This window comes from Artemia sp. Qi Xiang Cuo, chromosome 14 (assembly GCF_049724085.1).
Source record: "Artemia sp. Qi Xiang Cuo chromosome 14, ASM4972408v1, whole genome shotgun sequence".
NCBI lineage: Eukaryota > Metazoa > Arthropoda > Branchiopoda > Anostraca > Artemiidae > Artemia > Artemia sp. Qi Xiang Cuo.
The window spans coordinates 33,897,665-33,969,753 of NC_142807.1; the positions used below are offsets into that span (position 1 = coordinate 33,897,665).

The 72,089-nt window shown below is 35.1% G+C and overlaps 1 protein-coding gene across 1 annotated transcript; it reads left to right on the forward strand.

The window, feature by feature from the left end:
* Positions 1-10,936: 10,936 nt before the first annotated feature.
* On the forward strand, positions 10,937-53,884 carry Gem2 (Gemin 2). The gene is made up of 6 exons (XM_089100354.1): positions 10,937-11,073; positions 21,279-21,357; positions 42,326-42,469; positions 45,922-46,071; positions 50,122-50,304; positions 53,554-53,884. Exons 1-6 carry the CDS (start codon positions 10,955-10,957, stop codon positions 53,641-53,643), a joined length of 765 nt encoding a protein of 254 aa, XP_088956480.1. The 5' UTR covers positions 10,937-10,954; the 3' UTR covers positions 53,644-53,884.
* The last annotated feature ends 18,205 nt before the right edge of the window (positions 53,885-72,089 follow it).

Consider the following 72,089-nt stretch of genomic DNA (forward strand, 5'->3'; position numbering starts at 1 on the left):
GACTCTCTGAGGTGACACTTCCAGTTGAATTTGAAAAAAATTGTTTTTGAAGAATTTTAAAATAATTATAATAGGAAAAACAGCAAGAGTGTACATTAAGTGCGCGCTTCGTGAACAATCTAACTGTAATCTTATTATAATTAGTTATAGTCTAATATAATAATTTTTTGTAAAAAGAAAAAATAAATAAATTAAAGACAATAATTAAGTGCTATAAAGATTTAAGCGAAACTAAGAATAAGCTTAGAAAGCAAAAAAAGTGCGAGCTAAAAGAACGAAAAGCAATATAAAAATAAGTCAGAACCTAAAAAATTACCAGGAGGTGCAAGCCAACGACAAAATCCATTAAAAATAAGCCAAAAATTAACCCCATCGTCACAAGCAAACCACAATAATAGTTCAAGGTAATAATTTTAAATCTAGCGATGTATTGGATCTGAGAAAACGAACTAGCACAGGAGCAGCCTAGCTTAAACAATTGGCATTCACCTGTGCCAAGCCAAACACCCATATCCCAATCCGTCGAACCCTAACACAAACTTAACGTATCCACTTTTTCTTTGAAAATAAAATATAACATTACACAACGAAAAAACTTGCAGTAATGAACAGAAATTCATTCATACAACGTTCCCAGATTTAAGCTTATCAATAAACCACAGATAGTGGAAATCGCATTCAAAGCTATGTAGCCTTGCCAAGGGAATTATTGTCTCTATTTCTTTGGAAAATGAAATAGTAACTAAAGCTAGGATAAAATTGGCAATCAGGATATCGTAAAAACTTAGATTTTTATTAATAAATGAGAACTAGCAAATGCGGGGCAAAACTTAATTAAAAATGTTATAAAAATCAGCTGAAAAAATACAGTACTTTTCTAACACAAACACTTTTGGACAGAAAAATTTGAATAATGTCCAAAAAAATACAGGATACAAAAATTAGACACCCCCCCCCCCCTCCACCTCTAAAAAATGCGGAGATAATGAATTTGACCATAGAAGGGCAATTAGCATAAACACTTGTAAAAGTAATTGAATAAAACATGAAGATATGAATATAGACTTAGAGAAGACCTATCTTACTGAAAAAAAAACGGAATAAAAGCTTGAAAAAAAACCTTTAGGCTTCATTGAAGTAAAGAATCAAAAAACAGAGAAGGGTTCAAGTTGAAAATATAGCCAGACGAAATTAAAAGGAAAAGAAACTGAATGGAGTCAGTTGAACACTGTTATACACATATATTGAACTGACCGAACAAGACTAGTATGAAAATTGTACTAAATAGGTACAAAATAAGTAGCATTAATTCTACGAAGCCAACGTTACAGTGGTTAACGCGGGCCGAAATTAATATAACTATTGGAGAAATGCTCCAAATGAACAGGAAAGAATTTTGCTCTCTTATATGGGAGTCGTTTTCAGAAAAATGACTGACATGGCATGAAAAAGTAAGAGAAGGGACGGCATTTTGCTGCAGAATGGCCACTTTTCAGATAAAATAATAGCCCAAGAGTTAAATGTAGCCACAAAAAAAAGTGTGGCAATACTATAGATAATCAATGATTGTGTCTGCAGGTTCAGAATAGTCCTTTTAGCTGTAGCCGATGACATGGGGACCAGGAAATGTTATAAGGAGCTACCAGAAGGCAGCCCTGGTAAGCAAACCTTCAGAGTACAGGCAAGAGTCATTTGATAATTGCATAAGAGGTATAAGGTGAACAGCAAAAATTTTAGCTTATCAGGTCTAAGCTGTAAAGGGAGCCTTATACCAAAAGGAAATTAAAGCAAAAAAAGAGAGATTACAGACAAAAACGTTATAAAACTGTCTCAAGTACCAAAAATTCGAAAAGAATTAGAAAGCTCAAAAGTCTGAAAAGTTTGAGCAAAGTCACGTTATATGAACTATTGCCAAGCCCTTATATAGAGGCTAATCACAGTTATCAGTTATAGTGCATAAATCTATTTGTTGGGGTTTGTTTTTGTTTTGTAAATATTTTAATTGCAGTTAGGACTTATCATATAAAAGTCTTGACGGACTTATTTAAAAGTTGTACAAAGAATAAATATTGCAGTGATTAAATAAATTATTAGAGTACATATTTATTATTTGTTTTTAACAATTAAGTTATGTATCAACATAAGTTCTGTTAATATATATATATATATATATATATATATATATATATATATATATATATATATATATATATATATATATATATATATATATATATATATATATATATATATATATATATATATATATATATAACCTAAACTATCCATGTAAATATAGTGAATTAATATGTTGAGTATTTGTGTTTTTATTTTTATATCATTCAAGAAGTATTCTACATTAATACTTCATAAGCAATTCATAAAACACTAATTGGAATTAATTCCAATGCTAGTCTATACTGTGTTTTATTTTTTTTTAAATGCTTTAGGTTTAGACCGGTAGTTAAAAATCATATCGAATTTCGCGAATAAAAACAATACTTGTGTAAGTTATTACACATTGCTTGTACATATATGCTCCGTTTTAACTTACTTTAAGTTTTAACTAGTGATTTAATGTATATGTAAAGGTTTGACTTCGAGTCAACGTATAAATAATTCTTATTGTGAAATAATCCGTTAAGTATTAAGTTTGAAAGAATAAATCCAGCAAGAAACATAATGTTTCGATTTAAGCAGGATATTATTTTTGGAGTAATTAAAAAAGAGGAGAAAGTAATTAAAAGTAATTAACTTTCGTTAAAAAAAAGAATACATTGATATATACAAATTTTGAGTGTTTCTTTTTACTATATATAGGTAACAAATTATACCTTATGTGTATACTAATGTGAATATTTATTTTAGATACAGCCTTAGCTATTTTTTTTGGAAATCAAATTTTTCGTAGCATCCTTTCGGATCCATTTTTCTTTCAATCATATTTTGACACATTTTTGGAAAGTAACAAATTTTGAAGCCACTTCAAATGTATCCTGATACTATCATGTCATACATGCAGAATATGCATACAGAAACCAAACCATACTTGATCAACTGATATTTTGGAAACTATACCAGTATTACAGACTTTACTACAAGTTCTTCAGAAAGTGAGATAAAATCAGAACTTAATTTAGGCCTAGAGAAGGTATACACAGCCCAAATAACTTATATTATTGAAATATGTGAAAACGCTTTGTGCTGGAAAAAAATAGGTGAAAATTTAAAAAACTAAAATATTATGTATAATTTATCCAAGGTATTTCTAAAACGAAAAATAAACAGTATATCAACCACATCACAAAGATATTAAATTTTTAATGGGAATTAAATTTAAACTCAAATAATTCATAAGCTTTTCTAATATAACTTGAAATCTAATTTAAGCAAAACCACTAATATTATGTTTAAGCCGCTTGGGGTCAAGTTAAAACAGAAGTTGCACATGAAAAAGGGTAAAAAGAGTATTTTTCAGTCCTAGAGACAGAGAAAAAGAGAAACAAGGATGAATTTCAAATTGAAATCCTTCGACCAAAAAAGAACATGGCCTATATTGGACCAGAAATATGACCCTAAGGAAACCCATTGAGGGTAGATGCACATAATGACCCAAAGATGGCAGCATAATAGCTGTAAACAAAATTAAGTTGTTTTAAAAGTAAAATATTGAGAATTGGGACAATTCTTCTTTAAATGGGTAGTATTGTGGTAAAGCTTTCTAATTTAGTTAACTATTAATTTAGTAAAAATATATAAGACGCAAATACGAATTTAGAAATACCACTTTTATTAAGATGAGGAATATATCCTGCCAAGTTTCTGCTTAACGAGAAATTGAGAAATACCACTTCCTAGCTAATTGCGTCGGTTGGTTAAAGGAAGGTGTGGTTGATAAAATGTATAAAAGATACATTTTATTTGAAGGGGCAGATTTAGACTGTTACTAATTTTATGCTGGACTGACCTCTGGTCCGTTGTTTTTAGAATTACCTTGGAATCTTGTCTTTTCATTGTAAGTGTCTAAGTATCTTATTATATATTATTGTAGTTCTGAGACTTGGGGTCTACTCTGGACAGCCAGTCCCAGTAGAATATCTATATCTGGAATTATTATATGTTAATTAAATAAAAGTATTGTATTTTAGACAACCTCCCTACGATCTACCTTTAGGCCCTCGAACATACCCAGTTGATACGCCTCATTAGTTCGGTCATAGCCCAAGGCACGCTACCAAAGTTTAATTACCTTAAGGCCAGAGTTTATCTCTCCTGTAAAGGGAGAATAAAGGCATCTACGACTACAACACCCAAATACAATAAAATACACTTTACAACACACTTCCGACTATTAAAAAAGCCACTAGCCCTCTGAATTTCTAATTGCATGAGCCCTTTTTGAAATTTTTACGAAAATCAATCTATAAAAATCTTATATGCCCCTAGTAAAAAACTTACAATCTTTGCCCTGGGGGCTCTGGGAAGTTTGTCATCCTTAAATACATAATTTCCAGAACTTTCAACTACGTTGAACAAAATGGCTATCTCTAAACTTTGATTGAATGTTTTTGGGGAAATGGTGGGGCGTAAGAGGGGGCTAATTAGCGATAAGGAAAAAGCTAAAGCGAGATGGGCCGAACATTTTGAGAATTTGCTTAACCGAGATAGAGTTGCAGGAAAAAATATAGAGGAAAATGATAAAGTTTGTGATACCTTGGATGTGAAGGAAGATTTGTTTTGTGAGGAGGAATTAGCAACAGTACTAAAAGGATTAAAGAATAATAAGGCTCCAGGTGCTGATAGGATAGTAAATGAGTTTCTTAAATATGGTGGCTCTGAGGTCAGAAATAAGTTATTGAACATTATGAATATGATTTTTGAAAAAGGGGAAGTACCTAACGATTTTAGGAAAACCTTAATTAAGCCACTTTATAACAAAGGTGATAAAAGTGAGTGTGGTAATTATCGAGGCATTAGTCTGGTCTCTGTAGGAAGCAAATTGCTTAGTAATATGATACTTTTTAGACTGAGAGATGCCGTAGACAAAGTTTTAAGAGAAGAGCAGTGTGGTTTTAGAAAAGGTAGAGGATGTGTTGACCAAATTTTCACTCTTAGGTTAATAATTGAGAAGTGCCTAAGTTTTCAAATACCATTGGTCCTCAGTTTTATAGATTATGAGCAAGCGTTCGATTCTGTTGATAGAGGGGCTTTAGTAAAGTTTTTATCCTTGTATGGTATACCAGACAAATACATTAAAGTGATTAGTGCTATGTACGAGACACTGCTGCGGTTAAGGTAGGAAATGAGGTTAGTAGCTGGTTTTGTATTAAATCAGGAGTTAAGCAGGGTTGTGTTCTCTCTCCCTTTGGATGGATTATTTTGATGGATTTTGTTTTAAGAACCACAGAAAAGGCAATGGGAGACCATAGACTCAAATAGGGAGGAAAAAGTCTCCTGGACTTAGATTATGGTGATGATTTAAGTATCCTAGATGAAAGTGTGAGCAAAATGAATGAAGTTTTAGATGTTTTGCGAGTTCGGGGTGCTAGAATTTGTTTAAAAAATTAATGTTAGGAAGACTAAGTCACTAAGGCTAGGAATAAGTGAAGATGAAAAGGTGACGTTGGGTAATGAAAAGATTGATCCGGTTGGCAGCTTTACTTACCTTGGTAGTATTATTAGTAAACATGGTGGGAGCAGTGAAAATGTTAAAAATAGAATAGCCAAGGCTCAAGGTGCTTTTTCACAGTTAAAAAAAAGTATGGAAGAATAGGAAGATAAGTCTGCAAACCAAGATGAGAATCTTAGAATCTACAGTGATGAAAGTGGTCAAATATGGCTCTGAAGCATGGACGCTCCGAAAAGCAGATGAACATTTGCTAGATGTTTTCCAGAGAAATTGCTTAAGGATTGTTCTGGGTACCCGGCTGACTGACCGTATTTCAAACAATAGGCTATACGAAAAATGTGGTTCAATACCGCTTTCTAGGTCTATAATGAAAGAAAGGTTGAGATGGTTAGGGCATGTTGTGCGGATGAAGGATGACAGATTGCCGAAGATTGTTCTTTTCAGCCAACAATCTAGGGCTAAACGAAAAGCAGGTCGTCCCCGTCTGAGGTGGGAGGACGTCATAAAGAAAGATTTAAAGGAAATGGGAACTTCGTGGGCGGGTGTAAAAAGGGAGGCTTTGAATATATTGGGGTGGAGGAGGAGCGTGCGTAGCTGTGTTGGCCTCAGGCGGCTTGGTGCTGCGATGAGTTGTTAGTAGTAGTAGTAGTAATTACTCTCCACTCACTTTCGACTATTAAAAAGGGCAATTTCAATTTCCAATCAAATGAGCCCTTTTTGAAATTTCTACGACAACTTTCTATATAAACCTTAAATGCCCCCAGGGCATAACTAATAACCCTTCCGCTGAGGGCTCTGAGGAGGTTATCATCCTAAAAGACCTAATGTCCAGAATTTTCAACTGCGTTGAACAAAATGGCTCTCAAAATTTTTATTGAATCTGTTTGGGAAAAGGTAGAGGTGAGAGGGTGGTCAGTTGCCCTTCAATAACTATCTACTATTAAAAAGGGCACTAGCCCTTTCAATTCCCAATTGAATTAGCCCTTTCTTAAGTTTCTACAACATCGCTTTCTATAAAAACCTCATATGCCCCCAGGGCACAACTTACAGCCCTTGCTCTGATGGCTGTGGGGGGGGGGGGGTTGTCATCCTTAAAGACCTAGTTTTAAAAACTTTCAACTACGTTGAATAAAATGGCTATCTCAAAATTTTGATTAGAGGTGTTTGGGGAAAATGTGGGCGTGAGAGGGGGCTTAGTTGCCCCCCAATCACTTTCGAGTATTAAAAAGGGCACTATCCCTTTGAATTTCCAATCGAATAGTCCTTTTTCAAGTTTCTACGACAAAGATCTCATTAAAAACCTTATATGCCCCCAGGGCATAACTTATAACCCTTGCCCTGAAGACTGGGGGGGGAGTGTCCTGCTCAAATGTATAATTTCTCGAACTTTAAACTGCGTGGAACAAAATGGCTATCTCAAAATTTTGATTTGATGTGTTTGGGGAAAGGGTGGGCGGGGAAGGGTGTTAGTTGCCTTCCAATCACTTTCGACTATTAAAAAGGTCACTAGCCATTTAAATTTCCAATCGAATGAGTCCTTTTTGAAGTTTCTACGACAACGCATTCTATAAGAACCTTATATGCCCCCCAGGGCATAACTTACAACCCTTGCCCTGAGGGCTTTGGAGTGTTGTCATCCTCAAAGACCTAATTCTCAGAACTTACAACTACATTGAATAAAATGGCTATCTCAAAATTTTGATTGGATGTGTGTGGGAAAAAGGTGGGTGTGAGAGGGGGGTTAGTTGCCATCCGATCACTTTCGAATATTAAAAAGGGCATTAGCCCTTTGAATTTCCAATTTTATTGTGCCAACATTGTTCTTATATGCCCCCAGGGCATAACTTCAGACCATTGCCCTGAGGGTTGTGGGGGAGTGTCCTCCTCAAAAATATATTTTCTATCTAGAAATCAGCCACGCTGAGCAAAATGGCTATCTCAAAATTTTGATTGGATGTATTTGGGGAAATGGTGGGCGGGGAAGGGGTGTTAGTTGCCGTCCAATCACTTTCGCTTATTAAAAAGGGCACTAGCCACTCCAATTTCCAATCGAATGAGCCCTTTTTGAAGTTTCTACGATAACTCCTTCGATACGAAGTGCCCTGGTATGGAAACCAAAAAAATAATAATACATTAAGCCAACATCGTTCTTTACTTGGGCAGCTGGGTTGCGCTGCCTATGATTTTAATACTGTTAGATAATTTTTGAAAATTTAGACACCATTATTCTCTTTAAAATAGCCAAGTAAGTTACCATTTGAAAAAAATACGGCCCACTGTAATAGAAATGCCATTTTTCTGTAGAAGTCAGCCTCGAAACCCAATTCGGAGCCCTTTGAACTAGGCTCATCAGCGAATCACACTTGTTCTTGGTCAGTCAGTGTGAAAAAGTGACACAGTGTTAGATCTGTAGCCCAATTCACAACTGCGAGCCTGCCGGGGATAGCCTTGGCATATTCAGCCCAAAAACATTCACTTCTGATGTATGTGTTAGTAAGGCAATTTCATGCTGGACCGAATTCTAACTTCGAAAACACATTTATGAGAAAACATGATGGATCAAAATCATATCTGCTGTATCTATATAGAAAAAAGAAAAACGTTCAGAGAAACAAAGAATGATATTTAGAAATAAAGAGTTTAGGGAGAAGGGGCTTAATCTTGAAGATTCTAAAGTTTATATTGTGAGGTGTCCTTCCAGTAAGAACATTACTTAGTGTATATATTGCCAACATAAACTTTGGAATGTCAGTCGTTTATTTAGGCATGCTGAAACTGATTTCCATCAAATAAATCTCAAGAGTGTGGAAAATCAAGTTAAGGTTGTAGAGATCAATGAATTAGTTGTAAGTGATAAATCAAAAGAAAAGCTGCAGCATAAAAATAAAGTTATTATATTAGAACTAGCTCTTGCTCCATGAATAGCGCCAAATAAACAAGACATAAGCATTATGCGCACGTTACCTAACGTCCTCAAATCTTATGTTACTGACTTTTCAACTGTTAAACTTTTTAGAGTAAAAAATAAAGACCTCTCGTCCAATAAAAAATGTGATTGTCCTTTTGCTATCCGAGAGACTCGATGGTAAGCTTAAAAGAATCGAGTTCTCGATTACAACCGATGAAAGTACACACTAAGCCTTAGTGAGTATTAGATCTAAGCCTTAGTTTTGATTGGCTTCCAATCACTTTCGACTATTAAAAAGGTCACTAGCCATTTAAATTTCCAATCGAATGAGTCCTTTTTGAAGTTTCTACGACAACGCATTCTATAAGAACCTTATATTTTTTTCTTCGATTTAGGTGAATTACATGAGGATTTTCTTGCTCCTCCCGAGGCTCACGATGCAAAAGCAAAATGATTGAAGAAAATCATTTATAAAATACTCAATGGCTAATAAATTCCTTAGTCAAATATAATTGGCTTTGGTGCGGACAATGTCAGGGTAATATTAGGCAAACATAACAGCTTGGTCATTTTAATTAAGAATGATTTACTTGGGCTGGCGATAACTGGTTGTCTTTGTCATTTCTTTTCGTTCTGTTTGTCTGCCACCTGCTAAAACTTCAATCTTATATCGTGGAATCTAGTCAGACATCTATAAATATATTCAGGAGGTGCTAAGTGACAACCAGAGATGAGAAAATTTAAGAATTTTCTACAGGCAGTGGTCAATATACAACAAGATGCTCAGCCGTTGAAGTAGTTACCAACCACCTGATTGAAGAATTAGTGATAATCACTGAGTTTTTTAAGATACAATTATTCGAGGAAAACGATTCGAGTGCTGTCAATATTTATATAGGTGTATTCAATAAAATAATGTTACTTGTTTCTTAAATTAGTTTTGCCCATTGTTATCAGACTAAACTTTTCATTCCAGAGTTTGGACACAAAAACAACAAAATAAAGTTTAGTGTTGCACCCCTTCTTCATAAGACTCAATTTCATTGGCAAAAGTCAACTGAAGCCAGGAAAAAACTTGTTTATTTTCAATCGATTTTTCAGATCCGGAAAACTTCGGGAGTATTGACGACACGCGTTTTGGTTTAGAATTTTAGTTATACAAGCTTGAAAGCATCAAAAGTGTAGCTGAGGAACACTAAAGTGTAAAAGGTAAAAAGAAGCTTTTTGGAGTTTAATGTCTTCCGAATAATCTGACAAAACCTTAAATTGGATCTAGTTCAAAGTCTTTCTTCAATCATTATTGAGTCCGGACACGTAAAGTCAACTAATCCCCTATTTAATATATCCAAAGGATCTTTTTCTCGTGCTGATCTTAAAAGGTTAAATATGGAGTGGAGAACCCTTCCTTTTATAATAAGTGAAGGAGATTTAGATACTTTTTCCTCTGTAATTAATTTTTGGAAGTGTGCTACTAATTTGAAGATTGGAGCTGAAAATCCTTATTTACAGTTTTTTCGAAATTTATGCTGACATGGACGTGTGTACCCCCTTTCATTGCTGGAGCACAGCGTCAGTTTTCTGAGCTAAAAATGGGAGAGACCCCATTACGCAACAAACTAAATCCCAAAAGTATATCTAACCTTATTCATGTTAGAAGAACTGCTAATGAATACCCTTATTAGGAAAGCCAGCAAGTGGAAGAAATAGCCTCCCATCTTAACTACGTTCCTAAATTGGTTGTTTGCTTCACTTTATAGTAATCAAATAAGTTGTATCTTGTGTCTGATTGTAAAACTAACTTTAAATTGAGTCTGAAAAGATTGTCTCTTACAGATGTATATGTAGATTTTGCTAAATGGAAATACCATCTTTATTTGTGTTTTCTTAAAAATTATGCTAAATTATATAAAAAAAACTGAAAAATTAAGCCACAAGTTGGCAGAATTTGGCCAAATTTACTCCACCTTCCACATATAAGCACCCGATTTTTTCAGTCTTTCACATTCTCAGGATTTTTTTTTTAAGACGAATGAAACTTAATTCAATACAGCCGACTCAGATCCATATTTTTCTAATGTATGAGAAGTTTAGCTATTCTGTTCCAAAAGCAAAAAGGGTTGCGATTCTTAAAGATTTGGAATGTGGGTTTCAAATTTTTTAATAAAGATAGGGACAAGGATTATTTCTTAAAATTCAAGAGAATTTTATTTTCAATGAAATTTCATCAAAACATTTCTTATAGATTTAGGTTAGGAAGCTGCCCCCTCAAAGAGCCGCTCTTGAGACCCAGATAAATGTACACTGCTCTGAAAAGCAATTTTTCTATCAAAAGTTATATTTTTAGGTGGTTGAACATTGCGAATCTTTTTTCTATTTGCAATGCTAGATAGATACCGGTTCGATAAACAATTTGAAGAATGGAAAATGTGGACGATCAGGAAGAATATGGAGTCAAGAGGGCCTTCTTTGTCCCAAATGATGTCTTTAACCCTGAAAATGCTCCAACAACTGGTTTGGAGTACTTGAGAAAGGTCATGTAAGTAAGAATAAAAGACTGGAGGAATATTGTAGCCTAGAAATAGGCCTAGGCTAGTACCTTATGCAGGGATGTCACAAGCCAAATTGTTCAGGGTAAAATTCGGTAAAATTCTACTTTAGCTACTTTTGACTATCTTGGAAAGGAGTTTAGTTAGGAAAATGAAACTTTCAGGGATAGATCTACAGGCTAAAGTATGTCCTGGGAAGGTATTTTGAAGTACCTACCTCCACTCCTCCCTCTAGAGGGTCCTGACCTTTGATGACCTTTAAAAATATGTGTGTTATAAAAGTGAAACCTTGTAAAATAGATCTTCTGCTTAAAATGCAGTCCAACAAAATTGTTTTCAGCCTCACAACTTTGCTCAATCCTGATTTACAGAGTTTTAAAGATATGAAAATACATTTCCTAATTTTTGAAAAGTAACATTTATATGGCTTAAAATAGTACTCAAATAACAGAAATTGCATTTTCAGAACTAAAGCCAGAGAAAAAGAATCTTATAACTGAAAATTAAGGTAAAATGTTGTTTTGTCAGAATTTCAATAGGCAGAGACCTGTCATGTAGGCAAACTTCAGGATCCTCTAGAGGGAGAAGGAGAGGATATAATTACTTCAAAATACCTTCCCAGGACATATTTTAGCCTGTAGACCCATCCCTGAAAGTTTCATTTTCCTAACCTCACCCCTTTCCAAGATAGGTAAAAGTAACTAAAGTAGAATTTTACCTAAAATTCTACTTTAGTTACTTTCGGCTATCTTGGAAAAGGTTTGGACTAGGAAAATGAAACTTTCAGGGATGGATCTACATGCTAAGGTATGTCCCAGGAAGGTACTTTGAAGTACCTGCCTCCACTCCTCCCCCCTCTATATAATGGTAAATTACTGGGTAAATTTCTACCAAATCATATTATTGAGTTAGGAATATAGTGAATAAACCATTCAATGCCTTTTTTATGCTGAATTGAAGTTATCAAGTATTTTGCAATAGGTTGCATCAAGACGCTGGGTAATTGTAGACAGAGAAAAGCCAAGACAGATAGTCCAAGTAATTGAGAGGCAAATGTTTAACTGGATGGGGCTCGGGTAAATGGCAGGAGTATGCATGACTCTTATTGGACACATACTTGTCAGGTTAGTTTTCTGAAAGGCATGCCTGCCTAGAGTCCTAAACTCAAAATTTTCAAAAATTCTAAAAATTCTGATCACTAAAAGCATCAGGATCAACTTTAGAGGCTAAATTAATTCTACAATAATTCCCCCCTCCCTCAAAAAATCCTATTTTCATTTAACAGTCATCACTATAACTTATTTACTATCTAGCTGAGATTGCTTATGGAACCTGTTTATGATTTCCCAGCTTTGCTTATCATAACCCCTTTAACAGTAGCATGCAGGTGCTATGGGGTAGAAGACAACTCTGTGTTGATAAGCCATTTAAGCTTTAATAATTAGGGAAAGGATTTGACAAGAGATAGACCAGAAAAAAATCCAAATTGTGTTTAGAGGAGAAATTATGTTATGAGAAGATGTTTTTATTTTTATAGGTCCATGCGCTCATGAAGCTTTTTAAATATTTCTAAAGCACTAATTGATAGTGCCCTACAAACATCAGAATTGACTTTAGAAGACAAGTTATGTCATGGGACGATGTTTTCGCCCCAAACTCAAAATTTTCCAAAATTCTACTTTAGAAGCTTTTTTAAATACTTCTAAAGCGCTAAGACATAGAGCGCTACAAATGTCAGGATCGACTTTAGAGGACAAGTTATGTCATGGGGAGATGTTTTTGAAATTCCCCTTCCCCCCAAACTCAAAATTTTCGAAAATTCTACTCCAGACGCTTTTTAAATATTTCCAAAGCACTAATAAATAGCGCGGTAAAAACATCAGAATTGACTTTAGAGGCCAAATTAATTCTACAATAATTCCCCCTTCCTCCCAAACTCAAAATTTTTTTGAAATCCCCCTTTGCCCCAAACTCAAAATTTTCCATAATTCTACTTCAGCTTTTTTAAATATTTCTAAGGCACTAAGACATAGAGCACTACAAACATCAGAATTGACTTTAGAGGATAATTTATGTCATGGGAAGATGTTTTTGAAATACCCATTACCCATTGAAATTTTGACAAAACAACATTTTACCTTAATTTTCAGTTATCAGTTTCTTTTTCTCTGGCTTTAGTTCTGAAAACACAATTTTAGTTATTTGAGCAGAATTTCAAGCCATATCTATGTTACAAGTTATGTCATGGGAAGATGTTTTTGAAATACCATTACCCCTTGAAATTTTGACAAAACACCATTTTACCTTAATTTTCAGTTATCAGTTTCTTTTTCTCTGGCTTTAGTTCTGAAAATCATTTGAGCAGAATTTTAAGCCATATCAATGTTTTATTTCCAAAATTTAGGAAATGTATTTGCATATATTTAAAACCTTATAAGTTGGGATTGAGCAAAGTTTTGAAGCTGAAATAATTTTTTTGTACTTCATTTAAACAGAAGATTGATTTTGCAAGGTTCCATTGCTATAATTCACAGATTTTTAAAGGTCATTCAAAGTTTTTGAAATCCTTACCATTCATCCCATTCCCCCTTCATACTCTAAAATCTGGTTGATAATTTGAAATTTGAAAAGCCTCATTTTCCATGGGGGTATTTTTTTTTTTGGGGGGGGGGGTATTTTCCGTGAGCGTATTTCCCGTGGGGGGGGGTATTTTCCGTGGGGAGGTATTTTCCATGGGATTTTCTGGTGGGTATTTGCCAAGAACCACAAATTTAATGGTATGAGTTTTATTAAAATCTTTGACTTTTAGGGGTTGTTTCCCCCTTTTATGAAACTCAGACAAATTTTTTAGACAGGCAAATTATCAACCAGATTTTGGAGTATGATTCTGGTGCAACATGTTGCAACAAAATGGTTAGCTTCGATTAATATAAGCAGGGGCACCGCGAGCAGGTTGCTGACCACCGCCTTCCCCCTCCCCCCGCTATCAAATCCTCTTGCAGCTAACCTTTGCACCCTCAAAAGAAAAATTTTATACAAGTTACAGCATTTTTTACATATTTTAAATTGTGGATGTTAAAAAGAAAAGCAAAATTTTTCAACATTATAGGATTAAGCAATTTGAATATGTTTTATGAGGTTACCCAACTCAAAATGTTAAAGGGTTTCCAAAAAAAAATAATCAAAATGAATCTAGATTATTTGGTACATTGTACATTATAAATAACCCGCTGCTATAGACTGTACAAGGAAACCAGACAAATGCGCATTTGGTAGACAAATAAACCAGACAAACGGGTATTTGTTAGACAAAGACATAAAGCATATTCAAATAGCTAAATCCTATGATGTTGAAAAATTTTGCTTTTCTTTTTTACATCTGTGATTTAAAATATGTTAAAAATGCTGGAACTTATATAAAAATTTTCTGTCAAGGGTGGAAAGGTTAGCTGCAAGGGGATTTGATAGCAGGGGGAGGGCGGGGGCGGTGGTCATCAACCTGCTTGCGGTGCCCCTACTTATACTAATCTAAGCTGACCATTTCGTTGCAATGTGTTGCACTGGAATCATACTCTAAAATATGGTTGATAATTTGCCTGTCTAAAAAATTTGCCTGAGTTCCGTAAAAGGGGGAAACAACCCCTAAAAGTCAGAGATTTTAATAAAACTCATACCATCAAATTTGTGGTTCTTGGCAAATACCCGCAGGAAAATCCCCCCGGAAAATACCTCCCCGCGGAAAATACCTCCCACGGGAAATACCCTCACGGAAAATCCCCCCCCCCCCAAAAAAAAATATCCCCGTGGAAAATAAGGCTTTTCAAATTTCAAATTATCAACCAGATTTTAGAGGGTGAAGGGGGATCGGGATGAATGGTAAGAAGGATTTCAAAAACTTTGAATGACCTTTAAAAATCTGTGAGTTATAGCAATGGAACCTTGCAAAATAGATCTTCTGTTTAAATGAAGTACAACAAATTTATTTCAGCTTCAAAACTTTGCTCAATCCCAACTTATAAAGTTTTAAATATATGCAAATACATTTCCTAAATTTTGGAAATAAAACATTGATATGGCTTAAAATTCTGCTCAAATGATTTTCAGAACTAAAGCCAGAGAAAAAGCAACTGATAACTGACAATTAAGGTAAAATGTTGTTTTGTCAAAATTTCAATGGGTAATGGTATTTCAAAAACATCTTCCCATGACATAACTTGTAACATTGATATGACTTAAAATTCTGCTCAAATAACTGAAATTGCATTTTCAGAACTAAAGCCAGAGAAAAAGAAACTGAAAATTAAGGTAAAATGTTGTTCTGTCAAAATTTCAAAATGTACTGCTCTTTGCTTAGCCCTTTAGAAATATTTCACAAAGCTTCTAAAGTAGAATTTTGGAAAATTTTGAGTTTGGGTTCAAAAAAAATTTGAGTTTGGGGGGAAGGGGGATTTATTGTAGAATTAATTTGGCCTCTAAAGTCGATTCTGATGTTTTTAGCGCGCTATCTGTTATTGCTTTGGAAATATTTAAAAAGCTTCTAGAGAAGAATTTTAGAAAATTTTGAGTTTGGGGGGAAGTGGGATTTCAGAAACATCTCCCCAGGACATAAATTGTCCTCTAAAGTCGATTCTGATGTTTGTAGCACTCTATGTCTTAGCGCTTTAGAAATATTTAAAAAAGCCTCTAAAGTAGAATTTTGGAAAATTTGGAGTTTGGGGCAAAGGGGTATTTAAAAAAAAATTTGAGTTTGGGGGGAAGGGGAATTATTGTAGAATTAATTTGGCCTCTAGAGTCGATTCTGATGTATGTAGCGCTCTATTTATTAGTGCTTTTGAAATATTTAAAAAGCTTCTAGAGTAGAATTTTGGAAAATTTTAAGTTTGAGGGGAAGAGGGTTTTCAAAACATCTTCCCATAACAAAACTTGTCCTCTAAAGTTGATGCTAATGTTTGTACTGCTCTATGTCTTAGTGCTTTACAAATATTTAAAAAAGCTTCTAAAGGAGAATTTTGGAAAATTTTTAGCTTGGGGGAAAGGGGGATTTCAAAAAAATTTTGAGTTTTGGGGGAAGAGGGAATTATTGTAGAATTAATTTGGCCTCTAAAGTCGATTCTGATGTTTTTAGCGCGCTATCTGTTAGTGCTTTGGAAATATCTAAAAAGCTTTTAGAGTAGAATTTAAAAAATTTTTGAGTTTGGGGGGAAAGGGGATTTCAATAACATCTCCCCATGACATAACTTGTCCTCTAAAGTCAAATCTGATGTTTGTAGTGCTCTATGTTTTAGTACTCTACAAATATTTAAAAAAAAACCTCTAAAGTAGAATTTAAGAAAATTTTGAATTTAGGGCAAAGGGGGATTTCAAAAACATCTTCCCATGACATAAATTGTCCTCTAAAGTTGATTCTGATGTTTGTAGCGCTTTAGAAATATTTAAAAAAGCTTCTAAAGTTGGAAAATTTTGAGTTTGGGGGGAAGGAAGATTTCAAAAACATCTTCCCATGACATAAATTGTCCTCTAAAGTCAATTCTGATATAGCACTCTATCAATTAGTGCTTCAGAAATATTTAAGAAGCTTCATGAGTGCATGGACCTATAAAAATAAAAACATCTTCTCATAACATAATTTGTCTTCTAAAAACAATTTTTTTTTTTACTGGTCTATCTCTTGTCAAATCCTTTCCCTAATTAATAAAGTTTAAATGGCTTATCAACACAGAGTTGTCTTCTACCCCATGGCACCTGCATGCTACTGTTAAAGGGGTTATGATAAGCAAAGTTGTGACATCACAAACGGGTTCCATAAGCAATGTCAGCTAGATAGTAAATAAGTTAAAGCGATGACTGTTAAATGAAAATAGGATTTTTGAATATATTTTGGTTAAATTCTGCTTTAGTTACTTTTGTTTATCTTGGAAAGGGGTTGGGTTAGGAAAATGAAACTTTCAGGGATAGATCTACATGCTAAGGTATGTCCCGGGAAGGTACTTTGAAGTACCTACCTCCACTCCTCCCCCCCTCTATATAATGGTAAATTACTGCACATTGCTAGTTGTTTTAGCTCACATTTCATCCTATATTACTATCATAATTATAAATCACTGCTTACCTTACACAACTTCAGCTTTTAACCTTGTTTATTAAAATATAGGTAAAATTCTACTTTAGCTACTTTTGGTGATCTTGGAAAGGGTTTAGGCTAGGAAATGAAACTTTCAGGGATAGGTCTACAGCCTAAAGTATGGGTAATTTTTTTGTTAGCCTATTTATATTATTGACTTACAAATAAAGTATAAATACCACTCAATGCCATTTTTATGCCCTTTCCAAATATAATATTCATTTTTGTCAGAAATGAATTTTACCCCCACCCCTATATATACCAATTCAGGTTATATATTTGCACATTAGGGGGGTGAGGTTAAATTTTGTATCTTATGTAAATGAGAGGTAAGTTTAAACTTTCCCCCCACCCCCTAATGTGCAAATATATACCTGAATTGGTATATATAGGGGTGGGGGTAAAAAATTTTCCTGTAAAAATGATTATTATATTTGGAAAGAGCATAAAAAAGGCATCAAGTGGTATGTTTACTTTATTCATAAGTCAATAATAATAATAGCAAAAAATTTACCAAAGTATGTCCTGGGAAGGTATGTTGATGTACCTACCTCTACTCCTTCTCCTTCTAGAGGGTCCTGACCTTTGATGAGCTTTAAAAATTGTAAATTGGCAGTGGGTAATATAATTTAGCTAAGATGAAAGTGAAAATATCATTTGATGCATTTTATATGTTCTTTCACAATTCAATAGTCACTTCTGGGGCTAATTGCATCTTGAGCCCTTAAAGAGGCTCCAAAGGTATTTCATTTTTGTAACCAGGCAAAGAGGTTATCAACATTAGTTGAGTTGTTGGCAAGTGGTTAAAAATGTATCACTAGTTTAAAAATAGGTTGTTCAAGAATTTTATAATCCAGAAATCCTTATTTATAACAATTCAAACCTCATTTATTAGGCAACTCAAATATAAACCATTTTCCTACCATTTCAAGTTTTTCAAATGCCATTGACAAAAATAGCACTGAATTTTACAACTCAAAAGAGCATATAAAAAGCCATCAAATAACATTTTTACTATCATCCGAGCTAACTTATATGACCCACTGTAAATTTACCTAAAGATTTGTGTGTTATAAAAGTGAAACCTTGCAAAATAGATCTTCTGCTTAAATGAAGTACAACAAAATTGTTTTCAGCCTCAGAACTTTGCTAGTCTATTTTGGAAGATAAAGGTTTGAGGGTAAAATTCTAGTGTAGCTACTGTTTGCTATCTTGGAAGTGGGTTAAGTTAGGAACATGAAACTCTCAGGGATGGGTCTGCAGACTAAAGCATGCCCCAGGATGGTATTTTAAAATGCCTACTTCCACTCCTTCTCCCTGTAGAGGACCCTTAACTTCAAAATCTTTGTGTTATATAAGTGAAACCTTACAAAAAAGATCTTCTTTCTTAAATGAAGTACAAAAAAACTGTTTTCAGCTGTCTTTGCTCAATCCCAATTTATGACTGCAAATACATTTCCTTAATTTAGAAAAAAAAACATTGATATGGCTTAAAATTCTACTCAAATAATAGGAATTGCATTTTCAGAACTAAAACCAAGAAAAAGAAACTGATAACTGAAAATTAAGGTAAAATGTTGTTTTGTCAAAATTTCAATGTCGAGTAGGAAAAATTCTAAGAGTTAGAAATCAGACAAGGTTTAACATAGAAGCTTGTCAATATCTTCCCAGAGTATGTCTTTGGCTCTGGATTCATCACTAAAAGTTTCATTTTCCTAACCTAACCCTTTCCAAGATGGTGGAAAGTATAATTTACCCAAAAAGGTATCATCTTTAAGGGATCCTAAAGGGATTAAATTTAAATATCTAAGTAAAATGGTTATTATATTCAGAAATTGTATAAAAAAGGCAACAAGTGGTATGTTCAGCTTAGTCAGAGCTCAGTGATTGGAAATATCTCTAAACAGGTATTGAAAAAGTTCCCAAGCTGCTGACACTTTAGCAGTACAGCTTGTGTTTGACAGCTTTTCTTTGTGCAAGAAGTATTTTTATATGTAAAAATGGTATTTTCAGACAAAATCTGCCAACAAATTTGAAAACTACCAAGTAGCATTGCTACTATGCTACCCCACCTTTTTGCATGGTGGTCTCCAAGTATACCCATTTTGTATATGTCCTATACATTTTACCAATATGCAGGGGTGGTTCTAGGCCTGGGCAGGGGCAGCTGCCCCCCCCCCGTGGTTTTCTGACATCTGACATTCAATTCCTTTTATATTTTACACTCCTATGGTATACCCCTCCCCCCAAATTATGGGGGGAGGCTTGAAACTACAACTGCCAATGCATCACTCTTGTTTCAAGCCATATACCTATAAATTGAATCAACAGCAACAAAATCAAGAAACAGAAAAAAACATGTTCTGTTAAATGCCCATTTGTATTTTATTGACAACTGTATGTATTTTGAAAAGTGTGCTTAAAATTTTCAAAATATTAATGACAATGAAAAATAAATCACTATAGTAATCAAGATAGCTGGAAAGAATTTATGAAAACCAACTGATCATTCAATATATGATGATGTTCATTCCTTGTAATCTCAGCAATTAAGATTTTTATTTTGCTGCAATTTTTTTCAATGACATAAATATAAAAAAATGTTTATAATAAATCTTGTTTTCAGTGAAGTTCAAATGATGCAATAAGCTTTAGAACTTTCATGGTTAGGGAAGGGGGCAGTAGTCAAACTGTATTTGTTTTAAGTTTGACTTGAGTGTTTTATTTATTTTTACTTGTTGTAAGATTTATTTATTTGTCTGTCAAGCAACCCTTGCAAATGTTAGTGAGGAGAGGTGGAGATATCAGGTACTGGGGAGTGGAGGAGAACATTTAAATGAAAATTTTATTGTTTAAAGCAAATGGCCATGATTAAGCTCTTGCATTCTTGAGATATTATGGAAAATACCTTTATCTCACTCCAATTGCCCATGTGTTGAAGCAATTTTTCTTAAAGCATTGGCTATTCAAAGACAAATTTTAGTGTAAAGAGTGGGAGTGGGCTAAGGAGGAGTCAGTCCCCCCATATATATGGAGTAATTTCTGCTTGTTTTAAGCTATAATGCCATTCATTATTTTTATTTACCCATCAGAAGCTGTTAGCCTAAGACACCCTTGTAATTTTAGAAAAAAAAGAGCTAAAACACCACAGAAAGGGGGCTAACTTGCTGAAAATGGCACCATTAAATTAAATGGTTTCATGTGCCATAAAAATATGCAATTTATTGAATTGGAAAGCTTTGATGAATAGCAAAGTAAAGTTGTGTATTTTTGAAAATATTCATGTCCAGAGGGAACTGGAAAGAACATCTTGCCCTCCCTTGAATTAAGCTCTTCTATCCATTGGCTTGTGTACCAAAATTAGCCTTCTTTTATAAGAATTATGGATTTAAAAACCAAGTTTCAATAATTGTAATCTTTATTTGTAAGGGTATGTGCCTTTTGCAAGCCATGGATATTTGGACTCTTCATATGAATCCATACAGGGAAGGAAAATAGGAACTTTGAAAACACTTTTTAGGGAAATACTTATCTAACTAATGTAATCATCAAAGCACTCATTTTCCAATATAGACTACCATTTTCCTCCGTATTACTGATCTATGGATTTGTGAAAAGCCTGAATGTCTAACCTGTGCAGAACAATAAACAAACATAAAGCAAAAATAGGGTATATATAGTAAATGCTAATTTGCATTGAAATGTGAAACTAAACATTTTTCAATTAAATTTTATAAATCCATAATTTTTGTAGATGCAGAGTCTTATTATTTCATATCAAATCTATAAACAATCCATTTTCAATAAAATGCACATACCTTTGTTTAAAAGAGGTCAACCTAGGAAGCAGTGTCTTCTTATTCCCCTCTAAATGAATATTCCTTTGAATTCTCTCCCTGATTGAAAATATGAAATTTACAAACCATGCCCTTTGCCCCCCCACCCTATATAAGATAATGTACTAGACATGTATTATCAGTTTGTTGTGTGTGTCCTGGCATCCATGGTAATCCAAAGATAAACTGAAAATAATATGTCTGTTGTGCTTCATATTATTTATTATTTTATTATCAGGTTTGAGACAGCAAAATGTCCTGCAACTGTTGTAGCGGATGTAGACCCTTCATGGAAGAAAGAATTAACCAAAGTTGAGGTTAGTTTCACCTTATTTTCGGCATAGCTCTTTTACTTTGATTTTAATCCTTATTTGTCTTCAACATTGGTTTTTGTCCTTTTTTTTCTTGTCACCAATTTTAGTTTATTGTAAATAGGTGGTAAGGCTGGAACCTCTGCACATTTTATAAAAGTGTGAACTGCAGGCTATATTGATGAGTAGGCTATGAAATTTTATCTTGGAAAACTGTATGGGAGGGAGCCAAATAGGGGAGGGGCCATTACCTCCCAACATTTTTAAAAATGTGTTTTTCAGGTATTTTAATCTTAAAAAAACGAAAAAATCCCTTCCTAGATTTTGAAAAATGCTTTTTCATATGTTTATTAAAAAGAAATATTAAAAGAAGCTTGGAATCACTCCCCCATTGTATTTTTGTGAATTTGCACCCCTGACTGTGCGTTCTTCTTCCCTGGGGATGATAAGGGTAATTTTTCAGTTAAGATGTTTGATGGCTCCCTTGCCTAGTCGCCAGAATATCGTCTTGGAATAATAAATGGAATTTTCTTTTATAAAAAACATTTTATCATGGGTCCAAAAGTACTGCCATCTTTTGTTGCAATCCATTCCTATTAGTGATCTAGGTTGAATTTGTCATTCCATTTTCTGTTCTCTGTTAAGCAAAACTATGGTTTGACCCTGAGAAAATTATATTCTAGATTTCAGAAGAATCAGTTTAGTATCACATACCCTCCCCCCAAGAAGTACCCCAAAATTACGCCCAAAGGAGGAAAAGAGGAGGATAATTTGATTTTTTTATATTTTGTTGTTTTGATGACTTCACTTGGCATTTCTTGTAAAGTCAAGCACAGAAGTCAAAGCTTAATCTTTCCTTGTTGGAATGTCCCTTTCCCACCATCAATTGGCAAAAGGTGGTAAAACAGATGCTTCCATTTTAACACAACAAATCTGTGTAAAGGGTAATATCCTACAAGATCAAGAATTGCAAGCTGGAAAAATGAAATAGTAATTTAAAATTTCTGTGACTGGGAACCATTTCCACTCTCAAAAGGAGGAGGGTCATACTTCAAATGCTGAAAGATCCCTGATTTCATTTTTTGACTGGCCTAGTCCAGAGTGAACAATTGCACTGGTGAAGTCAACTCATCCAGAGTCAAGATATTTAAATTGAAAACACGGTTTCCCAGGAACAAACACTAGGCCTCCCACCCTCTTCCTGAGGCTGAGAAACCAAGATAGCTAAGTTACTTTATAAAAGGCGGAAAGGTCTTGTATAATCAAGATCAGCACATGCCATCAAGTCAAAGGAACAAAGAGGGAAAATGCCGAACCCTTAAAAGTAATTGCTCTGGTTATATTTTTCAGCTTTTATGAGAGGTCCTTATAATCAATATGGGGAGGGGACTCAACTTTTTGTATCTCCTCAATTGAAATAAAATGTTTTGACAAAGAATATAAAATTGGTGAAAATGGGTCTCCTATTATTAAAAAAAGACATTTTAGTATGAAGTAAAAAGTTATATTTAAATGATACTATTAAGTTCCAGGAGATACTCCTCAGGTTAAGCATGGAGAACATTAAAGATCAAAGGTCTTTAAAGACTAATTTCTATATAAATCTATTTATATTAACAAAATTGTTTGTTGCAATTGCAATTTATATTTTCACTATTTGTTTGTTGCAATTGCCTGTTGGCTTTTAATTGTAATTTTATTTTTTTTTAGAGCAAAGTTTTTGTAATAAAACTAAAATAATAAAGTTGAAACTTCATACAAAGAAAATTCTTTCTTTGCAATTTATGCAATATATTTTTTTTTATAATCATTCAAATAACATGCTTGTGTTATTTCCTTTATCCACAATGTACTACATTTATTTTAGTAATATGCTTCCTTTAGGAATGGTCATGCGCTACAACTTTACCTTCTCTTTTATTTAGGCTACCAAACAAATCACTGTCTCAATATTTACATACCACTAGCTGCAATTCTAACTTTATTTGAAGTTTGAATGTTTTGGCATTTGATTCTATTCGTTTATATACAGTTTTTTTTTTTATTATATGCTGTAGAAATGTTAATTAAAATTTACCAACAGTTTCATTGAAGGGGTGTAGCTAAGGGCTGTATTACTTGCCTAATGTACAAGCAATATATCCACATGGCCTTACATATTTGGCCCTATGTTTACATAGAAGTAGTTGTAATTTTAACTTTACTTGAATATTGAATGTTTGGTGTTCAATTCTTATTCATTTATTTATGATTTTCTTTTGTCTATGTTAATTTGAATCTACCAACTGTCTTATGAAAGAGGCGTAGCTCAGGGCTGTATCGCTTGCCTAGTGTGCAAGAGGTGCATGGATCAATACAGTATTGAATTAGAGTTCATAGAGTTAACAGCTAAATAAGTTTCAATTCAGTCGGATAAAACACATGCTTAAAACCTCAACAGCTTAGCTTGCGTAACTAACAAGTTTGACCACTACTGTGTATTAGTGAATTGTTATAGCTGTGACGTCAGGATCTTTTAATTAGAGACATAGCGATCTATCATTCAACGAGTGAACTTAATTGACTAGTTATACCGGTCTTAGACTCTGTCATTTGGATACTGCTTGGATACTTGCCAGTAAGTCTGTATTTAATGAAATTCTAAATGAAAACATAAATCTCACCTGAGAGCGGATTTTATAGCTAAAGAAATATGTCGTCAGTCAGCCAGAAAACGTTTGATGATGGAATTAAGGCATTGGGAAAGAAACCGGATCTCATAATTAACCAACAAAAAGAGTTTGCTGTTACACTGTCCTTGATTTCGGATGAGGTTCAGACTTTGAAAAATGAATCGAAGTCTCGTGATGTGAAGATTGCTAGTCTAGAAAGCCAGCTTGAGGAGCAAAAGTCAAAGTTTGATACAATCGAAACGAAACTGCTGGAAATCGAAGTAAAAGACCAAAAACTCAACTTAATCATCTTCGGATTACCGAAAGAGAAAAACCAACGGTAATTATTTAGCCTTGGCCCCCTCATAAGTAGACATGTTAAGAAAACAATTCTTACTTTAAAATATGTATAATGATCCTAGTTCTTATATTATCCAAGGGGAGAAACTTTATCATCAAGTCTTTCCTCTAAAAATCCTCCAAACTGAAAAAGTTTCCAAATATCACCACGTTTTGAATTCAATGCTTAAGTCTTTTGAAATTGCCGCTGTAAACTGCTGCCAAATAAGTTGTTTTATAGATAGCGTTTAGCACGTGTTTAACGTATGTGTCAAAAAACGTCTTCAAACGAAAAGTAGTGGTATATTGAGATTATAGAAATTGTGAATTCTGTTATAAATCATGCCATTAACAAACAATTTTTGTGTTTTATGTGACAATAACCTTATGTCTTTTAGACTAAACATAACCTAACCTAACCACTGCTATTAATATTTTGCATTTACGCCACTGCTTTTCGCCTTTCACCACTGCTATTTGCTTTTTGCCACTGCTATTAATATTTTGTATTTATGCCACTGCTAATCTCCCATCGCCACTGCTATTTGCCCTTCCCCACTGCTATTTAAAAATAAAAGTAAAATAAAAAGACCAGCATGAGTCCCTTCCATGAAAGAACTATTAGGCAACAATTTAAAGTGGTAATTTAAAAAGACTTAAGCATTGAATTAAAAGCACGGTAATTTTTGGAAACTATTTCTCTTTTGAAGATTTTTAGTGGAAAGACTTGATGATAAAGGTTGTCCCCTTGGATAATATAAGAACTAGGATCATTATACATATTTTAAAGTAAGAATTGTTTTCTTAACATGTCTACTTATGAGGGGGCCAAGGCTAAACAATTACCAAACCAACAGTCAGTTCTCATGAATATGTCTACGTTACTGACATCAAAAATAGGTAATTGTTTAGCCTTGGCCCCCTCATAAGGAGACACATTAAGAAAACAATTCTTATTTTAGAATATGTATTATGATCCTAATTCTTATATTATCCAAGGTGAGAACCTTTATCATAAAGTTTGTCATCTACAAATGCTCAAAACAGAAAAAGTTTCCAAATATCTCAACGGTTTGAATTCAATGCTTCAGTTTTTGAAATTGCTACTTTAAATTGATGCCCAATAAGTTGTTGTGTAGATATTATTTAGCAGGTGTGTAACATGTGTTTCGAAAAACGTATTTCAATAAAAAAGAGTGTTGTATTAAGATTATATAAATTTGTTTGTAATTTTATTAATTAATAGTAAAAACTTTTTTTTAATTATATTATACGTTGTCATGTATTGTCATAGAATAGCCTAAACTAACCACTGCTATTAATATTTTTTTTTTATGCCACTGCTATTCGCCCTTTGCCACTGCTATTCTACCTTTATCACTGCTATCAATATTTTGTATTACCGCTACTGCTATTTGCCCGCCACCACTGCCATTTGCCCTTCGCCACTGCTATTTAAAAATAAAAATAAAATAAAAAAGACCAGTATGAACGCTATCTATAAAAGAACTTATTAGGTGTCAATTTAAAGCGGCAATTTAAAAAGACTTAAGCATTGAATTGAAAGCGTGGTGATATTTGGAAACTTTTTCTCTTTTGAAGATTTTTAGAGGAAAGACTTTATGATAAAGGTTCTCCCCTTGGATAATATAAGAACTAGTATCATTATACATATTTTAAAGTAAGAATTGTTTTCTTAACATGTCTCCATATGAGGGGGCCAAGGCTAAACAATTACCCAAAAATGGAAATCACGGATAAAATCCAACTATCACAGTGCTACCGAGTGCCTCAGAAGTCAAATGTGTCTAGCCGTAAGCCGATCACCCCTCCAGTTTTCGTAACAGTGTCGACAGAAAAATATATTCTATCAATCTTCAGTTCAATATCAAAGCTGAAAGGAACTGGGCTCCGGATTTGCACGGACTTGCCACCCAAACTAAACTCTATTAGAAACGAGTTACTGTCTAAGAGTAAGGAAATGCGTGTAAATAGATCCGCACAACTCACACAAGTTAAACAATAAGGGGATAAACTTTGGCTATAGTATAAATCTGATTCTGAGTCACAGTGGAAAGAAACATAAAAAATATTAACGGCGACTTGTGTATGATGTTAGATCAATCCCGCTCTAGATTGATAATTGTTTCGTTTTTGTGTTTGAGATATGTTGATTTTTTATTTTGATGTGTTATTTAGGCTAGCTCGGTTCAAGTTTATTTTGATTATTTCTACCCCAGTTATTTCTGTTCTACTTATACCTTCTCAACTTGGGTCTTCTCGAAGGATGATAAGCATAGTTGGTTTCCATGACTCGGCAGTGGTACGGGCTCCTTATCACGTGGGCTTACTGGCGCGGGGTGGGATCTTTCGATTATTACTTAGTTGACTTTAAAGTTTGCGGGTGCGGGGGGACCGATAGACTGGTGGCTTTGGAGGGGAAACCCCTTAACCTATCTTTACTTTCTGAAACTTTTCATGTATTCGGTCAAAGAAAAAACAACACTTTTTCTAAAATAAAACCGTCATCGTACGTTTCTCCTGATGAAATAAACAAACTTGAAGATAATTCATTGCGAATGGGGTTTGTGAATGTACAAGGACTCATGAGTTATATTGATGAACTAGAAAATTTATAGCCAGCAAATCAAATTGACATTTTGGGGATTTGTGAAACATTTATTAATGATATGACGAATTATAAGGTGAAAATCCGGGGATATAAATTCATTGATAAGAATCGACTAGTCCATGAAAAAGGTGGCCTTGGATTATTTTTGAACGGTGGAGCGCACTTTGAGGGACTGCCAGAACTGGAAAAATATAGTGTTGAAAAAGTCTGTGAAATACTGGCTGTTGAATGTTAGCTTGGGACTAAAAAAATTCAAGTTTGTGTTTTGTATAAGCCCCCGTCGGCCCCAATACCGCTTTTTTTGCAATCTCTGGAGTCTTTACTAGCATCTTTGGATGATAAGGATATTGTGGTTATGGGGGATTTTAATATAAATCTACTGGAATTTAAAGAAAATACCCATACAACAGAATTTATTACATTAATGTCATCGAATTCCCTAATTCCTTCGTGTACAATTCCAACGCGTGTTACATCGACTAGTGCAACTCTCATTGACAACATATTTTTAACAACACCAGCCACGTCTTCACAGGTTGTTCTGACGGATTTCTCTGATCATTTTTTTTTTATTTCTGATGTGAGATACCAGATTCATAAAATAAAATTACCAGAAACAGCGACCCGGATTATTAATAAAAAAAATCTAGTATGTTTAAAGGATAAACTGAATTTAACTGATTGGTATCCTGTATTTGATGCTGATGAAATAAACTCTGCGGCGGATTATTTTTTCGAGGGATTTCATGCTGCACTTGATGAGTCGTGCCCAAGAGTAAAAAAAAGAAAACGGAAATATAATCAACCCATCCAACCATGGATATCGCCAGCCCTTTTGACGTCAATAAAACATAAAAACAATCTCTATAAAGCTTTAATATCTTTCAAAAGTGAAGAAAATAGAAGAACCTTCAAAAATTATAAAAACCTACTTTCAAAAATAATACGCACTGCTAAAATGAAATTTTATTTCGATTCTTTTAATGAAGTAAGTAAGTCCCCAAAGAAAACTTGGGAACTAATCAACTCATGTTTAAATCGATCGCGGACGTCTTCTTCACCATCAAAAATACGGGATGCCCATGGTAATACAATTGAAAGGGAACTAGAAATGGCAAATTACATAAATTTTCATTTCGTGTCAATCGGGCAGTCAATAGCTAATAAGCTCCAACATAATATGTCCCATGGGCAATGTCATTATCCTACATACCTAGGAAGTCCTTCTGAGAATTCTATGTTTTCAACTCCGGTAACACAAGAAGAGCTTGCTAAGGTTGTTAAGCTTTTAAATAATGGAAATACCCCGGGGATTGATGAGTCGTCGACCAATATTGTTAAAGCCATTTTACTTATCATTAATAAAGTTATATGTAATTTAATAAATCTGTCATTTAGATTGGGAGCTTTTCCAGATTCTTTAAAAAAAGCGAAAGTGTTACCATTGTATAAAAGTGGTGACCGGACTAATTGCTCAAATTATAGACCCATTTCTATTCTTTCGGGTTTTTCTAAAGTAATGGGGCGATGTTTTTATAATCGAATGTATAATTTTCTCTGTTCAAAAGATTATTTTTCAAAAACTCAATATGGATTTAGAAAAGAGTATAGTACGCAGGATGCTATATTAACTATGGTACAATTTATTCACGAGTGTCTGGACAAAAAATGGATCCCGGCGAGTATATTTTTGGACCTTGAGAAGGCCTTTGATTCGTTAAGCCATGAAATATCGTTGTATAAATTAAACCACGGTGGAATACGAGGATCAGCGCACGATTTTATCGCATCTTACCTAAGTCGTCGCTCCCAAGTGACTATGATCAACGACACAGTTTCGGATCCATGTCTGTTGTCAAATATTGGTGTCCCGCAAGGCTCAATCCTGGGACCACTGCTTTTTTTAATATATATAAATGGCCTTCCATCAGCGACAGAAAACCTTGGTCTGAATGTTCTTTTCGCTGATGATACCGGATCATCACTTACTGGATATTCGGAAGAGGATCTCAATGAGAAGCTGCAAATCGTATTTTCACAACTTCTTGTATGGCTAAAAGCTAATCGTTTGTCATTAAATGCATCAAAAACCAAATTTATCATTTATAGTAGAATTGGGCAGAATGCACAAGGAATTTCAACAATATTTGATCATGCTACAAATATTCAAATTTCAAAGGGTAACTTCGTTCGGGTATCTGGGTATTATTATTGATGAAAATCTGTCATATAAAGAACATTGTAATAGATTACGGGTTAAAGTTGCTCAGGGGGTTGGTATAATGCGAAAGTTTCAGCATTTTTTTTTCCATATGTAATCCTACGTCTAATTTATTTTGCGTTGGTTCATTCCCATCTTACGTATTGTCCTCTGATATATTTGGCAACATTCAGATGTCATGTGAAATCGATACAAATTCTTCAAAACCGGGCTCTTCTGATTTTAAAGAAATATTTACCATCACCGTGTTCGTATCCTAGTAAGAGTAAAACTGAAACTCTACATCTTCTAACTAATATTTTGCCTGTTTCACAGATATTCACCCTTAATTCTTTTTTATTTAAGGTAAAATATGACCGGTCGGAACTACCTATGTACTTTTGTTCGAATAATTTTTTCCCTGTGCAACATGCCCACTCTTATGAAACCCGACATAAATGGAACATTCAGCACCTAAAATTAAGCACAGAGAGATCACGGTTCTCGCCATTATTTTTAATCACGGGTTCATGGTGTATTCATCTACCATTTATTGATTGCAGCAAATCTCTTCCAAATATAAAAAAGCAACTTCATTCTATCCTTATAAATAATTTTAAGAATTAATAATATATTGAAAATCTGGGTACATTTGATAATATTGTTTTGTTGGGTGTTTTGCCCTGTGAAATGCCGGTCATCGGTTACCCTTATTCGCCCGTTGGTTTTTTTTTTTTTTATTGGTATTTTCGGTGGATCTTTGCACGGTATCGGTGGGTTAGTGGGGTGGGTGTCCGTCTATTGGTGAGTCATGGAATAACTCTTATTTATTTTTTTGTTGTCAAACAGGTTTATTCCGATTAATGTACCGGGTTTTTGTCATTCGACCTTGTGTCTCCGGCGTTTACCCTGTATTTATGTCAATTTTGTACAGATATTTTAAAATTAAACCTTGAACCTTGAACCTCAACTCTCATTTTCTTTTATTGTTCCAAGCCTTAAATGTCTGTGACAGAAACTTTGCATTTTTACAAGAACGCAAAGTTTTAAAACTAATAAAAATTATAAAGTGTTGAAATAGATTAATTTAAAAAGAAGTCCAAAAAAAGAAGTTTTCAGAGGCAACGCTTTAGCGTTGCCTATAGTAAAGGCCATACAGCTCCAATGTTTTATTATTATTTATTATTTTTTTTTTCCAGAGGCACTTCATATGGAAGGGTTCGAAACTTCAAAGGGGACTCATTCGATTGAAAATCGAGAGTTCTAGTGCCCTTTTTAAAAGTCGAAAGTGATTGGAGGGCAACTAGCCCCCCCCCCCCCCCCGGTGCATCATCCCCCCAAACACATCCAATCAAAACTTTGAGATAGCCATTTTGTTCAGCGTAGTTGATTTCCAGATAGAAAATATGTTTTTGAGGAGGACACTCCCCCACAACCCTGAGGTCAAGGGTTTTAAGTTATGCCCAGTGGGCATATAAGGTCAATGTTGGAACAATGTATTATTTTTTTTTTTTTCATTTAGAGCAGGGCACTTCGTATCGAAGAAGTTGTTGTAGAAACTTCGAAAAGGGCTCATTCAATTGGAAATTGGAGTGGCTTGTGCCCTTTTTAATAGTCGAAAGTGATTTTAAGGCAACAAACACCCAATCCACGCACACCATTTCCCGAAACACATCCAATCAAAATTTTGAAATAGCCATTTTGTTCAGCGTAGTTGATTTCCAGATAGAAATTACGTTTTTCAGGAGGACACTCCCCCACAGCGTTCAGGGCAAGGGTTGTAAGTTATGCTCTGGGGACATATAAGGTTTTTATAGAAGGCGTTGTCGTAGAAACTTCAAAAAAGGCTCATTCGATTGGAAATTCAACGGGCTTATGCCCTTTTTAATCGTCAAAAGTGATTGGAGGGCAACTAACCCCCCTTTCATGCCCTCGTTACCCCACATCACATATCATCCAAATTTCGAGATAGCTATTTTGTTCATTGTTGTTTTAAGTTCTGGAAATTAGGTATTTGAGGATGACAACCCCACAGCCCTCAGGGCAAGGGTTGAAAGTTATGTCCTGGGGGCATATAAGGTTTTGTATAGACAGCGTTGTCATAGAATTTCAGAAAGGGCTCATTCGATTGGAAGTTTAAATGGATAGTTCCCTCTTCAATAGTCGAAGGTGATTCTAAGGCAACTAACGCCCCTTCCACGCCCACCATTTCCCCAAACAAATCCAATCAAAATTTTGATATAGCCATTTTGTTCAACGTAGTTGAAAGTTCTGGAAATTATATGTTTGAGCAGGACGCTCTCCCACAGTCTTCAGGGGCAAGGGTTATAAGTTATGCCCTGGGGGCATATATGGTTCTTATGGAAGGAATGCTCGTATAAAATTCAGAGACGGCTCATTTGATTGGAAATTAAAAGTTCTAGTTCATTTTTTAAGCGTCAAAAGATATCAGAGGGTAACCAGCTTCCCCCCAAACCCTTTTTTCCCAAATACATCCAATAAAAATTTTAAGATAGCTATTTTGTTAAAAATAGTTCAAAGATCATATAACAAAACTTCCGGTGTCGACACAACCGCCCAGGGCCCGGGGGCAGGCGTTGTAAGTTATGCCTTGGGGGCATATATGTCTTATGGAAGTGATGCTTGTGTTAACTTAAAAGAGGGCTCATTTGATTAGAAATTGAAAGTTCTAGTTCACTTTTTGAGAGTCAAAATACATCGGAGGGCACCTAGCCCCCCCCCCCCTCCACGCCCTTTTTTCCTCAAACCCATCCGATAAGAATTTTAAGATAGCTTTTTCTTTAAAACAGTTCAAAGACCATATAACGAAAACTCCGGGGTTGACACAGCACCCCAGGGCCCGAGGGAAAGCGTTTAAGTTATGCCTTGGGAGAATATATGGTTCTTATTGAAGGGATGCTCGTAAAAACTTCAGAGAGGGCTCATTTGATTGGAAATTGGAAGTTCTGGTTCAGTGTTGAAGAGTCAAAAGATATTGGAGAGCAACTAGCCCCCCCCCCCCCGCCCCGTTTTCCCAAATGCATCCAATAAACAATTTTAGATATCCAGTAAGTTAAAAATTGCTCAAAAGTCAGATAACAAAAACTCAGGTGTCGTCACAACCCTCAGGGCCCGGGGGCAGGCGTTGTAAGTTATGTCCTGGGGCATATATGGTTCGTATGAAATGGATGCTTGTTTAAACTTAGAGAGGGCTCATTTGATTGGAAATTGAAAGTTTGAGCTCGCATTTTAATAGTCAAAAGAGATCTTAGGGCAGCCAGCCCCTACTACCCCCCCCCCCCTACGCCTACTTTTTCCAAACCCATCCGATGAAAATTTTCAGATAGACATTTTGTTAAAAATAGTTTAAACGTCGGATAAGAAAAAATCCAGTGTCAAAACAACCCCCCAGGAGAAGGTGTTCTAAGTTATGCCCTAAGGGCATGTATGGTTCTTACGAAAGGGTTGCTTGTATAATCTTCATAAAGGGTTCATTTGTTTGGAAATTTAAAGTTCTAGTTCACTTTTTAAGAGTCAAGAGATTTAAGGGCAACTAGCCCCCCCCCCCCACGCTCTTTTTTCTCCAAACCAATCCACTACAAATTTTGAGTTGAGATAGCCAGTTTTTTTAGAAAGCGTTCAAAAACTATATAATATAAACTCCCCCCAGGGCGGGGGGGGGGGATAAACATTGTAAGTGTTGTCCTGGGGGCGTATATGGTTCTTATGAAAGGGATGCTCGTATAAACTTCAGAGGGGGCTCATTTGATTGGAAATTGAAAGTTCTAGTCTAATTTTTAAGAGTCAAAAGATATCCGAGGGCAACTCGCCGCCCCCCCCTCACCCACACACCCTTTTTTCCCCAAGCCCATCCGATAAAATTTTTATAATAGCCATTTCATTAAAAATAGTTCAAATTTCAGATAAGAAAAATTCGTGTGTCGACGGAACCCGACAGGGCCCGGAGGCAGGCGTTATGAGTAATGCTCTAGGAATATATATAGTTCTTATGGAAGGGATGCTCGTATAAACTTTGGTGAGGGCTCATGTGATTGGAAATTGAAAGTTCTTGGCCACTTTTTAAGAGTAAAAAAAGATCGGAGGGCAACTAGCCCCCCCCCCCTCATTCACGCCCTAAATGCATCAGATAAAAATTTTAAGATAGACATTTTGTTAAAAAAAAGTTCCAATTTCTGATAACAAAAAACTCCGGTGTCGACACAGCCCCCCCCCCCCCAGGGCCCGGGTTTAGGCGTTGTAAGTTATGCCCTGAGGGCATATATGGTTGTTATGGAAGGGATACTCGTATAAACTTCCCAGAGGGCTCATTTGATTGGAAACTGAAAGTTGTAATTTACTTTTTAAGAGTCAAAAGTGATTGGAGGGCAGCTAGCCTCCCCCCACATTCCATCTATTTTTTTTTCCTAGGGGCACTTCATATAGAAGGGGTCGTCGTATAAACTTCAAAGAGGGCTCATTCGATTGGAAATCGAGAGTTCTAGTGCCCTTTTTAAGAGTCAATAGTGATCGGAGGACAACTGCCCCCTCTCCCAAGCCCTTTTTCCCCAAATACATGATAAAAACTTTAGGTAGCCATTTTGTTAAAAATAGTTCAAAGGTCAGATAAGAAAAACTCCTGTGTCGACACAACCCCACCAGGGCCCGGGGCAGGCGTTGTAAGTATCTGGGGGCATATATGGTTCTTGTGGAAGGTATGCTCGTATAAACTTCGGAGAGGGCTCATATGATTGGAAATTTAAAGTTTTCGTTCACTTTTTAAGAGTCAAAAGAGATCGGACAGCAACTAGCCCCCCTCTCCACGCCCTTTTTTCCTCAAACCCATCCGATAAGAACTTTGAGAGAGTAATTTTTTCAAAATAGTTCAAAGGTCAGATAACAGAAACTCCGGTGTCGACACATCCCCCCAGGGCCCGGCGGGCAGTCATTGTAAGTTATACCGTATGTGGTTCTTATGAAAGGGATGGTCTTATAAACTTCCGAGAGGGCTCATTTGGATGAAAAGTGAAAGTTGTAGTCCATGTTCTCAGAGTGAAAAAAGATCGTAGGGCAACAAGCATCTCTGATCATCCACGCCTTTGGGTTTATCGGTTGGATAAACCCATCCGATAATAATTTGAGGTGACCATTTTGTTAAAAAAAATAGTTCAACCATCAGATATTAAAACTCCAGGGTCGACGCAACCCCTCAGGGCCCAGGGACAGACGTTGTAAGCTATAATCTGGGGATATATATGGTTCTTATAGAAGGGATACTCGTATAAGCTTCAGAGAGGGGTCATTTGATTGGAAATAGAAAGTTCTAGTTCACCTTTAAAGAGACCAAAGCTTAATTAGTCCCCCCGTGCCCTTTTTCCCCAAACCCATCCGATAAAAATTTTTAGATAGCAATTTTGTTAAAAATAGTTCAAACATCAGATAATAAAAACTCCGAGGTTGACACAAACCCATTTTTTCACTTTGATATTGTTACTTTGATACCAGTTTTGATACCAGGTCGTCGTAGAAACTTCAAAGGGGGCTCATTCGATGGAAATCGAGAGTTTTAGTGCACTCTTTAATAGTCGAAAGTGATTGGAGGGCAACTAGCCCCCCCCCCCCCTACGCATCATTCCCCCAAACACATCGAGTCAAAATTTTGAGATAGCCATTTTGTTCAGCGTAGCTGATTTCTAGATAGAAAGATTTGGCTGATTTTCATACCCAAACTCTTGTTTGCAGTGATTTTTGTTCGTTTCAAGCTTGATTTGCATATTCAATTTAAGTTTCACTCGTTTTAAGATTTATGTATTAATTTACATTAATATCTATTGTATTTTTTTTGCATTGATTGTTTAGTTAATTTCTGTTCGTTTTAAGTTTCATTTATACTTCAATAGGAAAATTTTTTTGGTTTTAAGCTTGATTTTCATTTTCAAGCATTACTCGCTTTAAGACCTATTTATTCATTTATGTTATTACTTTATATTATTACTATTTATGTTATTACTTTACTTAACATAACATTTATGTTAGTTTTGAGTTTGAATTTTAAAAGGTATTTGTATCTGCTGAGCTTCAGTATAAAATGGCCGTTACTTTTCTTTAAAAAACTTATTTTTCGGAAAGTTTTTTTTAATTAATTCCAGAAAAAGTAGAGTTGTGTTAAAATATATGACGAGCAAAATAAATTTATATAATAATTTAAACATAAAACAAAGAGAAATTGCTATAAGATGCAACGCTCTTGTGTTGACTGCTGAGAGTCATAAGCTCTTTACAATAATATATCTATATCATTTGATATATATTATAATATACTATATTGTATTATATTTCAATGTAAACTTTAGTTATTGACTATGGAACATGAAGAAATTGACTTTTATCACTGGAAAGTGAACTATAATATGTTTGAGTATGATAAAAGCTTGTGAAGTACTACATTACGCCATATGAATTTTTTATGTAAATATGTAGTATTGTACATGCCATTATTTCAATAAGAATGTTTCATTGGATTGCTTTGTTATGTTTCCAATATTTTATGCAGCTGCCCTGTGGTACTCTGTGGTTGGTTATTGACAGTCGTTGGTTTATTGTATGTTTTTGATCAATATTAATTTTGCACTGGAAGGATAAACACTTACATCACATTTAAAAAAAGTGAAGATGAAATATTTCAAGAAATTATATATAAACTTGATAGTGTTATTGTAGCATTGAATGCTGACAAATGTAAATATTTGTACTACAAGACAAGTACTAGTAGTGACACTATTGGAAACGCATGCGTGCATTGTCATGGCAGTGAGAAATTAAATTACTTTGGAGTATCGAAGAAATTCAGCTCTAATGAAGTTGGATATGCAAGAGTGATATCTCCAGAGATTTTGCCACTTTAAAGAGAATGCAAGGATAGCCGTTGATAAATCCTATCTCCAACTTTCGTGTATTAGCATTCAACGGAAGGTAAAAAGAAGAAAAGTGTACTCTTCTATCAATCTCTCAATCTCGCAACCAATCAATATCTTCTACCGTACTCTTCAAAATATCTTGTCGACGTGCAGGACTGTTACCTATGGAAAAATAATGTGGTAATAGACAGTGGAATCGCAGGCAAAATAAAACAGGCATTGACAGATAATATCACCAAGGAAATTAAAGACGATTCAACGAAAAGCAAAGCGCATGTGAATGTCATTAGTACCATTGATCGTGTACCAACAGCACAGTATATAAATAATAGACAGTATGATCGTTCCCTATCTCACCCATTATAAAAACCCGGACCGAGGTGTGAGTGCTCCGGAGAACGTGAAAATATAAGCAACATTAGATATTTTCACATTAGAGGTTTCGAAGTCTCGAGTTGGTTTCAAAGGCATTTTCAGAAAGTTTCTGCCAAAATACGTGTTCCAGGGTAATTTGACCGCTGACACATACTAACATTAGTAACCCGCTATTGAAAGAGTATGTGGGAGGAGCTGTTTGTACGCGCTGAGAATGAAGAGCCAGAAACCGTCTGCGGTGAACTTACTGTTAATTATCTTTATACAGTGACCAGCAGATACAGTCCATGAACCCAATAATACTAATGATAAAATGTGTGATCAGGCTGTAGCTGAATCCATGTTAAAGCTCGCGTATGACCCCAAAATGGGATAAGTGTCTTGTCAAGATAAAATATGATGAATTATTTTTTTTGGAGTGGGTTCAAAGCATTCATTTTTTATGATGATATTCTACATGCCATCTTTCTAAAAAATATTTCGCTATATTACTTTGTTGTTTCCATTACTTTTAGGGTACGATAGCAGTACCAACGTGTAGAATGTTCATTGAAAAGTCGGAGTTGCAAGAAAATGAATTTTCAGAGACATAGGTAGCCTACTAGCCCGCTCATAGAGGGTCTAGTAGAATCTGAGATGGATTAAAAGGGTTCTTACCAAAGTCTGAGAGAGATGAGCTGGATTTTTTCCAAAATCCATACAGACAGGCAAACAGACAGTTAGACACACTGGCACCAGTGGTAAGCTTGTGGAGTACTACATTACGTCATATGAACAGACTGTGATTTTATGACGGAGTGATTGAAAGAAAATAAAAAAATAACAAAAAAACTAAGTCTCTCCCCCCAAAAATGCCACTACAAATATTGTTTTTAAAAAATAAAAATCATTACTAGTATATAGATACCATTTTCATTTTGTATTTCAAAAATATCACAGGTGAATTTCTTTTGTTATTGGCTTGAAAAAATCATCCTGTGGTATTATATTTGAATGTTCATTTTTGTTATTGACTGTGGAACATGAAAAAATTGATTGTTATCATTGGAAAGTGAACTATAATGTTTGAGTATGATAAAAGCTTGTGGAGTACTACATTATGCCACATGAACAGACTGGGATTTTATGACTGAGTGATTGAAAAAAAATGAAAAAATAAGTAAAAAAAATAAAATAAATAAATATAAAAAAACACTGAACAGAATAATAGCAATAATGAAATGTGTTATGGGCTTGTAGGTGCAACTATGTTAACAGTCGTGTATGACCCTGGAATGAAATAAGTAACATGTCAAGATAAAACACAATGAATTATTTTTTGGAGTGGATTCGAAATATTCAAATTTTTTATGATGATATTAATAACATGTAATATTGTACTTGCCATTATTTCAGTAAGAATATTTCATTGAATTATTTTGTTATGTTTTCAATATTTTTAGAGTACACTAGCAACTGCATCATTTAGAATTTAAATTTAAAAGTCAGAGATGACAATACAGGAATTTTAAGACAGAGACCCTACTACCAGGCCCACGTGATGTAGCCTACTAGAGTTTGAAATAGGTGGATAAGGTTTTTACTCAAGTCTGAGAAAGATGAGCTGGATATTTTCCAGAGATTATTAAAATGTTTATATTGGATTTGGCAATGGTATACTAGTAATGACACTGACATAACCAATTGAAATAATCTATTAATTGGTTAATTAATAAATCATTTCAGATTTATTATCTTGCAACTGGCTTGTTTTAAGGAAATGTTTGATGTTACATGCTTGAAAGAAACTTGAATTAAGGAATGTACCCTGAGAAACCTTCCTTGATTTTGGAATTCGAAGGGATTATTCACAGGTTCATATTAGATCTAGACAAGGTGTACTAGTAATGACACTGCGATAGCCAATTGAAATGATTTATTAACAAATGATTTTTGCCAAGTGAATATTTTTGGAAGGAATGTCATATTTTTGGATTTCATTCTTATTTCCAACATACCATGTCTAACTCTAATATGAACCTGTTAAAAATCCATTTAATTTTCAAAATCAAAGAAGGTTTCTCAGGGTACATTCCTTGATTCAAGATTGTTTCTAACATGTAAGATCATGCATATCCCTCAAACAAGCCAATTGCAAGACAAATCCTTGATTTAAGTCTGCAATTTTTCTCAATTTAACAGCCCACTGTTCTATGGCCCCCTTCAAATGATATACAACTGACAAAACCGTTTTTTTAATAAATCTTTTTCAATTGCCTATGTCAACCTCATTACCAGTCCAATTCTAATATGAACCTGTTAAAAATCCATTGAATTTTCAAACTCAAAGAAGGTTTCTCAGGGTACATTCCTTGATTCAAGCTTGTTTCTAGCATATAACATCCAACATTTCCTTAAAACAAACAACTTGCATGGCAATATTCACTTGATTGATCATCATGGAAATCATTTCAAATTGTCTATGTAAAACTCATTTGCAACATACCCTGTCCAATTCTAATATGAGCCTGTTAAAAATCTCTTCAATTTCCAAAATCAAGAAGGTATCTCAGGCTAAATTCCTTGATTCAAGCTTGTTTCTAGCATGTAACTTCAAACATTTCCCTAAAAAATGCCAGTTGTAGGACAAATCCTTGATTGAAGTCTGAAATTTTTACCAATTTAACAACCAATTGTTCTATGCCCCCCTTAAATAATATTCACTTGATAGAACCATTTGCTAATAACCTGTCAAATTTACGTAGAAATCATTTCAAATCGTCTGTGTTATTCTCATTTCCAATATACCATGTCCAATTCTAATTTGAACCTGTTAATAGTACCTTCAAATTTCAAAATCAAAGGTTTCTCAGGGTCCATTCCTTGATTCAAGCTTCTTTCTAGCATGTGACATTAAAATTTCCTCAAAAACAAGCCACTTGCATGACAAATCCTTGATTTAGGTCTGAAATTTTTACCAATTTAACAACTTATTGTCGTATGACCCGCTTCCAAAAGTATTCGCTCGATAAAAATTCTTTGTTAATAAATAATTTCAATTGGCTATGTCAGTGCCATTACTAGTATACCATGTCCAAATCTAGTATGAACCTTAATAATCCCTGGAAAATAAATCCAACTCATCTCTTAGACTTTGGTAAAAAAAAACCTTATCACCTATTTCAGACTCTAGTAAAACACTTATGAGCCTGGTAATAGTGTCTGCGTCTGAAACATGCTGTTCTGGGATCTCAGACTTTTGAATGAACACTCTAAATGGAGTTGCTAGCCTACCCTAAAAACATTGGAAACATAACAAAATAATTCAATGAAATATTCTTATTGAAATAATGGCTGGTACAATACTACATTTTATTAATATCATCATAAAAAATTTGAATATTTCAAATCCACTCCAAAAAATAATTCATTGTGTTTTATCTTGACATGGTGCTTATTTAATTTTAGGGTCATGTAGGACTTTTAACATGGTTGCACCTACATCCTCATCACACATTTTATCATTGCTATTATTCTGTTCAATATTTTTTGTTTCTTTTTTTTATTTATTTTGTTTTAATCTTTTGTTTTGTTTTTTTCTCTCTTTTTTTCAATCACTCAGTCATAAAATCCCAGTCTTTTCATATGGCGTAATGTAGTACTCTACAAACTTTTATCATACTCAAACATATTGTAGTTCAGTTTCCAGTGATAACAGTCAATTTCTTTTTTTTCTTTTTTTTACAGTCAATAACAAAAATGCACATTCAAATGTCTTATCACTAGAATATTTTTTCAAGTCAATAACAAAAGAAATTCACTTGTAATACTTTTGAAATGCAAAATGATAATTGTAGGCCTATATATCATAATTATATCAAGACAGTTGGATTTTTATGCTGATTTAAAATAAAAAAGTTTCATTAAATTTTGTCTTACTCATCAAAGGTTACGAGCCTGAGATTATTTTACTGATTTTCGAAAAAAGGGGTAAACACTCCCTAAAAGTCATAGAATCTGAATGAAAATCTCACCATCAGATTCAGAGAACCTTATCAGAGAACCCTACTGTAGAGGTTTCACCCTTCTATATGCAAAAATGCGGAATTTTGTATTTTTTGACAGAAGAAAGATCAGGGATACGAGTTTTTTTTGTTTTTTTTTTTGTTCTTCCCAGGGTTGGTCGTATCGACCCAGTGGACCTGGAACAAGGGGAAAAGGCTTATTCTAACGGAAACTAAAAGTTCTAGTGCCCTTTTTAAGTGACCAAAAAATGGAGGGCAACTAAGCCCCTCCCACGCCACTTTTCTCCCAAATCATCCAATGAAAATGTTAAGATTGCAATTTCGTTCAGCATAGTTGAAAGGCCCAATAACTATGTCTTTGCAGATAATATGACCCCCCATAGCCCTTTGGAATTATTTAAGTTATAAAATGTGCCTATTGTTTACGTATAGTATTTGTTATTGGGAAGTATGCATGCATTTTTCAGGTGGGGAGGAGAGGGCCAATTTTATTCTGTTGGGATTTTGCAAGGGGGAATGTACCAAGGGGATGGAAGTTTTCAGCGGGTGAACTTTTCAGGGGAAAATTTATACTTGGGGAATTTTGCCAGAATTCCTTTACGAAGTTTCTTTATATGTCTTGCTTTCCTATTACCGACTTAATTTTACGCGCGGACATGTTAAAGGTAATTATCCGGGGTAGATTTTCACCAGCACTGAATTGTCCAAAGGATATATCCATGGGGAGGGGATTTGTCCGCCAGATTTTCTGGCATTATTTAAAAAAACGATCAGAAATTAAATAAAAAAACAAGTTGTTTTCAGCTCAAAGTAAGTAGCACCATTAAAACAAAACGAACAGATTACTGCGTATATAAGGGGGGTTTCCCTTCCTCAACGCCTTGCTTTTTACGCTAAAGTTTAAATTTTTTTTTTCCCAATTTGTTAAAAACGGCTCCTGAAAGGCAAGGGTCGTTTAATTAGAACAATACGTAACTTTTTTAAAGATGCTGAAAAACTTAAGCGTGAAGAGCGAGGCGTTGAGGATGGGGAAACCCCCTCATATACATAATAATTTCTGTTCGTTTTAAGTTTTAATGTTGTTCCTTACTTTGAGCTGAAAAAAATTGTTTTTCATTTAATTAAAGTATAGGATTTCTTTTTTTCGTTTTTTTTAGCCTTTTTGGGACATACGATTTTACAAGTATCAAGGGGTTGGCTACTAAAGTATGTAATTGATGGTGAATAGAAAAATAAATGTTGTTCCTGCAACAATTTTGTCAGCAAAGTTGATCAAACGCTGATTGGATAGCACATGACGTTACACATGTAACAATAAATCTAGTTCATACATATTTTTCTGTGTGAATTGTTCGAAATTTTAGCATGTGCAATTCATAGATGCTTTTATGATTCGGCACTTCTAGCCTAAGATGGGGGACTCGAGACTATCCAACTGGATATACGATTTCATCAAAGGTTTCTCCTTAACCTCCCCGAGTTCTTGTCAAGCCCAAAGCACTTGTTTTATTCTTTAAATTTTTCTTCATGTTGGATTTCTTAACGTCTTATTGGATGTGATTTCCTTTCTTCTGTGTTTTAAGTGGGACTTTGTTTTTTGTGGAAAATTTTATTCCGTTTTTGCTTTGGTTTCTTCATTCATGGTAATCACCGTTCGTTTTAATTTTGACTTTTATATGAGTTCGTTTGACCTATCGAATTTCTGCTCATTTGGAATTACAATGTCGCTCTTTACTTTTTCTGAAACACTTATTTTTTAGTTTAACTTATAGCAATGACTAGTAATCTATCCGAAATTTCAGATGCTGTTGTTGGTTCTTAATATTCATATTCAATGCTAAAAATTAATTACTTCACAGGCAAATGTTGAACGCAGAGTGCCTGACGGGTTTCTGCCTACTGAACGATTTGAAGCAGAAGTCATTGCAAATTTTTCTCGGCTAAGGCTAGAAGTCAGTCGTTATCGATCTTCCAAAACGAAAATGGAGAGTGATATTCCTGTAGTAAGAAACTCTCTTTTATTAGTGTTTTTTTCTCTTTTTTTAACTATTTTCACTTTTATATAAAAACCAGGAAGGATTTTTTCAGTTTTACCAACCTTCCCCCTCTAAGAATAAGAGGGAATATTTGCAATATTTTTGCAAATATTTTACTGATTGTTCGAAGCCTTTTCATTAGTTCTTGTGCTTATTTTATGTTCCAGATCAGACTTTGGTTCGTCCCAGATGGGTTGCATATGCTTACTTGACTCAATCATGGTTGTTGCGATAGCTGCAGCCGAGTAAAGAGCGAACCACGGCCCATAGTAACCAAAAGTTAAAAACGCACTTTGAAATAAAAACTATCTAATGAGAAAAAAGTGACATTTGACGCTGATGTAGGAATGGTAACTATTTTTTCGATTGTTCTTTACAATAAAAGTTTATTGCGAAAATGAATTTTAAGATATTTTGGAAAAGATAGCGCCTCCAAAATGGCATTTTCTCGCTTTTTGAGCCACAAATCATCAATTTTTGTCCATAGAGAGTCAAATGCCGGCCAGCGGGAATTCTAATATAGCCAGTCAATTTTGTGTGATCCAAAACAACAAAAATAAGGTTTTGAATCATGATAAATCGTAGAAGGGTGGTGTTTGATGTCATTTTGTCACAAAACCTCAGTGCTTGCCCAAAGAGGATAAAAATGCCGAAGAATGCAATTTCTACAAGAGTATCGATTTTCTGTAGTTTAAACCATAAACGGGAGGTTTTAGCCCCACTCCCTATTAAAAACAAGGGAATTTGTTTGTTTTTTTCACTGTAACCTCTTACCATCAATTTGAAGACCCTTAAAGGTTGAAAGCCTTGATCATGGCTGGACAGAGGTTGAAAACGCGTGACTATGGGTCTTTCTGCTAGATTTAAATTAAGTAGGCTATCAAAGAGACTGACAAACAGATCGGGGTAATTAACCATAAGTAAAAGAAAAACAATACTTTGCTATAATTGTTAGCTTAGCATGCCGATTCGGAATATTAATAAATTAGAACATTTTAATTAACTATTTCCGGTTAAACTGAAAATGGTTGTCGCATCTGCTATGACGTACGAGAAACAAGGGAGAAAAATTAAAAAAAGAAAATTAAAAGAAAAAACTAAACGAGGGTAATTTTCTTATCGGTCAAGGAGGTGTAGCTCAGGGATAAGCGCTCTTGCACAGTGTGCCAGAGGTGTAGAGATCCATACCCTCCACTTCCACTTTTTATATTTGTCATAAATGCTTATGACAGAAACTGCATTTTACAAGAACATAAAGTTTTAAAACCAACAAAAAATTAGGGTGTCTTAATTTAGCTTTTTTGTCCGCATTTTTCGACACGCTGGATGATTTGTTGGCACATTCTCTATATCCCTCCTCCAACCTCAAAACCCTAGCTTGGTCCCTGGTCGCAGTCGCAAGTAGTTGCTGTCGTTAAATATTTACAGTCACAGCCACCAGTAGTCAAGCTTGCAAGTAGTCACAGTCGCAGTTCTAAGTACACGCAATCCACAAATTGTCACATATAGTCACAGTTGTGAGCAGTTTCATTCGCAAGTATTCAATATTGCAATCACAAGTGGTTGCTGTCGTAAGTAGCCGCAGTCGCAAGTTGTTGCTGCCGCAGTAGTAGTAGAGGTATACACACGCTGTCTTTTGGATAGTTCAACTTCCCCCTCAGCATACCCAGAAAGTTAATACCCTTAGCCTAAATAGTTGTAGTAGCAGCAGCAGTAGTTGAACTAGGCACGGGGTGTCTTTTGGTTAGTTCAACATCCTACTCAACACGTCCTAAAAGTTTCAATTTAATACCTTAAGTCGTTCCTGAGATATTGGTGATAAGCCCTTTGCCAACCTGCAAGCATATAGTGTGTATTCATTTAGTTCAACATCTCCGTCAACATTCCTGAAAGTCTCACCTTAATACCCTTAGCCTTTTTGGAGACTCGGATCAAATGTACTCCCTGTATCTCAACAATAAAACCTATATGTAAGCAATGGGTAACTGTGGTGGGTTGTATCATTCCCGGAGGTATAGTTACTGTACTTTTCAACTATTTTGAATAAAATGGCCATCTCAAAATTTTGATTGGATGTCTTTAGGGGGAGAGCAGCAAAAAAAAGGCGTGGGAGGGGGCTGTTTGCCCTCTAATCACTTGTGACTCTTTAAAAGGGCGCAAAAAATTTAAAATTCTAATCGATTGTTCCTCCCCCCTCATAGTTTCTACAACAACTCCTTCCATGCGAAGTGGCATGGAAAGAAAAAATAATAATACATTGAAGCTTATCGCTGTTTTCGTAGGCAGCGCTAATGCGCTACCCATGATGGGAAGGAATGTGTTCTGAGTTCCTTTTTGTTACTTTATCTGAGAAAAAGCTTATAAAAATCTATTTGTGTCGAGTTTCCGGGAGCATGTAACCAAAGCCGTTTTAGGTTTTCATAATTTTGTGAAAAAAAAAACATGCTAACTTCATTTGTCAAATCTTTGTTTTCTTCATTTTTTTTTTCGTTCGTCATTTTTTTATATGTCATGTATAGCCAGTGTTGTCTCAGAACCTGTTTACACCCGGTTTGATTAACACCCTATTGTTTTTGTCTTAAAGAACAAACAAATATTTATAAAGAGTAATTATTGACTAATTCTGCTGAAATTCCTAATTACTTTTAATTTACTATGTAAAAACATATATACCATTGTAACTTAGATTTGTGCCCAGTTTAAAGTCATTATTATGTGCCGCAACGTTTTTATTAAAATTTGTTGCAATTTTTCTCAGAATAACACATTTTGACTATATACCTTGTTTGCAAAGTTTTAAACTGCCTGAAAAGCGTGAATTATGCTTAAGATCAGTTAGAAGGACACGGTATATTACAACTGCTGTGTCCACATTTCTTATACCTGACTTCACATGTGTATCTAACCAGTTTGTCATTATTCGCGTCGTGTGCTTTGCAACGAAAAATCGAGTCGTTAGTGCATCCGCGGCTAAAAGTTTTAAAACGGACAATGCCTTTTGTCTATTCAACATCTGGTTTTCTAATAATGTAAGGTGTTCTTGCGGAGGCAGCAATATGCCCAAAATCTAACTCGCATTTTTGCCATCCAGAAGCGTGTCGAGGTTTAATATTTGACAAATATGTTGAAGAGAATTTATCTCTTTCTAAAACAAAAATCAAACCACCCAAAAACATTTTCCATTAGTATTGGGCCATCTTTCGTTGTTTAAATGAGTTGTTCGACTTGGTGCCAGAACGTCATGTCCCAGTTCATCTTTTTTTTTAACGTGATGAATTTCTTAGTCAAAACGCTGATAAAGTTGGGTGTCTTGGTTGCCTGATGTGTGTTCAGGTAAGTTTCCAGTGATACATAATTTTACATTGGCTACTTTGTGGATGACACCCATTTTCGATTTTAAAGTATTGTGTTTATTTTAGCCTCAACAACACTATGAATGGGCAGACTTGTGTTATGGAAATGAGTTTGCATTGAAACATTATAATCAGAATATCAAGCCAAACAATGAAAGCACTGAAAAAAAGGCAGCCGTGAAACCATATCTCTCATTTGTTTTTAAAATGAGCCAGGTGAGTTTCTTATGTTTTCTTGTTTTAACTGGCAAACTTTTTTCGGTTATAACTAAGAAATTTGGGTCAGCCTTACATCGCTATAAAAATATTTTTACAGTTAAAAAAGTTTTAAGACACTTTTAAAAAAGTGTTCTCTCCTTTTTTGTTTAATCACTGATTAAACTGAATAGCTCCATAAAAGCTATAACTCCATATAACTTATCATCTCCATCTATTGGACGAATACTTTAGTGGAAAACCTTTTCCAAATTTTCCTGTTCTGCTTTTGTGTTCGAGTATAGAGCATCTGTAATAAAGTTCTTTTAAATATAGAGTTGTTCAAAATAAATTCTTTAAAAATGAAAAAAATAGACATTTCTTTCAGAAAATGTCATTATATAGAAGACTAACTCGGTCAAATACTTTGGCACTAAAATCTAAAAACGTCAAAACCCTACATCTGAACACTTAAAGGGCTATGCTGCAAAAGTGCTAAAACAAACTTTAAAATTGTTTCAATCTATTTTACTACGATAATAAGCGAAACCTAGTTTTCTTGTTAGATATTCCTGCGACATTTGAAAACTGAGGGTCAATTTGTTTAATTTTTCACTGCTTTTGGAACTTTCTTGGTCAATCAAATTGGGGGCCACAGCGATTTCAATGTTGGTGGAAACGTATCACTGAAAAAACGCAACTTATTATTAGATTTCACAAGTTATTTAAGAATTATGAATTACTTTTGTGCAATGTACTGAAGTGTTGAAACGCTGCTTGAAGTATTTGACAGTGTGAAGTTTGAAAGCAATTCTTACTACATAATATGCAGAATAATTGTACCTAACAGACTAGGCATGCAGACCCGCTATACTTTTAATCTCCCCCCCCCCCCCCCTAATTTGCAAATATATAGCCCAAATTTATTTTTTAAGTATTGTATTTTTATCTTACTTTGGTATATTTCATTAGGATTGAGTGCCAGAGAAACATATTAGAAGAATATTAGGTAGTGGGTATATCATATACGTACCACCTTTCCAAATGATTCTTTTAATCTTTTTTTTTTTTTGCTAAAAAATTAAGATGTAAAAAAAAATATTGTAACCTTCTAACACTGGTTTTTCTTATGCTCGCCTTTTTTTCTTTTTTTTTTTATCCCGTATATAAAATATAACATCCCTTATCAGACTTATGCGCTTCATATATAACTTCTCCAGATATGATCCGAAAAAGACAATAACAAATACTTATCCGGCAATTTGTCAACTGAAACACTATAGGCAATTAGGTGAATAATAACATTAATCACATATACTCCACTGTAAACATAGCTTATTTGTAAACCCTTGAAGATGTGTGACATTTCACAACTACGGTCTCTTTTTGTTATCTGCATATAATTTCACTCATTTTTTTTATTTTTGAGAAGATTGAATTTTTTGTTTATGTATGACGTGATTTATCTTCAGTAATCCTGCCTTTTCCTGGATTAGCCGATGTAACTTATTCGATAACTAATCCAGACCGTTTCAAGTAGTATTTCTACTAACTTCTGACGTCATTTACACCTCGTGAAATGCTAAGGATAAGGAATCGGTCTTGTCAGATAAGTAATCTTGTAATGCCTGAACCCATCATTTGTTATGGTGGGTTTTCGTCTTATTCTTCGTGTGAACTGTATTGACTACTGAATTTAGGACCATTGTTAAATGACAAGATGGTTTTAAAATCAGCTATTGATTTCTAATGAAAAGCATAAGAGTTCGATTTTTAAAGAAATGTAATCGGTATTTTACTATTAATTCTAAATAGATTTACATTGAATTATGGATTTTCTGAACGCTAAGATGTTGCTATTGTAAATGCTAGTTAACATCATAATAGATCGGTTGTTTTTTTTAATTGACAAATTTTCAGTTTTACTATACTACGGAGCTTCTATAAGCGATACGTTTCTTGAATCCTTTTCGTGCCCTGAGAGGGAATATTATGTAATGTAAATGCCCCTTTAAGGCAAAACCCTGAATTGGAAACAAATCAACGTAGAAGTTCTACTTAATTCCAGGTAATCGTCTTTGTTTGTGGATATGCCATTTAAGAAGTTCCTAAGTAGGAAGTACTGATTCAACATTCATAATGTCATCTTGGAGAATAAGTCTCGAATTTAAACTTTTGCTTGCGTGAAAATCCTTTGGTTGTTGTTGTCTCGAGAAATTGATATTTTATTTTGATTTATCCTACCAAATTGGTCATGGATTATTGTCAACAATTGAGACAAATGAAGCTTTGTATTGAGCTCAGAAAACGCGAAGCATTTGAAATTTGCTAAACATAAAGTCTTTTTTATGAACACATGCTTGACTGGATCGTTTAAACAGTTAATTTTGCATTACGAGTATATTTCGCAGAATTTTACGTGGCGTCTGGACCGAATATTTATATCTTAACTTACCAATGTGGCTAAGCTCATCCAAATTGAGCTAAAAAATGTAGAGGAAAATGCTCAGATGGAAAATGACCCATGAAACTTTTTTCTTTTCAAGTGGCAATATTGTATAAAATAGGTCAGTTTGCCAAATCAGAATCTTGTGAATTTTGACATTATACGCCATCTTTATAGAGAAAGGAAACGAATACTTCCAACGGAAAAGGTTTAGAATTATACATTTAAGAATTAACTGTCGCCTTGTAATTAGACAGATATAAATTTGTTGTCAAAAAGTCACAGGGCCATGGCGACAAACAAAATAATAGAACCATCAACACTCTTAACATATAAATGAACATTTCAACAATGTTTACAAAAGAAAAAAAAATAATAAGAACAACTCATGCACATCCAAAGAAAATTTCCACAGCTCACCCACCTCCGCTCTCTTGCAAAATTTACTCTTTATGTATCATTCCCAATTTTTTATAAGGTGCTATCATTTTAGTGTTCCATAGTCGTCTGATCCTATTACTGAAACAAACTACTCATTTAAACCCACATTAGAAAATAATTCTTTCCTTGAATCCTGTAGTTAGAGATAAATACCCATAAAGTGAAGCAAATCATCGCCAGTTTCTGATAAACATTGAACAGGAGTAATGCCCATTCATCATTCTTAACCTCCCTGACATATACCACATATTTTCATTACTATTTAGACTTGTTTTGAAATAAGCAGCTCTGGAACTCCTTCTATTGGTAATAAACTCTAAGGGGCGTCGAGGCTTTGACCTAACGCTGCCATTTCTAAATGTCCTGGTCTTCCAAGACACCCTTTATTAATTTTACTACGTTTCCTTTCTGCAGTCCTATCTCCATTCCAAACACTTAGCAACCCACAACCATTTAAAATTGATCTTACCTACAAAACCTATGAACTTTTCTTTCTGTCCTGTACCACCCCAGATAAGCTGCATTTACTAGCCTATTATTCAGTAAACTAATAACCTCCCAATATCCTATAATGAAAGTAATCGTAGGTCGCCTTTTAACACCACACTATTGAATTTTTTGCTTAAACGTAATAGTCTTCTGAAATGTCCTGCCTACAGTCTTTCTATTTCCACCCTTTGTAAAATCTTTAACCCTTACGCCATAACTCAAAAGTGACCTTTTTTTGTCTCAAAACTCTCTTATGTATGTTAAGCGTATACTAGTCCTAGGCGCATAAGGGAGCTCTTCAGTGACACCTATGAAGCCTTCTGACCTTTCTTACTCGACATTTGCATCTAGTGACTCATCTTACCGTGACACATTTATATCCTTAAATTCTTTCGTCTCTCTCCCTTTAAAACAAAACTTGTCAAGAGGGGTCCATATCCGGATAGTGAAGGGGTATGGGAGTATGGGATACATAATAATTTGTTTTTCCACATTATTTGGGGGGGGCAAATCCACCCCCCCCCTCCTTGCCCCACCCCAAACGACATTTAACACATTTATCCTTAAATTCTGTCGTCTCTCTCCCTTTAAAACAAAACTCATTCGTTTCTCTATATTATTAAGGCATAGGGAATATTTAGTTTATTAGTAAGCTCTATAGGTAAATTAACCTAAATTTAAACTTTTTTTGCAAGGCTGATATAGAAAAACTATTGGAATTGCACAAGGAGTGGTTGGAACCTCCTGGATCATTTACTTTAGCAATTGGTCAATGGCTTTTTTCCCTTATGGCTTTAATTGAAAAACCTCTTACTGCAGAATTTGTTAGTGTGCTACGAGATATTTGCCGCGTTTGTCAAAGAGAGCGGTCAATTTTGGTATGTATATTTTTATTGGCTATTGGACATAATAATTGCTATTTGTAGTAATGTCTAATCTCTAAAAATATTTGGAATTTTTTGTATACAAAAAAACTATGACAATGATTGCTGATGAAAGTACAACAGTCAGTTGCAAATTAACTGCGGCAATAGTCTTGTAAGAAGGGAATCATTAGGTCTAAATCTTTTCTTTGAATTAGGCAATGTCTTGTGTAAATACTTATCTTTTTAAAGTAAGGCAAACTCACTATTTCAAAATATGAACTATAATAGCTTTTAACTTTTGTGTAATATTAAAAATTTCTTTCGCAACTGCAGATGTCTCCACCTCATTCAAACATTGCTGAGGGCTGGGATCTTATATCCCTAGAGAGTCCAGAAGTCAGTTTTCCTGAGCCATAACTAACTCCAGAACAGCTGCCGAAAGCTAGCCATGATCAACAGAAAAAAGAAAGGCGCCGTATTTTCCTTTATTTCTTTTATGCCTTTTCAAGGGTCAACTTTTGAAAACCCAGTTAAGTTTTTTATACTTTAGTTACTTCCTTCTCAAACCTAGGTTTTTCGTTTAAATCCTCCGCCCTCGCTCCGATTTCTGAGTCTACATGACTATTTAAAAATCCTGCAGGCTTAAAGATGGAATCCGAGTTCAAGCTTGCTTGACTTAGATGCAAGCATACCTAATGGATAGCCCTCAAGCTCTAGTCGAAATCAGCTTATCTTCGAAATCTTTGCAGACAACTTAGCAGTGCTTGAGTCAAGCAAAAAGGCAAACCATCTTGGTCTTATTGTGAATGCTGAGAAAAACATATGCATGGCGACTAGTGACTCCTCTGTCCATTAAATGTGATGACCAAGATGTTGAAAAAGTTGTCCAGTTCAAATACCTAGGAAATACCGTCGAAAACACTGGCTCGACAGTGAAAGAAGTACTCACCAGAATAGGACAGGCAAATGACGCCTTAAACTATGTCAAGTATGGAGATCTCAGAGATTTTCTCTGCGCCTGAAGCTACGCCTTTTCAACAGCAATGTTATGCCAATACTACTCTACGCAGCAGGAACATGGCACCACAATCAAGAACAAGAAAGAAGAGCCCTGGCTTATGAAAACTCGTTTCTTCGTAGAATATTGAATATCCACTAGTCACAGAAGATGACAAACCAGTCCATCCGTGAGATGGCACAACAGCCTTTAGTAATCGACATCATCAGAGTCAGAACGTGGAGATATTTGGGACATGTCCTACATATGGACGACCATAGACTGCCAAAAGCCGCTCTACACTGGCAAACACCGAGAAATCGTAGCCGGGGATTACCCAGCAACACTGCACCAGACCTACCAGAGGGATCTAAGCAACCTGCACACCTTCGTTTTACCACAATGGGAAGACATCACTGCAGCAGCAAACCTGAGAGAAATCGGCGGCTCCTTCTTGATGCCCTGTGTGCCTCAGGAGGCACAGGCAGAACTAAGGTCTAAGTGTAAGGTCCCAGCTTGAGTCCTTCCGTGTTTAGATTTTTTAATTGAAAGGTTGTGCTTGAGTCAAGCAAAAAGGCAAACCATTTTGGTCTTATTGTGAATGCTGAGAAGACCATATGCATGGCGACTAGTGACTCCTCTGTCCATTAAATGTGATGACCAAGATGTTGAAAAAGTTGTCCAGTTCAAATACCTAGGAAATATCGTCGAAAACACCGGCTCGACAGTGAAAGAAATGCTCACCAGAATAGGACAGACAAATGGCGACTTCAATAAGCTACGTTAAGTATGGCTATCGCAGAGATTTTCTCTGCGCCTAAAGCTACGCCTTTTCAACAGCATTGTTATGCCAATACTACTCTTCGCAGCAGAAACATGGCACCTGAATCAAGAACAAGAGAGAAGAGTCCTGGCCTTTGACAACTCGTGTCTTCGTAGAATATTGAATATCCACTAGTCACAGAAGATGACAAACCAGTCCATCCGTGAGATGGCACAACAGCCTTTAGTAATCGACATCATCAGAGTTAGAACGTGGAGATATTTGGGACATGTCCTACATATGGACGACCATAGACTGCCAAAAGCCGCTCTACACTGGCAAACACCGAGAAATCGTAGCCGGGGATTACCCAGCAACACTGCACCAGACCTACCAGAGGGATCTAAGCAACCTACACACCTTCGTTTTACCACAATGGGAAGACATCACTGCAGCAGCAAACCTGAGAGAAATCGGCGGCTCCTTCTTGATGCCCTGTGTGCCTCAGGAGGCACAGGCAGAACTAAGGTCTAAGTGTAAGGTCCCAGCTTGAGTCCTTCCGTGTTTAGATTTTTTAATTGAAAGGTTGTGCTTGAGTCAAGCAAAAAGGCAAACCATTTTGGTCTTATTGTGAATGCTGAGAAGACCATATGCATGGCGACTAGTGACTCCTCTGTCCATTAAATGTGATGACCAAGATGTTGAAAAAGTTGTCCAGTTCAAATACCTCGGAAATATCGTCGAAAACACCGGCTCGACAGTGAAAGAAATACTCACCAGAATAGGACAGGCAAATGGCGACTTCAATAAACTACGTCAAGTATGGCTATCTCAGAGATTTTCTCTACGCCTAAAGCTACGCCTTTTCAACAGCAATGTTATGCCAATACTACTCTTCGCAGCAGAAACATGGCACCTGAATCAAGAACAAGAGAGAAGAGTCCTGGCTTTTGAAAACTCGTGTCTTCGTAGAATATTGAATATCCACTAGTCACAGAAGATGACAAACCAGTCCATCCGTGAGATGGCACAACAGCCTTTAGTAATCGACATCATCAGAGTTAGAACGTGGAGATATTTGGGACATGTCCTACATATGGACGACCATAGACTGCCAAAAGCCGCTCTACACTGGCAAACACCGAGAAATCGTAGCCGGGGATTACCCAGCAACACTGCACCAGACCTACCAGAGGGATCTAAGCAACCTGCACACCTTCGTTTTACCACAATGGGAAGACATCACTGCAGCAGCAAACCTGAGAGAAATCGGCGGCTCCTTCTTGATGCCCTGTGTGCCTCAGGAGGCACAGGCAGAACTAAGGTCTAAGTGTAAGGTCCCAGCTTGAGTCCTTCCGTGTTTAGATTTTTTAATTGAAAGGTTTGTGATTATCCCACTGATTTGTGTATGTTAATAATGACATTTACACCTTAAAAAAGTGTAGTGCCTTTTTAACTTTTTTTTTTTTAATAGATTTCAAATTCTCTGATTTTTTTTCAGGGATCAGTGGAAGATAAGAATCTAACGGCCCTCAATGTTTTGATCACAATTGTTATTAGGTACTTTGATCAAGTGGATCTGGCAATTTGAATCAAGTTGGATCATCGGATCTCGGATCTTTGATCAAGTGGATCATGCGTGGAAACTGATCTTGTGTATTTACCGTCAAGTTTTTGTCAAGCCATTTTTCTAACCATTTTCTTTTAAAGAAGCTTTTCCGTCAATTTTTTTTCTTGCTTTTATGCGTAGAAACCGATCCTGTGTATTAACCGTCAAGTTTTTGTCAAAACATTTTTCTTACCATTTTCTTTTAAAGAAATTTTTTAGTCAAATTCTTTCTCACTTTTATGTTAGCGAATCTTTATGTTAGCAAAATCGAATAATACATTCGAAAAAATAGGGACAAAATTGACAAAAATAAAAATGATGGTTTTAGATTTGGTTGCAATGCAGCAAAATCTACTATTACTAAACCTAACAACTCACTGCAGGACCAAGTCGCTTGAGGTTCAACACAGCTGCCCTTCAAGATCTTCTATTACTAAACCTAAAAACACACAGCAGGACCAAGTCGCTTGAGGTTCAACACAACTGCCCTCCAAAATCTACTATTACTAAACCTAACAACTTACTGTAGGACCAAGTCGCTTGAGACTCAACACAGCTGCCCTCCAAAATCTACTATTACTAAACCTAACAACTCACTGCAGGAACAAGTTGCTTGGGGTTCAACACAGCTGTCCTCCAAATCTACTATTACTAAACTTAACAACCCACTGCAGCACCAAATCGCTTGAGGTTCAACACAGCTGCCCTTCAAAATCTGCTATTACTAAATCTAACAACTCACTGCAGGACCAAGTCGCTTGAGGTTCAACACAGCTGCCCTTCAAAATCTGCTATTACTAAACCTAACAACTCACTGCAGGACCAAGTCGCTTGAGGTTCAACACAGCTGCCCTTCAAAATCTGCTATTACTAAACCTAACAACTCATTGCAGGACCAAGTCGCTTGAGGTTCAACACAACTGCCCTCCAAAATCTACTATTACTAAACCTAACAACTCACTGTAGGACCAAGTCGCTTGAGACTCAACACAGCTGCCCTCCAAAGTCTAATATTACTAAACCTATCAACTCACTGCAGGAAAAAGTCGCTTGGGGTTCAACACAGCTGTCCTCCAAATCTACTATTACTAAACTTAACAACCCACTGCAGCACCAAAGCACAGCTGCCCACACTTCTCCTCCATTCCACTCTATCCAAAGCTTCCCTCTTTACCGGCTCCCAAGAAGTTCCAATTTCTTTTAAATCCTTGCTTACGGCCTCTTCTCGCTCCATTTGGCGACCAACTGTTTTTGTCTGGCCCTGGATGGATCGTCGAAAAGAAAGACCTTTGCCAATCTCTATCCTGCCCATCTCAGCTTTTCTCTTATAATGGCCCTAGAAAGGGAAATAGAACCATTTTTTCGTAAAGTTTGCTGTTAGGTATACTAAGGTAGGAAATGAGGTTAGCAGTTGGTTTCGTATTAAATTAGAAGTTAAGCAAGGTTGTGGCTTTATATAGATCATTCTGATGTACTTTGTCTTAAGGAGAACAGGAATGGCAATGAGAGAACACGGAAGCAAATGGGAAGAAAAACTTTCCTAGACTTAGATTATGCTGATGACTTAAGCATCCTAGATGAAGTGTGAGCAAAATGAATGAACTTTTAGAGTTTTTGCGAGTTCAAGGTGCTAGAATAGGTTTGAATATTAATGTTAAGAAGACAAAGTTGCTAAGGCTGGGAATAAGTGAAGATGAAAAGGTTACGTTGGGTAACAAAAACATTGATCAATTAGACAGGTTCACTTACCTTGGTAGCATTATTAGTAAAGATGGTGGGAGCAGTGAAGATTTTAAAAGTAGAATAGCCAAGCCTCAGGGTGTTCTTTTTTATAGTTTAAAAAAGTTTGGAAGAATAGGAAGAGAAGTCTGCAACCGAAGATTAGAATATTGGAAGCTACAGTGATGACAGAGGTCAAATATGGTTTTGAAGTATGGGCACTCCGAAAATCGGATGAAGATTTGCTAAATGTTTTCCAGAGAAATTGCCTACGGATTGTTCTGGGTACCCGGTTGACTGACCGCATTTCAAAGAGTAGGCTGTACGAAAATTGTGGCTCAGTCCCGCTTTCTAGGGCTATAATGAGAGAAAAGTTGATCACGTTCTTTGGATGAAGGATGACAATTCTGACCGTCTAGTGCTAAAGGGAAAGCAGGTCGTCCGCGGTTGGGAAGGGAGAATGTCATAAAGAAATATTTAAGGTAAATGGGAAATTCCTGGGAGGGGGTAAAGAGGCTTTGAATAGATTGGGATGGAGGAGGAGCGTGTGTAGCTGTGTAGGCGTCAGTTGGCATGGTGCTGCGGTGAGTTGTTAGTAGTAGTAGTAGTAAACGGATGCCCAAATTAATCGTAGACAATTCCTCTGGTAAACATGTAACAAATCCTCCTTCGTCTTCTGCTGTGCCCACGCTTCAGAACCATACTTGAACACTGCCAAACCAGCTACTAACCCCATTTCCTACCTTAAACGCAGCAATTTTGTTCTCTAACATTGCACCAATGACTTTTAATGTATTTATCTGTCGTACCAGGACCTCCTCTAAATCTCTTCTGTCGGCTGAATTAAACGCCTGTTTGTCAAACAGTTCGCGGTAACAAACTATAAGTAAGGAGTGACCCGGCTCAATACTAACCGAAACTCTAAAAAATGGAATTTTGATACCAATAAATATGTCAAAAGAATCGAATTATTATGCTGATTTCAAATATACAAGTTTCATCAAGTTTAGTCTTACCTATTAAAGGCTACGAGCCTAAGGAACTTTGCCTGATTTTTGAAAAAAGGGGGAAACATCCACTAAAAGTCATTGAATCTTAATGAAAATCATACCATTAGATTCAGCGTATCAGAAAACCAAACTGTAGAGATTTCAAGCTTCTATCTGCAAAAAAGTGGAATTTTGTTTTTTTTTTTGCCAGAAGAAAAATCACGGATGAGTATTTTTTTTTTTTTTTTTCAGGGGTAATCGTATCGACCTAGTGGTCCTAGAGTTTGTGTGAGGGCTCATTCGAACGGAAATTAAAAGTTCTAGTGCCCTTTTTAAGTGACCAAAAGGATTGGAGGGGGCCCCCGCCCCTTTTCCCCAAAATCGTCCGATCAAAATTTTGAGATTGCCTTTTTGTTCATCATAATTTAAGGGTCCAATAACTATGTCTTTGGATGTAACATGACCCCCCCCCCCCAGCCCAAGAGGAAAGGTCTTTGAGTTATAAAATTTGCCCAGAGTTTACGTATAGTATATGTTATTGGGAAGTATGTATACATTTTCTTATGGGGGGGGGGTGAATTTCCTGCTGGGAGGTTTTTCCAGGGGGTGAACTTGCCAGGGGAAATTATGCACTGGGGGAATTTGCAAGAATTTCTAAACAAATTCTTTTTATGTTCTGTTTTCTCTCTTCCGTCTCAATTTTATGCGTGGAGGTGTTAAGGGTAATTGTTAGGGGTAAATTTTCACTCGGTTTGAATTGTCTAGAGAGCATTTCTGTAAGGAGGGGGATTTCTCCGCGGTGGTGGGACCAGATTTATTGGCATTATTTAAAAAACGATCAGGATTTAAATTTAAAAAAAAACAAGTTTTTTCAACTGAAAGTAATGAGCAATATTAAAACTTAAAACGAACAGAAATTATTACTGTATGATGAGGGTTGCTCCTCCTCAACACATCGCTCTTTACGCTTAAGTTTGAATTGTATCTCACTTCTTTAAGAACGACTTCTGAAACACAAGGTTCGTTTAATTAGAACAATAAGAAGCTTTTTTCAAAGCACTAAAAAAGTTTGGCGTTTATTTAATGATCTATAAAATTGAGGACATAGCTGTTTGCTCTTTAAACGTTGCTCCTAAAATAATTACAATTATAACAAATTAATCGTAGGATAATTCTCTTAAAGAAAATTAACCCAGGGCTGTTTGCCCCTACAGAAGATGGTGCCCTTTTTAAATTGGTTAATCTTCCGCCAACTGTCTATGTTTTTGTTGCAATTTCTGTTAATGCAATCGTCCCTGTGATACTTTTTTTTGCGACGACAAAAAAAAATGAGACACAAAAAGCGCTAATAAATGTTCATGTTGCAAAAGGTTATGCAGAACCGCAATTTTCTGTAAGATCATTTTTTTGTTACCACGAACTGTTTGAAAAGAAACACAAGATTCCATTCGTAGTTCAGAATTTTAAAGATATAATTGTTTGAAGAAGTTAGGGAGGAGTCCATGAAAATACTTAAAAATGAAACAAGAGGAAAGAAAGATGTATTTGAATTGGCAATACAATAAATTAATGCTGCGCTGGCCTGTCACCCAGGGGCATAATTTCGTCAAAATCCGGGGGGGGAGCGCAAATTTGGATCAAATTTTTCCAATTCAAGTGAAAATGATTGTAAAAAACAAAAATAAAATAAAATAAGCCGTTTGGTACCATAAAGGTACTTGATAGTACTATGTAAAGGTAGCTTATAGTACTAGAAAGGTAAATATATACTAAAAAACTGATATTTCTCTATGCTTGAGTTATGCAAGTTTATCTTAGTTTTGACAAGATTTTGTAAGAAAATAAATTTCAGCTGGGGGGAAGTGGGAAAAATTGGCTCTGAGGGGGGGCAAACCAAGGTATGGAAGGGGCAGATGCCTGCCCCATAGAAAATTACGCCTCTGCTGTCACCTCAGATACTAATCTAATTGCTCTGTTATAAATTTTGAAAACAGGAAAGGAAAAAGAAGAGAATGTTGATAGTCACACTATTGGACAGTAGTACATATAAGGTTTGATGAGAGAGTGAAAGAGGATCTTTATTATTGAACCAGGGAAACAATGACAAAGCTTCCGAAGAACCCCTAGGTTTCTGGAGAGCTTAAGTTCGACAAGAGCACAGTGATGTTTAAAAGAGTGATTTTCGTCCGATAAAATACCAGGAATTGAACATGTCAGTCAGGGGGACGAGTTATATCACCATGAGTGGTAGAAATAGTTTGAACCAAAGGACAAGAAGTACCTGATCTGGAAAAAATAAGTAGACTAGATTTAGGGCGAGGCGATTTACATCGAACCAAGCAAAAGTTCTTTTTAGCACAGTATACATTTTCACGATAAGGGAAGATTCCTTCATTTCTGAATACCCAAGAGTACTATCATCTGCCAGTGCTAATAGCACAGGGTCCAGAGCTATCTCACTAAGTGGGACAAAATTGTGATCACAAATACTAAAGCAACTTCATTTACTTTGTTCAGATACAGCAATGAAAACATCGTTAATGAATATAAGGAATAAAACAGGTCCTAGGATAGAGCCTTGAGGGACACCAAAATCAACAAGGAATTGATCTTGAAGCTTAGTGTCAATACTGATAGACATTTCAGATAAATAAGTTTCAAACCAATGATAGCTATTTCTCCATGCCCCTATGTGTTCTATCTTGGAGAGTATGATAGTATGTGATATGCTGTCAAACGCTTTTCTGACAGACACACACATACTGTGCCTTGTGAATGAAATTCAGGAAGGCCATCCAAGCATGTTCTGTTGAGTGTTTAAGGTGAAATTGATTGTAACGGTAAAATTGTTAGTTGTTTTGTTTTTTTTTTTATCAAGAAACGACAGAAGTGTAGAGTACATACATTTTTCAAGAATTTTACTAAAGCCTGATAAAAGAGAAATTGGTCGATAATTAGAAGGATCATCTCCTAGAACCACACTTATGGAGAACAACTAATCTGGAAGATTTTAGAGTACTAGGAAAAGTTCCATTCAAAAATGATAATTTCACAAGTTTTTGAGAGGAGATAGAATAGAGGGTAATATAAACTTTAAAGGCTTGGCCGGAATTCGGTCAGGTCCACGAAAGGAAGATCCTATTAGTTTTGAGACGGTTCTTTGGACCTCAGATTCGAAAACAGGATCTAAAGCCATCGATTTCTGACAAGAAGGTCCTGGGTACTTTTTAAAGTCAAAGGGTTCGTGGTAACGAACTGTAAGTAAGCAGCGACCCGGCTCAATAGTAACCGAAACTCTAAAAAACTCCGAAACTCTCGGAATTTTGATACCAATAGATACATCAGAAGGATCTTATTTTTATGATGATTTTAAATATATAAGTTTCATCAAGTTTAGTTTTACCCATCAAAAGTTACGAGCCTGAGAAAATTTGCCTTATTTTCGAAAAAAGGGGTAAACACCCCCTAAAAAATTTAGAATCTTATTGAAACTCTCGCCATCAGATTCAGCGTATCAGATAAGCCTACTGTAGAGGTTTCAAGCTCCTATCTGCAAAAACGTTGAATTTGTTTTTTTTTTTTTTTTTTGCCAGAAGAAAGATAACGAATGCGTGTTTATTTGTTTTATTGTTTTTTTTTTCCAGGGGTGATCGTATACCCCAGTGGTCCTAGAATGTCACGAGAGGGCTTATTCGAAGGGAAATTAAAAGTTCTAGTGCTCTTTTTAAGGGACCAAAAAAAATGGAGGGTAACTAGGCCCCCTCTCACGCTAGTTTTTTTTCAAAGTCACCGGATCAAAATTTTGAGATAACCATTTTGTTCAACATAGTCTAATAACTAATTAGAAAAATTTAAGAACTGTGTTTTTTAAAATGGATTTATCTCCCACGGGCCCTAGGGGAAGATCATCAAGTTATGTGCTGTATCTAGCGTGCACATACAGTATTTGCTGTTGGTAGATATCCAAACGCTACCAGGGGAATTTTCTCTAGTGAGGGGGGGGGGTCAGAGGGAGGATATTACATGGGAGGATCTTTCCTTGGAGAAATTTTTCATGGGAGAAGAGAATTCCATGAAGGGGGCCCGGTATTTCCTAGAATTATGTAAAAAAACGATCAGAAATTAAATAAAAAAACAAGTTTTTTCAACTGAAAGTAAGGAGCAACATTAAAACTTAAAACAGACAGAAAATATCACATATAAGGGGGTCGCCTCTCCTCAATAGCTCACTCTTATGCTAAAGCTTTTTTTAAATTTTAAAATAGGTTATTATTCTAATTCAACAGCTTTTATCATTCAGGAGTCATTCTTAAATAACTGGAAAAAAAATCAAACTTAGGTTATTATTAGTTTAAAAAAAAGTAAAACTAATATGCAAGTTTCGTTTCAATTATTCATACACGGTGAGCCAAATTCAAAACCAGTACTAATTCAAAAACATTCAGAAATTAAATAAAAATTATCAGTTTTTTTAACTGAAAGCAAGGAGCAACATTAAAACTTAAAACGAACAGAAATTATTCCGTATATAAAAGGGGCTGTCCTCTTCTCAACGCACCGCTCTTTACACTAAATTTTGACTTTTTCTCACAAGTCTACTTTTTAAAACAATAAAAACTTATCGGAAAGAGTGGGGCACTGAGGAGGGGACAGCCCCTTTCATATATGGAATAATTTCTGTTCGTTTTAAGTTTTAATGTCGCTCCTTACTTTCAGTTAATAAAACTTGTTTTTTTTTATTTAATCACTGGTAGAAGAAGCACTAATAAAAATATCTTCATAAATTGATTTCCCAATGGATTCAAAGAGCAAAATTCATCCATATTATTAGTTATTACTGCTTCCTTAGAAATTAATTTATTTGGCAAGTTATTTCTCTTGGAATTGGGATGAAGAACTATGTTTATAAGTTGCCAGGTGTTCCTGATATTCTTACCAAATTTGAACAACATATGGGAGTAATAGATACACTTGGCTTTACGAATTAAGTAGTTCAATAAATTTCTATATTTTTTATACTTTTCATGACGATGATGAGAGTTAGATGACTTAAATGCCTTCCACAAATAAGTCTTTCTTTTTGTACTGTTAAGAATAGCTACAGTCATCCAAGGGACAGGAGGAACTGGACGCTTGGAGCTTTTAGAAGCTGAGGTTGCACAGTAACTATCAACAAAGGCTTCTTTGACCAAATCATAAAATTGGTTCAAAAGACTACCAACAGACCGACTTGAATCGGTGAGAAACTACCAGGTTCCAAACATGAACACCTTGAAAGTTTAAGCTTATATTCCAAAATTCACTATCGCCAGTGAAATTGCATGACACATCTACTGCGCGAAATTTCTATGAACTGCTGGTCTAGAAAGCAATTGTTTACGCATGCTATTATGTAACCATCTACCCAAATTTTGAATTAACTCACTATATCTGGATATTCCATGGAGCAAAAATTGGAAAAAATAGAAGGTAAGAAAACAGCCAAGGGTAGATAGTTGCTTTCCAAGCCAACTTTCCTTTACGATTTCATGGAAAATACTTGATCCATGGAAATGAAAATTTTAGGAATCAACTCAAATATTTACTTACTGAGTTCTAAAAGTTTCATTCACCTAAATCAAGTACTCTCTTTCTAAATATTAACGAAAATCTGTCCGTAATGTGGTGGTCTACCCTATGCAGCTTTGTTGGGGAAATGATTGTTTTAGTAACTATGTAATTACTGAAAAAATGTTTAACTAACATTGACATAAATATCACCTCTAGAGTAATTCAGCCTATAAAATCAAGCACTTCTTCTTAGAAATTTCATATTCTGCTTACATATCCCTATGTCTGTCAATTCAAGGAGATCTCCATATTCCTAATGGCTAAGCCATGCTTAGCCATTAGAAAATTATCATCTGTGAAAAGCCACGCTTTCGTATCATCTTTAGGGGAAGTCCATACTGACAGTGTAAAGAACTGGCTAAGAAAAGCAAGAACAATTATGTTATTTAGCTTCAAACATCAAAACTCCATGAGACTCCTGCGGTCGAATTCAAGACGCCGGTTTTGTTTCTGAAACTGGTGGTCCGGGTTCCATTTTTTCAGACTTGTATTGCAACACAGTGAGATTCGCGTGTTATGCGACTGAGACTGTTGACCAAATTTGATATCCTATATATAACCATTAGTCGTTCTCAGTGGATACTAATGAAACCGTAAACAAACAGCTTACAATTAAAAATTATACAAAGTGGGATTACAAAAACACTAACATCAATAATTGTCTTACCAAAATATCAGACGGGTTTTTTCTTTTTTTTAATTGCAAAGTAAAATATAGACTATGAATGTTATTCTCAATTGACATTTTGATGTTGCGTGTTTTCTAGTTCTTTTCATTTCTGAAAACTGTCAATCTTTTCCATTGTTATCAGTGATTAGTACCGTAATATCCTCGCGTTTGAGAATCCATCTCACGAAATGCTGTTTTGTATTTTCTAGTTCCTATGACAACTCTATTTTTCTGGTCCGATATTTTATCAATGTGTCTTCCTCTTAATCAGACGAAATGTTTGATGCCATCGAAAATAAAACACATCGTTAAATGGCATATAATACAGAAAAATAGGGGGCGTTTGAAGTTTACAATTGGAAAGCAACGGGGAAACGCAGAGGCTGCTTCGAGTCAAGTTTTTTTTGGGGACGGGGGGGGGGATATTTGCTTAGCGACAGCTATTTAAATAGAGATTATCTAATAAGAAACGTATATTTGCATATAATATCCATGTAAATTTCTGGTGAACTGGGGTTTGGACCTTCAAACTACTCGCTGGCTACCCCATTGAGAAGTGGAGTGTTTTGACCAATTTATTTATTTGAAGAGCCTCGTCTAAGTTTTTGAAAATTTTCTCTAATAAGATTTAACCAGTTTTTGGGAAATTTTGACCATTTTAAAGCATGTCCAAGTCAAAATTTAATTACACTTGGGGGAAGGAACAAAGTCATGCCCCACTACTGTGCCAACAATGTATTTACCAACTGATGATAATTGTTCAGTCAGAGTAAAGATTGAAATCTGGAGTAAAGGATTGAAAGTCAGCATAATTGTTGGTTTTTCCTATCGGACTGAAGCCATCCTAACCTCCATCCTGTAGACGCCTTGAATAAGCTTTGTTGTCTTAAAAAGATCAGGCGTCACGAATCAATACACCTAGATTTTTTCTTAAACTATTTGTTTCCGCTGAGGTTCCCTTGGCCCTGGCTGCATGCTCTCTACTTTTCAAGTATGTCAGCGAAAAATAAACCTCATTTTTCTCTTTAATAAATATTAATGAAGAGTTATGAACATAATGCTAGTAGACACTCTTTGGAAGCAAAATAGTGTTGACAAAGGCTTTTCAAACTATTGTTTTGCCATCTCAATAATGCGCTTCTACAGTACTATTTAGGCTTTAAATTGAAGGAGAAGTTCGATCATTCATAAATATTGGTGTTCTATTGACGAATTGCTTTCTTGAAATAAGATCATTCATAAAGCAAGGATTTGTGTGCAGCCGTAACTATTATGTGGCTTAGGAATTTTCTATTTTTAAATAGTATTCCTGTTTCATGAGCTTTCTTGAACAAAAGGGATTTGGGACAAAGGGAAGGGACAAAATATCCTAGCAATATGCAAGCCAGGATTTACCAATAGGCCCGAGCCTAGGGAGGCACAATGCCGAATTGCGCAATAAATTATCACTGAGCAACTTTTTCTTAACAAAAACTGGACTGATGTGATTTATCGTCAAAGTGCCGCTGCCTCGCAAATCACGCCTCAGAAATCATGAAGCATACAAGTGAGCTATTTAGTTTTTATCCCGACAATCTTACACCTATGATTGTAGATGAACGCTTACACTCGAAACCTTTCTTAGTACAAAATACTGATGAAGGGAAAAAAGTTTGACTCTAACTTCAATTCAATTCAATGGGTTTATTTGCAAAGGCAAAAAATAAATCACACATAATACAAAATACTCAGTCCATTTCTGGACGCCGAGAACCACAATCAATATCCTTTCAGCATGATACGCAGAGTGGTCACCGCTCATACTCCCAGACACAACTTTGCCTCCCAATAATAAAAAATTGATGTATTTAAAATATTGAAAATATTGATGTTAACAATAGCAGTGTTTAAAGCTACGTCTCCTGAATAGCAATGTGATGTCCATTCTCCTTTACGCTAGCGAGTGCTGGAAACTAAATATACAACTAGAGAAGCGTGTCCAAGCGTTTGAGAATATGTGCCTTTGAAAAATCCTGAACATACCGTGGCAGGAGAAGGTCACGAATGTAGAAATTCGTCAATGAACTGGTCAGACTCTTATTACCGGTCTCCTGACGCAAAGGAGATGGACCTACCTTGGTCACGTCCTTCGAATGCCTGGGGACTAACTTTCAAGAACCGTATACGAGTGGCACCCAGAGGAGAGGTGTAGAAGAGGCCGACCAAAACATACCTTGAGACGACAGTACGACCAAGACCTGAGGACAACAGAGCTGTCACCTCGACCGCAATTTGAGATCGTCACTGCCGCAGCTCCACTCCGAGACGTCTGGGAAGGTTTTATAGACGCCCTATGTGCCGTACCTGGCCCTGGAGGAACTAAGGTTTAACGCAAGTATGCAGTTGACGTCTATCTAAACATTGACATTACCTTAAGAATGGTTCTTAGTAGTATATTCCAAGGTACCATTTCCAAGGGGCCCCCGTACCAAACAGGTTTTTCTGGTAGTCCTATTCTACAGGGGCATTACACCTTTGCCAAGAGATTTACGCAATTTAAGGACAAGTTTTTCTGACATAGATTTCTAGTTCATGATCTACAAGTTTTTTTTAGGTTAAATCCGTGATCATTCATCTGTAAGTTGATTAGTAGGTTTTTTTTTAAACTTGGCTAATAAGTTTTTAAACCTATTACTACGAACGCTACATGCATTCTATTTTTGGAACTAGGAGTGAGATTGTGTGATGCTATCAGACTGGTTTCGTTTCATGGGTTCATTAATAGAAGGACTAATATTTTTGAAAAGGGTAATTACTTCTTTAGTTTACGAGATTTGCGAATTTTTTGCGAAAAGATATTTGCGTAAAGGTATTGCGATGGTTAAGAATGCCTCACGGGTTATTAAAGAATGGGATGCTTGCATCAACAATACAAAGAATATGCTCAGATACTTAATAGATTTGACGCTTACAAGAGACATTGGTTAGAAGGTATTCAATAGCTTAATTGAAAAGTAACGATAGAATAACATTGTGACTTGACCTAGCTTTATCTCGCCGATGTGGTCTGTATAATACACAAGTAACGTTTGAAATGTATTGCCAGTTTAAAATTAAAGGTTCGTAAAGCTGTTTGAGGGGGATGGGGGTCATGGTGGGTGCTGGTGCACGAGAGTACATTTCAAGAGGTTCCGGGGCTATGGGGGTTTTTTTCTTAACAGGATTCAGTTAAAAGGAAGATTTATTTGAACAGGATGTGAATTTAATTGTACGTGAATTCCAAGTTAGAAGTGCTTTGTCGTGGTTTAGCCGTGAGGTCCCTTACCACAACCCCAAAGGGCTCCGATCCCCCCACCCCAACCCCGAAGGAAGCCCCCGGACAGCAAAGGTTCTCTGGACCCCCAAAGGACCCCCGGCGCCCCGATGCCTCCTGAGTCCCCCATTATAATACTTTTTAAGGCTTTATTATATCTTTTCAGAACAAATTATTATTTTAGGCAATTATTTCGGTGAAACAGTTAGAGACATTTTAATAGATGATTTTAGAAAAGGACTTGAGGGTGAAACTCTGTGGTCGTTATAATACACAAGTTCCATTTGAACGGTGTTATGAGGTCCCTTACCAGAACCCCAGCTCTGTTGTTCTAAGCCGTTTGATTTTTTCTTTACATGGTATTCGTTCAAAAAGCGAGGATTTCTGTTAAATAAATAATTCTTATATTTTTTCCGTTCAATTGAAGGCGAGGATTTCTGTTAGATAAATAATTCTTATATTTTTTCCGTTCAATTGAAGGCGAGGATTTCTGTTAAATAAATAATTGTTATACCTTTTAAAATGGCTTTACGGGGTTTGAGGGGCTCTGTTGTTTTAAGCCAAAATCAGTAGTTTTTGTATCTTTTAAAAGAGCTTTACGGGGATTGAGAGACTCAGTTGCCGGATTCCATGTGGTTTTTCCTTACTTGGTGGTCATTAAAAACGAAATTTGTGTGTTTAATTATTATTTTTTGTATATTTTAAAAGAGCGGTACGGGGTTTGAGAGACTCAGTTGCCTGATTCCGTGTGGTTTTTCTTTACTTGATGGTCATTAAAAACGAAATTTTTGTGTTAAATAAGTAGTTTTTGTATCTTTTAAAAGAGCTTTACAGGGTTCGAGAGACTCAGTTGCCTAATTCCGTGTGGTTTTCATTTACTTGGTGGTCATTAAAAACGAAATTTTTGTGTTAAATAAGTAGTTTTTGTATCTTTTAAAAGAGCTTTACCGGGATTGAGAGACTCAGTTGCCGGATTCCATGTGGTTTTTCTTTATTTGGTGGTCATTAAAAACGAAATTTTTGTGTTAAATCAGTAGTTTTTGTATCTTTTAAAAGAGCTTTAAGGGGTTTGAGAGACTCAGTTGCCTGATTCTGTGTGGTTTTTCTTTACTTGATTGTCATTTGTTGTATCTTTTAAAAGAGCTTTAGAGATTTTGAGAGACTCAGTTGCCTAATTCCGTGTGGTTTTCCTTTACTTGGCGGTCATTAATATCGATAATTGTTTGTTAAATAAGTAGTTTTTGTATCTTTTAAAAGAGATTTAAGGGGAGTGAGAGACTCAGTTGCCGGATTCCATGTGGGTTTTCTTTACTTGGTGGTCATAAAAAACGAAATTTTTGTGTTAAATCAGTAGTTTTTTTATCTTTTAAAAGAGCTTTAAGGGGTTTGAGAGACTCAGTTGCCTGATTCAGTGTGGTTTTTCTTTACTTTGTGGTCATTTGTTGTATCTTTTAAAAGAGCTTTACAGAGTTTGAGAGACTCAGTTGCCTAATTCCGTGTGTTTTTTACTTTACTTGGTGGTCATTAAAAACGAAATTTTTGTGTTAAATCAGTAGTTTTTGTATCTTTTAACAGAGCTTTAAGGGGTTGGAGAGACTCAGTTGCCTGATTCCGTGTGGTTTTTCTTTACTTGGTGGTCATTTGTTGTATCTTTTAAAAGAGCTTTACAGGGTTTGAGAGACTCAGTCGCCTAATTCCGTGTGATTTTTCTTTACGTGATGGTCATTAAAAACGAAATTTTTGTGTTAAATAAGTAGTTTTTGTATCTTTTAAAAGATCTTTAAGGGGTTTGAGAGACACAGTTGACTGATTCCGTGTGGTTTTTTTTTACTTGTTGGTCATTAAAAACGAATTTTTTGTGTTAAATAAGTATTTTTTGTATCTTTTAAAAGAGCTTTACAGGGATGGAGAGACTCAGTTTTACCTTGTCACAGTTACATTTTCTTGATTTTTCAAAGTTCATTTTGAATTTCTTTCGATGAAATTCAAGAGTTGGAATATTTCAGTTGGGTGTTTGGGTGTAGGAAATTGTAACTTTGACATTTTCGTTTTTTTAGATTGTTCTTTTTGTATTTCTTTCGCTGAAATGCAAGAGTTGGAATAGTTCAGTAGTGGTTGGTTGTGGTTTACCTTGTCACAGTTACATTTTCTTGATTTTTCAAAGTTCATTTTGACTTTCTTTCGTTGAAATGCAAGAGTTGGAATATTTCAGTAGTGTTTGGTTGTGGTTTACCTTGTCACAGTTACATTTTCTTGATTTTTCAAAGTTCATTTTGAATTTCTTTAGATGATATGCACGAGTTTGATTTGTTCAGTTGTGTTTGTTTGTGGTTTCCCTTGTCACAGGTAAATTTTCGTGATTTTTCAAAGTTCATTTTGAATTTCTTTCGTTGAAATGCAAGAGTTGGAATATTTCAGTAGTGTTTGGTTGTGGTTTACCTTGTCACAGTTACATTTTCTTGATTTTTCAAAGTTCATTTTGAATTTCTTTCGCTGAAATGCAAGAGTTGGAATATTTCAGTAGTGTTTGGTTGTGGTTTACCTTATCGCATTTACATTTTATTGATTTTTCAAAGTTCATTTTGAATTTATTTCGCTGAAATGATTTTTTTGGATTTTTTCAGTAGTGTTTGGTTGTGGTTTTCATTTTAACAGTTATATTTTCTTGATTTTTCAAAGTTCTTTTTGAATTTCTTTCGTTGAAATTCAAGAGTTGGAATATTTCAGTAGTGTTTGGTTATGGTTTACCTTGTCACAGTTACATTTTCTTGATTTTTCAAAGTTCATTTTGAATTTCTTTCGTTGAAATGCAAGAGTTGGAATATTTCAGTAGTGTTTGGTTGTGGTTTACCTTGTCACAATTACATTTTCTTGATTTTTCAAAGATCATTTTTAATTTCTTTCGTTGAAATGCAAGAGTTGGAATATTTAATTAGTGTTTAGTTGTGGTTTACCTTGTCAAAGTTACATTTTCTTGATTTTTAAAAGTTCATTTTGAATTTCTTTCGTTGAAATGCAAGAGTTGGAATATTTCAGTAGTGTTTGGTTGTGGTTTACCTTGTCAAAGTTACATTTTCTTGATTTTTCACAGTTCATTTTGAATTTCTATCGTTGAAATGCCAGAGTTGGAATATTTCAGTAGGGTATGGTTGTGGTTTAACGTGTCAAAGTTAAATTTTCTTGATTTTTCAAAGTTCATTGAGAATTTCTATCGATGAAATGCAAGAGTTGGAATATTTCCTTTGTGTTTGGTTTTGGTTTACCTTTTCACAGTTACATTTTCTTTATTTGTCTAAGTTCATTTTGAATTTCTTTCGTTGAAATGCAAGAGTTGGAATATTTCAGTAGTGTTTGGTTGTGGTTTACCTTGTCACAGTTACATTTTCTTGATTTTTCAAAGTTCATTTTGAATTTCTTTCGTTGAAATGCAAGAGTTGGAATATTTCAGTAGTGTTTGGTTGTGGTTTACCTTGTTACAGTTACATTTTTTTGATTTTTCAAAGTTCATTTTGAATTTCTTTCGTTGAAATGCAAGAGTTGGAATATTTCAGTAGTGTTTGGTTGTGGTTTACCTTGTCACATTTACATATTCTTGATTTTTCAATTTTCATTTTGAATTTCTTTAGTTGAAATGCAAGAGTTGGAATATTTCAGGAGTGTTTGCTTTGGGATTACCCTGTCACAGTTACATTTTCTTGTATTTTCAAAGTTCATTTTGAATCATTCAAGAAACGTGATTAAACACGTTTTTAAACTACATACTATTTGCATGCCTTTCCTGGGCACCTTTACAAACAAGTGGGGAATCCTCGCTGGTTCCTACACATTGAAAAAAAGTGAGCAGTACTAAAACTCCACGTTTTCAACCAGACTGTTTTTTTAGACAACACACCCACAGATATGACACACACACATTTTATCAACCCAACTTTTTGGATATCTCTCTCACTATGACTCTGTTTGTGTGTCGTGTCTTTGCGTGTCTCGTCTCTATGTGTGTGTGTCATCTCTGTGGGTGTGTTGTCTAAAAAAACAGTCTGTTTGAAAACGTGGAGTTTTCGTACTGCTCACTTTTTTTCAATGTGTAGGAACCAGCGGGGATTCCCCGCTCGTTTGGAAAGGTGCCAAGCAAAGGCATGCAAATATCATTTAGTTTAAAAACGTGTTTAATCACGTTTCTTGAATGATTAAAAATGAACTTTGAAAAATCAAGAAGATTTAAATGTTAATTTGTAATAAACTAGCAAGCACTACTTAAATATTCCAACTCTTGAATTTCAACTAAATAAATTCAAATTGAACATTGAAAAATCAATAAAATGTAACTTTGACAATGTAAACCACTAACAAAAACTACTTATATAGAAATGTTATTTAATTACAGATACATTCATTAAACTTTTACTATTTATATTATTTAAATTCTTATTTTGAAAATTTAAAACACAAGCAAACTCTAATGAAATAGTCCAACTCTTTCATTTCAGCAAAATAAATTCAAAATGAATTTTGAAAAATCAAGAAAATGTAACTGTGACAAGGTAAACCACAACCAAACACTACTGAAATATTCCAACTCGTGCATTTCAACGAAAAAAAATTAAAAATGAAATTTGAAAATAAATTAAAATTAATAACTGAAAAGTTAAACAACAACAAATCACTACTGAAATATTCCAACTCATGCATTTCAACGAAAAAAATTCAAAATGAACTTTGAAAAATCAAGAAAATGTAACTGTGATAAGGTAAACCACAACCAAACACTACTGAAATATTCCAACTATTGCATTTCAATGATAGAAATTCAAAATGAACTTAGAAAAATCAAGAAAATGTAACTGTGACCACGTAAACCCTCACCAACAACTACTGACATATTCACACTCTTGCATTTCAACGATAGAAATTCATAATGAACTTTGAAAAATAAAGAAAATATAACTGTGACAAGGTAAACCACAACCAAATACTACTGAAACATTCCAACTCTTGCATTTCAATGAAAGAAATTCAAAATGAACTTTGAAAAATCAAGAAAATGTAACTGTGAAAATGTAAACCACAAGCATACACTAATTAACTAGTAAAAATATTGAAAGTAAACTAAATAAATTCAACATGAACTATGAAAAATCAAGAAAATGTCACTGTTACAATGTAAACCTTGACCAAACACCACTAAAATATTTCAAATATTGCATTTCAATGAAAGAAATTCAAAATGAACCTTAAAAAATCATGAAAATGAAAGTGTGACAAGGTAAAACACAACCAAAAACAGATCAAATATTGAAACTCTTGAAATTAAAAGAAAGAAAATCAAAATTAACATTTTAATATAAATAACATGAATCTGTGACACTTAAGTATTCCAACTCTTGCATTTCAGCGAAAGAAATTCAAAATGAACATTGAAAAATCAAGAAAATGTAACTGTGACAAGGTAAACCACAACCAAACACTACTGAAATATTCCAACTCTTGCATTTCAATGAAATAAATTCAAAATGAACTTTGAAAAATAAAGAAACTCTAACTGTTACTATTTCCAACTCACGCTATCACTATAGAAATATTCATAATCTTGCAGTTCATCGAAAGAAATTCAAAATTAACTTTGAAATATAAAGAAAATGTAACTGTGACAAGGTAAACCACAACCAAACACTACTGAAATATTCCAACTCTTGCATTTCAACGAAAGAAATACAAAATTAAATTTTAAAAATAAATAGAATGTAAATTTGAAAAGGTCAACCACAACCAAACAATAATGAAATAGTACAACTCTTTTATTTCAATTACTGAAATTCAAAATGAACTTCGAAAAATCAAGAAGATTTAGCATTGACATGGTAAACCACAACCAAACACTACCAAAATATTCTAACTCTTGCATTTCAACAAAAGATATTCAAATGAACTTCGTAAAATAAAATAAGTGTAACTGTGTCAAGGGAAAACACAACCAAACACTACTTAAATATTCCAACTATTGCATTTCAACGAAAGAAATTCAAAATGAATTTTTAAAAATTAAGAAAATGTAACTGTGACAAGGTAAACCACAACCAAACACTACTGAAATATTCCAACTCTTGCATTTCAACGAAACAAATTAAAAAAGAACATTTAAAAAACAACA

Coding starts and splice junctions, on each gene's coding strand:
- Gem2 (XM_089100354.1), top strand. CDS start 10,955: ATGGAAAATGTGGACGATCAGGAAGAATATGGAGTCAAGAGGGCCTTC. Junction 42,470..45,921: donor TGGAGAGTGATATTCCTGTA/GTAAGAAACTCT, acceptor TGTTTATTTTAG/CCTCAACAACACTATGAATG. Junction 46,072..50,121: donor TTGTTTTTAAAATGAGCCAG/GTGAGTTTCTTA, acceptor TTTTTTTGCAAG/GCTGATATAGAAAAACTATT.